The sequence below is a fragment of the Camellia sinensis genome, chromosome 8, assembly GCF_055761805.1.
Source record: "Camellia sinensis isolate YWXY chromosome 8, ASM5576180v1, whole genome shotgun sequence".
Taxonomy (NCBI): domain Eukaryota; kingdom Viridiplantae; phylum Streptophyta; class Magnoliopsida; order Ericales; family Theaceae; genus Camellia; species Camellia sinensis.
This window is the reverse complement of record NC_138968.1, coordinates 17,390,683-17,462,771: the sequence shown is the minus strand read 5'-3', so window position 1 is coordinate 17,462,771 and position 72,089 is coordinate 17,390,683. Positions and strand designations below refer to the sequence as shown.

At 35.6% G+C, this 72,089-nt stretch overlaps 2 protein-coding genes and 1 pseudogene across 3 annotated transcripts; 2 read left to right on the top strand and 1 right to left on the bottom strand.

Annotated features, from left to right (window-relative positions):
- Positions 1-14,880: 14,880 nt before the first annotated feature.
- Positions 14,881-31,647, bottom strand: LOC114301343 (rust resistance kinase Lr10). The gene is made up of 7 exons (XM_082882135.1): positions 30,605-31,647; positions 29,123-29,146; positions 27,489-27,524; positions 26,051-26,074; positions 17,196-17,255; positions 17,074-17,106; positions 14,881-16,162 (listed from the first exon to the last, which is right to left on the bottom strand). Exons 1-7 carry the CDS (start codon positions 31,449-31,451, stop codon positions 15,021-15,023), a joined length of 2,166 nt encoding a protein of 721 aa, XP_082738261.1. The 5' UTR covers positions 31,452-31,647; the 3' UTR covers positions 14,881-15,020.
- A 29,463-nt stretch (positions 31,648-61,110) lies between these two features.
- On the top strand, positions 61,111-64,911 carry LOC145797597 (uncharacterized). The gene is made up of 4 exons (XM_082884973.1): positions 61,111-61,251; positions 61,362-61,824; positions 63,807-64,654; positions 64,740-64,911. Exons 1-4 carry the CDS (start codon positions 61,111-61,113, stop codon positions 64,776-64,778), a joined length of 1,491 nt encoding a protein of 496 aa, XP_082741099.1. The 3' UTR covers positions 64,779-64,911.
- A 4,526-nt stretch (positions 64,912-69,437) lies between these two features.
- LOC145796835 (rust resistance kinase Lr10 pseudogene) lies at positions 69,438-71,356 on the top strand (annotated as a pseudogene). Its single transcript, XR_014337400.1, has one exon. The product of XR_014337400.1 is annotated as a rust resistance kinase Lr10 pseudogene (transcript).
- Positions 71,357-72,089: the final 733 nt, after the last annotated feature.

Here is a 72,089-nt window from a genome sequence, read left to right as displayed (position 1 = left end):
TGCAACAGGGTTTGGAGTGAGTGCTTTTATCCAATTGTGGGAATCTTCAAGGATAAGCCCAAGAAATTTGGATGGTATAGCAACCTGGTGGTTTGAAAAAGGAAGTCATGAAGCTTTGGACTTGAATTTCGCTACCTCCTATAAGCTCGGTGACACTCATTTATGAGAAAAATAGGTGCAACCAGTACTACAAAAATGCATAATCTTAGTAGGATTACATTTATAAGAATTTTTGTTAAAGGTGTATTTCATTTTTGTTAGTTCGCCCCATAATTGATAAGAATTTTTTTGTTAATAAATTAACAAATCTCACTAAATTTTTTTACACATATATAATACAATAACAAAATTTTACAATTTAAAATGATGCCCTGTAAAATAATACAAGAAGAGCAAAATGGGGTGCAAATCTATTATAATGAGGTATCAAAATGATGGGGTGCAAAATGATGCCCTGTAAAATAATCTATTACAATTCAAAATGATGCCTTGTGAAATTTATTATAATTTCTATCAAATGAGGTATCAAATGGGGTGCAAATCTACTAATTGGGTGGCAAATTTGCTTTGCTATTGGATTCATTAATATTAAAAAAAAATTTAAATAACATTGAATAAATAAATTTTTTGATAATTAGATTCTTTAATATTAAAAAAATAAAATAGAAAAAAGAAGAAGAATAATATTGAGTAAAAATTTATTTATTCTTTACTTGGTATAAGCCCAAATTTAATAATATGCAAAAAGGGTATTTGTGAAATTTCACATGGTTAATCCCATCCCTATCTCTCAAAACAAACATGAACTATTACTACTCCATTGGTTATCAAACAAACACAATTTTTCTTAATCCCCTCACTAGTAGTCCCCTCACTAACAGTTCTCTCCATTCTATCTCTGAAAACAAACGGGGCCATGGGTCTTTGTTTTGCTTTTGTTGGTGCCATGTAATTTGGGCTGTGGACCAAACATTATTAAATAATTATAAATTTATATTCATTTTTCATAATCATTAGATAAGAAATGAAAATCTTTTATTACATAAATAAAATGGAGAGGATCAAATTGGAGAGTAAAGATTATGCAAAATATTGTTTAATTAGCTAAAATTATTTAATTTGCACCGATTCACTTGCTAATTGCGAGTTGATTTGATATTAATTTCAAATTTATAATCCGTTTATGAAATTGTCCCCTTCTACTAGGGGTGTCCGCAATGTAGTTTGGGCAATTTAAGAGTTAAATTATGAACCAAACTGTGAATGGCAGGTTGACAAATAATCAAGTCATGGTTTGGGCAGTTTGCACTACAGGAAATGCCACTTTTGGCGACCAAAATATTGGTCGCCAAAAGCCCCATTTTTGGTCGCCGAAACAAATTAGCAACTAATATTTTTTGTCGCCAAAGTCGTCGCCTATAGCTTGTCGGCTATAGTATTGGCGACTAAACTATTTTTGGTCGCTGAAAGTGAACGTTTTGGCTACTAAACTCTGGTTAGTCGGCAAAGGTTATCTTTTGACGACTAAAATATTAGTCACCAAAAGTGACTAAATATTTAGTCGCCAAAAGTGTTCAAATAAAATAAATTAAATTTTCAGCGACTAAAACTTTTTGTCGGGAATAAGTTTTAGTCACAACATTACTACATTTAGGGACTAAAGAATTTATTCCCCAAAAATATTATTTTTCATTTTATTAAACTTTTGGCTACTAACCATTTAGTCACTAAAAGTTCTACCTTAGGCGTGGTGACTTTTGCCGACTAAAACTATTCGTAGCCAAAAACCTATTAAGATTCATTTCTTTACTTTTTGCCACCAAAAGTTTTAGTCGCCAAATGATACCCTTTTTTTGTGACTAAAAAATTTAGTAGCCAATAGTTTATTTCTCTCATTCTCAAATTTTTTAGCTACTAATTATTTGGTGGCAAAAACGTTTTGGGTTATGTTTTTGCTACTAAATTATTAGTGGCCAAAACTTTTGATTACCTATTTGGCTACCAAAACATTTGGTGGCCAAATAATTTTCTTTTTTTTTTAAAAAAAAAAAAAATTGTAAACAACCTGTATTCATTTATATTACATGTACCCTGTATAAACAATATAATCCATCAACACTAAAATATATTATCAACCATTAAAGCATTCAACATAATACATGAATAACCATGATTTAAATCCATACATAATACATGAATAACCAACGTCAATAATTTAAATTACAACCTGTACCCTGTATAAACAATATAATCCATCAACACTAAAATATATTAGGGTCAATAATCCATACATAATCCATACAAATTCCATACACTCCAAGTCTAATCCAACGTCAATAATTTAAATCCATACATAATACATGAATAACCAAATTAATTTGTTCAAACCACTATATATACAAATAGAGGTATAAAAACAATGCCCTCCCGTAATTGTCAAAAAATTATATATCCACATTTGTATGTCCAAAATCATCTGAAAAAAAAATAAAATTCATTAGTTGGGTGCCTATAAAATGTTAAGAAGGCTTAAAAGCTTTCCCTGTTAATGACATAAATATTCTTACATATAACACTTCTATGTTGAGATATCAGTTCCACAAATTAACTCTACATTTTAGTTAAAATAAGGAGAGAGAAACAATTTATAAAATTAAATGTCTCAGAGAAACAATAGAAAAATAATGATATTCACACAACACTTTTAGAAAAGGGCCACCACATATGTGACCACACTCAAATGTCTACCAACTTCCTTTATTAAATAATCAAATATAGGATATATTATGGCAGAATGATCTATAATCACCGAGAGCTTCAAATTTTTACCATAACACAACACAATAATCTGCTACCCTCTCAATCAAGAAAGCAAAAGGATTTAATTACTTATGACAAATAGATTTTACGTGGAGCCTTCTATAAACATATCCATTACCTTCCCACTTCTCAACTTCAAGCACTTAAAGCAAACCAGGCTCAACAACCGCTTTAGTTCGCTCACATGGGAAGGATGATATACTGGAATTGGTAATTCTATATACCCAAAGTGACCTGAAAGGTAAAAAAATGAACAAAACTTTAGCAATACTTCAATGTGTCCAGCGGTCATGACCATTCAAACTTCTCAGTGTAATCAGAAAATAAAAAGGATTAAAACATGAAAAATACCTTCGCACAACATTAAAACATTAAAACATTAAAACATGACCATTGCATTCACACTAGCCATGTTTCTCAACCCACACAGTACAATTGAGCGAAGTCAAGCTAGTGAAGCACGAGTGAGTGGAAGTCAAGCTAGTGAAAAATTAAATCAATAAAGATGTCATTCTCCATCTACTTCCATTCATAGGGATAATATGCACCTCACATGGCCATTTTTTCAGCCCCCTAGCTTACATTGTATAGGATTAGGATTTGAACTAATACTACTAAAGGAAAATTACATATCAGTGGAAAGTTTACAAAATATTAACAAAAATTCAAAATAAGCTGCAAATTCCTCTTACATCTGGATATTTTAATGCTCTTACTAAATACAAAATAAAAAAAAAATTCTAACAAGATTTCAATTTTGGGTCTGTTGAACAAAAAAAAAAAAACAAAAAGCTGCCAATTCCTCTTACATTTGGAATCAGCTCTTTCCCTCAGCAAAATTATCCTTTTCCCTCAGCGAAAATACTACCTCTGTTAACTCGTAGAACTTGTAGATGTCCTCAACATACTCCACAACTGCCAATTCATTATCAACATCTGCTGCATCAATGTTTACTAAGTAACAAGGAATAATATACATATACAAATAGAAAAAGTACAGAGGGGAAAGAATTGATTTTTGATTTACTAATGGACATGTAGGGCAGCTCCACTAAGATCCACACTTGCCACAAATTTTAATTCAGTGACAGTGTTATTGATAACCCAAATATGCAATCAATCACCAAGTGTAGAGGCCTAATAAAGTATGAACAGGATACATGCACAGCTCAAGACTTCATAGTCTCCTTAGAAGCCCAAATTTGCCTCTCTGACATAATTTCACTGTAGGAACTGGATACATGCTTCTAATATTTTTTTTCTTCTACAAATAATATTGATAAAAACTCTCCAACAATAATCAATTTCGTCAAAAAAAATTAATGAGCAACATTTAAATATTCTACATGAAATAACAGTCCTCATCACTAAAAATGTAAAGCCATTGCCATGCCATCAACATAATCATCAAAAAGCACCAACCCAACACCCTACACTAAATTGATGAACTCAAAATGGAAGAACTATACCTGTTATCTCACAAGCAATTATCAATTGTGGAAGGCTGCCTCAAGAGTTCTTCTGCCTGCACAAATTCAGCATTCCAAAGTGCTGTTGGGTACTTTGGAATGCAAGCTTGCACACTATACACCTGAACTGAGTAATTGCCATTAAATTCTTGTTTGGATTCTGCAAATAACTCAAGACAAGACAAATCCAAATTAACATTTCTTCCCTGCTGTTGGCAACAGGATTATCCATAACTAAGAACTACAGAAACTCATTAAGAAAAACTTCATCTTTCACATTTCTCAGAAGAAAAGAAATACATTTGGATTTCTACCAGGCAGATATTAGAGAATGATAATTGTTAGTTTCAATACATGGTAGCCTCAATTAAATGACAAAAGACAACCTAGTAAAACAGGAACAATTTATATTACCCAAATTTCATACTTTTGAGTAAAGAGCAGCAACATTTTAGTCCATATCTAATATCTTCAAACTGCATGTAACTAAAAATTTTAAAGGCTTATATCTTCAAATGTGTACAATATTTGAATTATTCTAAGGGCATCCACACCGATGGAAGTGATGAGTGATGTAGTGGTTCTAATTGAAAGCACCAGATTAACAATATGACGGTTAAGAATGAGGGTCAAAGAAGTGAGAAGAAACAGAAAGACCAATGCTTTAGGCACATATGTAAGAGTGACATTGCAGAAGAGGAACACATAATAACAACACATGAATAAGAATTAATCATCATGGGATGAACATGACATTCTAATAAAATTTCTAACCTGAAAGTTTAGGCCCAGAAACAAGCCTTATATGGTAAACTGAAGATTTATTCTTCCACCATCCAAACAAAGTATATACTACTTAGAACCCATTTCCATGTTTTTCAACAAATTCTTGTAGCAACCTATATCCAAAACCAGTAACCATTTATTAGCAAAAAGAAAATGCGCATAAATTATAATTTACATGATTGCTTCTTATACGAGCTCTTACCTCTTTGACACATTTGATGGCAGCAAAAAATTATGACATAGCCACCTATAGGAAACCTAAGGGAGACAACCATCAACTTAAGAAAATACTAATCAATAAAATATAAGCTCTACATGTTCATGAAACAAGTTAATTGTCTCACATTGAACTTCTAAACAAATGAAAACAAAGAATTTAGAATCTTTCTGCAAAAAAGCAGAAGTGAAAGAGAACTTCAATGCCATTCAATGAGAAAACAACAATACAAGCAAAGACACTCCAAATCAATAAAATAAAATTAACCTGGTGAATGAGGAAGCTTTGAAGCTAAAATGAAAGATGGCCAAAAGTTTTCTCATTAGCAAGATAAAGCAAACAGATTCACATATTGAAAATTTACAGCATAAGCTTATATCTGAATTGTACAGCCCACATGAAAAATAACTCAAAAGAAAGAGAAGGGGCGCTGCACCAAGACACAAGACCAAGATCTTATGCAATAATCATATTAAGCAACATGGTGCAGATGCTAAACTATTATTAGAAGAAAATAGATCACCAGTTCACTACGGTAATGGAAGAAATCGTCAGTGAATCTAGTTTCGGACCGTCTTCAATCAATTGATCGATTCCTGTATGTGTATTAACCAATTCAATACTGTAAACACAAGAAGACCTAAAGAAACAAACGAGAAAAACATCGAAACACTACAAATAGCAGCAACATACTCCATCTTGAATGCATCCAGGACTTGTTGTAGCTGCCACAACTTTGCGGATCCAAAAACAGCACTGGCAACAAGAGGGTGTTTCAAAACAAAGTCTGCCCAAAGGAACCAAGAGTTAATAGTTGATAAGCCAAATACATAGTGCAATGTATTTATTTCATCAATAACCTACACCAAGAACATACCACACTATAAACAAAGGATATGAAAAATTGATACCCATTAAAAAATGCATACATGAAGATTTTATTTAGCTATCTAGTCTAGTAGAACTTAAAGTGATTTTATTTAGCTATCTAGTCTAGTAGAACTACTGGGCCAGACAGATCATAAGCAAGGTAAGGAAGGAGGGAATCAAAGAGGATTCACCAGAGTGGAAATTAGGTGTCTGCAGTGCACAAAACCCATTGTGAGGAAGAGAGACATTGCTGATGCAAAGATTGACATAGTATGGTTGTGATGGTGGTTCTGTGACTCTGTACACAAACGCAATAGAGATTAGCCTCGATAGACTAACCGTAGAATTTCATACAAAGCACAAACGCAAACATCACCACGAACGAGTCAGAAATAGAGTTGGTATAAAGTAGTTAAAAATGACTTCCAAAAATGACTTCCAAATGACTTCCAAATTTTGTATCAAGTAGTTAAAAATAGGCACTTTTTGACACCAATATTGAGTTGAAATGCCACTGAAGAAAGTAAAGGATCATTACCACTTAAGCAGCAAGGTACAACTATACAATAGGTGGACCCAACAGCAAAAGAACCCATTATCACAAGCAACTCTGGAAGTTGTCAATGGCATGTAAAAATCAATCAAAAAATAAGTCAGACAATCACCATTTATCTTGTCTTTGAAATACTAAAACTATCTATTAATAAATGCATACGAACAAACAAACATTCCCCCATATATACACATGTATATTTGAGATAACTTTAAAAACAAACAAACATTCTCTCTTGTTATATACATATATCCCTTGAAATGTGTTGAAGATTTGGGGGCTTGATAAATCCCTCCAAGTGATAGAAAAGACATAAACTTCCTTCCAGAACATTAATCTACTCAAGAAATCCAGAACATTAACTTCCTTCCAGGTCCAAGTGACTATCGAAGTCCAATCTAATTAATTTTTTATATGGATAATCTACTCAAGAAATCCTACAAGTTGAATGGTTTGGATTACCAACATGGGCTCACTAACATCCACGGCAACTGGACATTCAATATTGTAGTTCAACTAGCCTAACAATACACATGGTCAGAAACATACAAACCCAACAATCACTTGCACACTGAAACACACCCCCTATGAAAGAGTAAGATACACCATGAAGCTTCCCAATGACACATAAATACCCATCAAATTCCCCCTTTGTATCCACAGAAAAAAGGAAATCAAGTTGCATTGGAATCAAAAACCTATCATCACTAGCATACAGAATTGTCCAAAGACATAGACATTTAAAATCAACATCTACTGCAGGAATATGCATGTAAAGCATATATGTAGCTTACGAAGAGCCAACATTTGGAATTAATTAAGCTTGACACAAATGCAATAGACTTTTCCTTTAGAATTTACAATTTGAATTCTTACACTGAAATGAATAATTGTTAAATACTTAGGTAGTGTTTGGTTCATTGGAATGTAATTATTATTCCATCAAAATATCCATTCCCATATTTGGTTGACTAAAAATATGACAAAAAACACATTAAAAGTATAATCATCATTCACTATCATAAGGAAATAATCATTCTGAAGTGGAGTCCAAGAATGACCATTTCATTCCATTTCAACTCATTCTAATCAACCAAATGGATCCAATGGTAAGAAGAAATACAAAAAAATACTTGCCTACTGGTTGCTCATGTGTATGTCTTACCCTTTCACTTCCACTACATCGCCAGGGTTTTAAGCTTGCAAAATGCTGATTCATTTTCCCATCTGGGTACACCTGCAACAATTTGTAAAGGTAAAAGGCAATAAAATTTCAAAATAGCTGCATATCTATAGAGCAAAGAGCAGAAGGAGAAGCAACAGTGGAGGGGAATTTGAGAAAAGAAGGAAAGGAAAGAAAAGGAGAAGGAGAAGCAACAGTGGGGGGAATTTGAGAAAAGAAGGGAAGGAGAAAAGAAAAGAGAGTCAGGAAAATCACAAAATAAAATTGAGGGGAGGAAACAAAGAGAGATAACTCCACATCTAACAAAAGAGAATTCTCACTTAGAAAACCCTGAATTCTCAAGTCAAACAAAAAAGAGGGGAAAATAAAATGTGTGTATAAATGTTTATGCTAGGCAATCTAACTAACAGTCATATTCTAACAAACTAAATGATGAATATGTCCAACTCCTTAATTTCTAACAAACTTGAATACATTTCTTTCTAAGTGAATAGTTCTAGACTCGTAGAAATCCCAAAACAATTTGGCCTTCTCTTTTGACTGGAATTTATCAGAGTTATAGGACAAGCGGGAGGCAGTAGCTTTTTTCCTTTTGGAGGATTCGGCCATAACTTAAGACTGTGTGTCAGGAACAACGCTCCAACAGAGATGACAAACCAACCTGACACATTTAGACATCCCAGCAAGAGGGTAGAAAACACCCACCAAAGTCACAATCATAACCCCCAAACAAGATCTAACAATCAACAATCCCACCAATCCCAATATCATCCGTCAAATAGCAACCACAATTAGTAACAACATTATACTCAACAGAAAAAATAAATAAATACAAGTAATAAACTATGTAGACAATGTTAGCAACCAACACAACTAATTTAAAAAAACAAAGTAAAAGTAAAAATAAATCCTAAATCTAGTAGGAATAAATAAAACAAAGTAAGCACTCAAGAGGAGAACAACTTCACGAACTCAAATGAAAAAACTAAACCGAACATGGCTATATAGGGTTCAATCGCACAAAACAAAAAACTAGAGCCTAAAACCGTAAGTGAAATAAAGCAAAGGAATGAGAGAGACTTACCAATGAAGGATGACAATCGCCTGTTTAGGCAGAGAATCACTCGAAATCCAGAAGAGCAAGTGGTTGAAACAAGGCAATGGAGGCAGTGAGCCCAAGGAGAGAGAGAGAGAACACAACCAATTTTGTGATTGTATATCTCCTGAATCGCATGTTCCAAGATCTTCCAAGTCTTCTCTGCGTATTTCGGATCCACCACGACCCGATGTTTAAAAGCTTCTATCTGAAAATTCCTCTTCTTCTGAGCACTCATCGTCTCTCCAATTCCCCAAACCAAACTGATTGAATTTCGAAGATCGAATCTGCGTTGATTAGGGTTTGAAAATTCATGATTGTCAGTGACTTAGTTTATTGATGATATGGATAACGAAAGTAGTGAATTAGGGTTTGGAATGAAGAGAGTTGATGGAGGAATGTGGGAATTGATAGATGAAATGTGAAAGCAGCAAGAGATTGAACCGAATAAGAAGAAAATGACGCAACTATTTTTGTCTTCTCATCTGAAAAAAAAAAAAATTGTTTGAAAGAGGGGCGCGGGCGCCAATATTCAGTTCCCTCTAAAACAAAAAAAAATTGTTTCTACCTTCAGCGACTAAAATTAAATTTGGTCGCCAAAGAATAATCAATACCGACTAAACTTTTTGTAGCCAAAAGTGAAATGTAGCAAAAAGACCAATTTAGGGGCGGGGATGAAAAATAAAAATAAAAATAAAAAAATAATTAAATAAATTTATTTTTTGTTAAAATATATATATTTTTTGTAGTTAATGAATTTTAAAATTTTTTTTTTTAATTATTAAGATTGAAAATTTATTTGTTTCATTTTTATTTTAATGAAAAAAAATATTATTATTTTTTATTTTGTAGAAGTAGGGGTAATATATATTTTAATGAAAAATATTTTTCACTAAAATAAAAGTTAATTTTCTGTAGTCAATGAAAAATATTTTTCTGCGGCCCTTTTTTTTATTACTAAATATCATGAACTAATTTTTTGTGGTAGAGGAAAAGGAGCGGCAGCAGTAGTGAAGGTGGTAGATAAGAGATGATGGTGGTGGTGGTGGTGGTGGTGGTGGTGATGGTGATGGCGAAAGAGATTAGTGGTGAAGTTGTGGTAGTGGTAGTGTAAATGGAGTGGCAGGGGTGAAAGAGAGGTAATGGTAGTAGTAATAGCAGTAGTAGTAGTGGTGGTAGTAGAGTGGTGGCAATAGTAGTAGTAATGGTGGTCGTAGAGGTGAAGTAGCGACAGTAGAAGTAATAGTGGTGGTGGAATGGTGTTTGCAGTAGTGGTGAAGGTGATAGCAGAGATGGGTGGTGAGAGAGAGTGATAGACAGAGAGACACAGAGATGAGGGAGAGAGTGATAGACAGAGAGACACAAAGATAGAGAGAAGAGAGATGAGCGAGAGAAAGAGATAGAGAGAGACATATAGAAAAATAGAGAGAAACAAGCGATGAGAGAGATATAAAGAAAGAGAACGAAAAGAGATGAATGAGAGAGAGAACAGAAAAATAGAGACATAGAGGGAAGACAAATGAGAGAGATAAAGAGAAGAAAGATGAACGAAAGACACACAGACAGATAGACAAACAGACAGAGAAAGAAGAGTGATGAGTGAAAGAGAGAAAAATAAGAGTGGTGGTAGTTGAATGGCATTTGCAGTAGTGGTAAATGTGGTAGAGAAGTGGGTGGTGAGAGAGAGAGATGAGTGAGAGACAAATAGAGAAAAGAGATAGAGAGACAGAGAAAGAGACAGAGTGATGAGCGAGAAACAGACAAAGTGGTCACTAAAAGTGCATTTTTTTGTAGTGGATCGATAAATCGAAAGGGAGCTCAATAAATAAAGAAGACAGATAATTCAAAACTCTTTTCAAAACTTAATTCAAATCAATTTTTTAAATATTTTAAATATTTAAATATTTTAAAAATATTTTAATTTTGTGAGAGACAGATAAAGAAAAGAGATAGAGAGAGAGAGAGAGAGAGAGAGAGACAGAGATAGAGTGATGAGCGAGAGAGAGAGAGATAGACAAAGTGGTTGCTAAAAGTGTATTTTCTTATAGTGGATCGATAAATCGAGAAGGAGCTCGATAAATAGAGAAGATGGGAGTAAGAGAGTGAGCAAGACGAACATAGTAAGAGAGAAATAGACAAATAGACAAGTAGACAGAGAGAGATAGAGAAGAGCGATGAGTGAGAGAGAGACAGGGAGAGAGAGGTAGATAGAAAAAGAGATAGAGAGAGAAAGAGAGAGAGAGAGATGAAGAGATAGAAAAAGAGAGAGAAACAAAAGATGAGCGAGAGATAGACAAAAAGAGAGAAAAATAGAGCAAATATTTGCTGCTAATTTTTTTCGAGTCAATGAAAAATAGATCAGGCTTGTTAAATTAATATTTTTTAATTTTATTTATTATTTACACTTTTTACTTTATTGGAGTTTTATGACTCAGTTTGTGAAAAAAAAATTACAAAATTTAGAAATATTTAGAAAGTATAAATTTAAAAATAAGTCTTACAAATCATATTTATTTACTCATAAGTCATGAGTGAATTTGTTTTACACACTTAGCCCTCGTTTTGATAATGAAAATTTTTAAAAACTTTTTAAATATATGTTTTGTGTCTGTAAAATGATTATTTCATTAGTACTGGTAATAATATTGAAAAATTTATTAAAATGAAAATTTTATTAAATATATGTTTTGATTTATTCTTAATTTATTAGTGTTATTGAAATATGATGATGTAAAAAGTATAAATAGTTTAATTGTACTTTTTAAAAATAATAAATTTATTATTAAAAATTAAATTTATCAGACTGACCTGTAACTATGCCTTTAAATTTTTGCAATGTTAAACTATCGACAAACAGCCAATAACAAGTTACCCATTTTAGCATAACTTTCGCGTGAGGGCCCAATTATTAAAAGATGTGTTCAACCATCAAATGAAAGCCGACTACTTCTTCCATCTAAAAATAATAATCTATTTTCAGAATTTAATTTCTTTTTATAATACAATTATTACATTTTAAAAATATTAATTTTTCAAAATTACCTTTTGATAGTATATTTTTTTAGACATATCAATTGTCATAATTGTACTTTTTGTATTATTAATGGATTTAAAAAAAGGACAAAATAAGAAATTCATATTATTTTAATAATTAATTTTTTAAAAAAATTAATATTTTGAGATAATAAAAAAAATAAGATATTAATATTTTTGGATGGTGGGTGTACAACCTCTTAATAAAAATAAAAAAAAATAAATTAATTTTCTTATTTTCATTCGGCTACCAAACAATTTAGTAGCCAAAAGTAGAGGTACAGCGACTAAAAGAAATTTTGTCGCCGAAACTTGACATTTGGCGACCAAAAGTTTGGTCGGGAAAGATTAAAAATCAATTTTTTTATTTTCATTCGGTTACCAAACAATTTAGTAGCCGAAAGTAGGTATACAGCGACTAAAAGAAATTTTGTCGCCGAAACTTGACATTTGGCGACCAAAAGTTTGGTCGGGAAAGATTAAAAATCAATTTTTTTATTTTCATTCGGCTACCTAACAATTTAGTAGCCGAAAGTAGGTATACAGCGACTAAAAGAAATTTTGTCGCCGAAACTTGACATTTGGCGACCAAAAGTTTGGTCGGGAAAGATTAAAAATCAATTTTTTTATTTTCATTCGGCTACCAAACAATTTAGTAGCCGAAAGTAGGTATACAGCGACTAAAAGAAATTTTGTCGCCGAAACTTGACATTTGGCGACCAAAAGTTTGGTCGGGAAAGATTAAAAATTAATTTTTTTATTTTCATTCGGCTACCAAACAATTTAGTAGCTAAAGGTACCTCTACGGCTACTAAATTTTTATTTAGTCGCCAATTGTCATATGTTTAGCTACTAAAAATTGTTTTAGTCGCCAATTGTAATATCTTTAGCTACTAAATTTTTTTTAGTAGCCAATAATCAACATTCCCCTACTAAAAAAAATTAGTAGCTAAAAAGTTGACTTTTGCCGACTAATATTTTTTTGGTACCCAATTCCGTGACTTTTGCGACTAAATTAGTTTTGGTAACTAAAAGTGGTCGGCAAAAATGCTTTTTCTTGTAGTGTTGGGGCGTTTTCAATTTGCTAGTTGCTTGAAGAATATTCTTAAACAATTATCAACCATTTGCATAATATATAACAATAAGTTGCATAATACATTTCATATACACAATACAAACTAATTTTTCATAAATATAACTACTAATTTGCAACAAATTTCACATTAATGTCTCTCACACTCATTTTTATTTTGATATTTTATTAGAGATTAAAAAAAAAATGTATGCATTAACTATAACGGAGTGGTTTTGAGGGCAAATATAAATTTCAAAATTTAATCCGCGGTTAGTGGAGGAATTGGTGAGGATTAGGCGGTTTTAGCAGATTAGGTAGCATTTTGTATAGCCCTACCGTTAGCCATAGTTAATACATATATACATAATATATATTTATTTATTTCCAATGAAATATAAAATTAAAATAAATGTGAGTGATATTTGAGATGCAGAATTTGTTGCAAATTAGTGTTATAATATTATATATTATATGCATACATTTGATAATTATTTAAAATTATTTTTAAATTAACTAACAAGTTAAAACTATTTAAACCGCAGTTTGATTACCGATAATAAATTTGTCACTATCCACAATTTGGTTATAATTTTATTGTCAAATTATACCGCACTACACCGCAGAGAGTATTGCTATAATTTTGGACCTTTTTTTTGAACTCACTAGTGTTGTTTTGAAAATTCAAATAATTCTTCTCTTAAACATTTGAGTATAGGTTATTATTGAAAAAAATCATATTAGCAGTGATTGGGATGGAATTGTTAAAACTTTAATTCCAAAATAATTTACACTTTTTTAAATTAAAAAATATTTTTCATTTAAATAAACTTATTTTTTCATTTTTCATTATCCTAAAAACTAAAATATAAAGATTTTTTTTTATATAAATATTCTAAAGCGTTAGTAGTGTTGGAGAGTCGAGTATGGACACAGTGCAAGAAGAAAAAAAGTGAAAGCAGCTAATTACTGTAGAATTAAGAACTAAGTAAAAAAAGGTAGTTGTTCAAACAGATTTGAGATAGAGAGTTGGAAGCTGACTTACAAGCCAACTGCCTAAGCAAAGCAAGACCACTAAATCTGTACAAATTCCCAAGGATTAATGAGGTTAAAAAGAAAAAAATGTAACTAAATATTTTCCTCGATATTATCATCCTATAAAATGCTGATCTTTTAAAAGATTTTTTATGGAAAATTCGTCTTTATTTTTTCCAACTTACTTTTTTGGTTTAAGGTGAAAGCTTTTGTTGTGATACGTCTTACATTTTTACTACATATTCAAAATTACTGTAAGGGGCTTTTTATAGATGTGGAGGGTTGAAGTTGAAAATAGGAGTAAAAAACCAAATAATGCTTCACCTAGGCCCATGCAGAGGTCTGAGGTCTTATCCAAAGTTTTAGAGGTATATATTATATTTTCTTTTAGGGTTTTTATTGTAGATTGGTTAAGTTTAGATGTTCAAAGTTCTGTAATTTTTATTCCATGTACTGGATTTGATCTCCTTTCTTCTATGAACGTAATCATATTGCCGAATCACGTTTAAATTATATTTTGTATATTTAATTTATTTCTCTTTATTGTAAATGCCATAACATACAATTAAAAATTTTAGGTGTTGTACAGTGTCAAAGCAATATTTTTAAACAATGACAAATGAATCCAAATTAAACAAAAATTTATACTTGCAAAGTTCCAATGAAGCTAGTTTTAACAAGGAAAATCTTTCAAGAAAAATTGAAATGCAATCCAACGGAAGCTACCTAAACGAAATACTAAGTTTTCGTACAAAAATTTAATCTAATGATGCATATATAGTTTCCCCATCATATGTTTAATAAGGCTGCCTCAATAATACATAAGCAACAGAGGATGCCAACAAATATAATTTACTTAAATATGAAGCATTTGATATGAAACCATTTAAGGTTCACTTACATTCAAAGTGATGGAATTTATACATTCACCTAATGGCATAGGCAAATCTGTAGGATTTGTGTCAATTTTATTATCTTCAGTTGGCATCTCTTGTGAGCATAGAAAAGGTTTGGGAGGCATCTGCAATTGTTCAACATTCCCTTCAAGCATTTCTACAACTTTGTTCATCGAAGGACGGTCACTAGGCTTCATTTGTATGCACCACAAAGCCACAATTATCATCTTCTTCACCATCACCCCTTCCTCCTCATTAGTCTCTCCCATTTCTATGTCCCTTCCTTCTTTGAATTGATCATAAATCCAAGTAGGAAAGTAAATTTGGCTTGTATGATCAGCAAAGGCATTCAAATTCCTCCTCCTACCAGTCATTTCCATCAACAACATTCCAAAACTGTAAACATCAGCTTTATATGAAACGCCTCCAATATTTTTGTAGAATAACTCTGGAGCCATATAACCCATTGTCCCCCTTGCTGCAGTCAAAGTCACAATGCTATCATCAGTTGAATACAATTTTGCAAGCCCAAAGTCGGAAACTTTTGGAGTAAAATTCTCATCAAGAAGAATGTTGTGAGGCTTGATATCAAAATGCAAAATTTGCATGTCACAACCCCGATGTAAATATTCAATCCCGCGAGCCACTCCTAGAGAAATCTCATACATTTGCTTACAACTCAATGGTATATATCCTTCTTGAGAAAATATATACTTTTCCAGAGACCCATTTGGCATGAAGTCATATATAAGAGCTCTCTTAGATCTCTCTGCACAATATCCAATTAGCTGAACCACATTAACATGATGAATCCTTCCTATGGTAGCAACTTCATTGATAAATTCTTGTCCATTGGCTTTGGGCTTGCCCAATACTTTTATCGCTACAAGATGACCACTTCTAAGCTTTCCTTTGTAGACAGAGCCATAGCCTCCTTCTCCCAACTTGTCCTTGAAACCTTTGGCCATCTTTTTAATATCTAAGTAAGAGTAGCTAATTGGCATGAGGCGATTTTGACTTCGTAGATAACCTTCAATGTTATCGAACATCGATAAATGCCTTCTCTTAAACTTACGGATTAAAAACGCAAACGCACATAAGGCAAATAGAATTCTTGCCAAAAGGATTACTCCTGTATATAAAAATCACAAGATGACTAATTAAAAATCATTTTTTGTCTTGCCATTGTTAGAATTTAGAAGTATTTACCTTAGTGGTGGACAAACATCCGGTCAGATTCAGACTCAGTTGGATTTAAGTTAAGAAATATATAGAAAACTCTTATGCCCAAGTCCAACCTAGTCTGACTTCGGGCCTAGAAGTCTTAGCCCTAAACTATTACAATCCCGAGCCCACCAACAAGCCCATATATTAAATAAAAACTAATATTATAAAACTTATAATTAATAATTTTATATCCACAAAAACTAAATATCAAGCCATATCCTAGGTATAAATTTTCTATAAGTATATACATATTAATAGGTAATATTATGGTAAAAATGTGTGTACTATAAACGAGTTATAATATTTGTGGATTTAATACCAACAAATGTCATAACTCAATTCTATGGAAGTTATAAAAATAAAAAAATAAAAAAAAATTATAACCAAACACCACAGAAGATATAACGAAAAAAAATTTGAATCATAACTAAAATAATATAATAATTAATATTATAATGAGTCATAACTAACACCACAATATATATAACTAAGTTATATAATTAAGTAATAATTAATGCCATAATAGGTCATAATCAAATACTATAAATGTTGTAATTACGGGGGCATATGGTATATAACATTTCTCATAATATATGTTAACAATTGGGTCAAATCAGGCCACAAGAAACATTCCTAAATCCAACCCATTAAGCAGGCTTGAAAAGTCATCCTAACCCAACTTTGTGAGCTTAAATATCAATCTTAAGTCTTAAAAAACACAAGCTTGACAGCCCATCAGGTCGGTGCCCAATCCTAATCCACCTCAAAATTAATTGACAAAATAACTTTTTCCAGTTAAAAAGGGGAGTAATTTACCTGCGATTTTGAGATCGTAACCCCAATTACGAACTATAAGAAAAATTAAACAAAAATCAGCCGACATGAAGAAAAATTACAAATAAATTAAACTAAAATCCAGAAAGGAAAAAGGAACTCACATGGACACTCCGAAGGATCAATCGATGAATCTGGAAGTTTAAAGACACACCGCCTTAAAACTAACCATAATGAAATATTCAATTAGTCTTAATTATCAAAATGATCAAAAGCCTCTTGATAGAAATGAGAAAAGTAACCGGATGAGATCCAACAATTTGAACATTGGTATGATAAAATTGCACCACAACATATAAGAGTTTTAGGAATTAATATTTTTGGTCTTTAAAAATAAAAATTTTGTTACCTTAATTTCTGTTACCTCTTGATACAAAAGATATTAATTTCTGTTGTCGCAAGAATAATTGTTAAAATATTGTTTTGAAAAGTCAAAAACAAAGTTTTTAGCAACAAAATTTTGAAAATGAATAAGGAGCTTTTATTGTTTTCTTCCAAACAACTTTTGAATTAAATATTATGTGATTGCTCACTACAATTAATTAAGATTTTAAAGATTAAAATTTAAAGATAAAAGTACAGTACTTGTTAGGAAAGAAAGAAATATTTGTGTTGTCAGGAGTGTTATTATTATATTTTTAGCAACGGAATTCGAACATTAGTATTGTGTGGAAAAACGCAGGAGCAACTTACCAAAGGTTAGTAATAAAGATGTTCAAACACCTGATTGGCAAAACGGTAGAAATCTGCATCGATGACATGGTCGTGAAGACCAAGGAATCTAAGGGTCATCTTGCCGACCTAAAAGAGGTCTTTGATATACTCAAAACATACCGGCTCCGACTCAACGCATCAAAGTGCGCGTTTGGAGTTGGATCAGGTAAGTTTTTAGGGTATCTGGTAACAAGAAAGGGCATTGAGGCCAGCCCAGACCAAATCAAGGCCATCCTAGAGCTAAAGAGCCCGACGTCGGCAAAACAGGTTCAGATGCTTACTGGAAGGGCCGCAGCCCTAAACAGATTCATCAGCAGAAGCTCAGATAAGTGCAGACCCTTCTTCAACTTGGTGAAAAAAGCCACAGACTTTCTGTGGACAGAAGAATGCGAAGCCGCTTTGACCGATCAGAAGAAGTACTTGACCACAACTCCAGTTCTTTCCAATCCAGAACCAGAGGAAGAACTTTTTTGTACTTGGCAGTTTCAGAACACGCAGTCAGTGCAGTACTAATCCGAGAAGAAACAGGGGAGCAAAAGGCTGTTTACTATGTAAGCAAAACCTTGGCCAGCGCAGAAACAAGGTATCTACCACTGGAGAAATTAACGCTAGCCTTAGTAACGGCTTCAAAGAAGTTGAACCATTACTTTCAGGCGCACAAGATTTTGGTCCTAACAGAGCATCCACTGAAGTCCTTGTTGCAACAAGGAGACTTAACAGGAAGGATAGCAAGATGGGCAGTAGCCCTGGGTCAGTATGACCTGGAGTTCAGGCCGAGAACAGCAATTAAAGGCCAAGTTTTGGCTGACTTCGTGGCAAAATTCACGCCCAAAACCATCGAACATCGGGCTCCGTTGAGCCAGGATGAGCATTGTCCCAGCAAGCAAGGAGAATCCCAGCCAAAGGCAAAAGAGCAAAGGAAGGAAAAACTCAGGCCCTGCAGCATCTACATCGGCGACTTATTTAGACTGTTTGTCGATGGAAGTTCGAACCGACAAGGAGCAGGGGCAGGAGTACTGCTGATATCTCCAGATGGAGAAATAATAGAACAATCCATCCGTTTAGGGTTCAAGGCCTCAAACAATGAAGCAGAATACGAAGCATTAATTGCAGGACTAAAACTGGCAGCACCAGCAGAAGCAGATGAGGTAATAGTTTTTTGTGATTCACAACTTATTGTTAACCAGTCAACAGGAGAATTTGCAGCCAGGGACAAAAGGATGTCAGCATATGCAAAAGAGGTCATCAGATTGGCAGCCCTATTTCAGAACTGTCGATTACTCTAAGTTGGCCGAGATGACAACACCCACGCCGACTCGTTGGCTAACCTGGCAAGTTCAATGCAGACTGGAAAAATAAGGACAATTATGATCGACTATATGTCAGGCCCGAGCATAGAACCACAGAGCACAGAGCAAGAAGCAATGTGCGTGGACTTGGGACCAAGCTGGATGGATGCAATCGTTACATTCCTAAAAGAGAGAAAGCTGCCAGAAGACCATAAGGAGGCACATAAAGTCAAATTGAAATCAGCAAGATTCAGTCTGACAGAAGATGGACACCTCTACAGAAGGTCCTTCACTGGACCCCTTTTAAGGTGCGTACACCCTTTGCAGGTTAAAGATTTTCTATACGAGATTCATGAAGGGATTTGTGGAAGCCATGCTGGGGGCAGATCATTAGCCCACAGGGCCATTACCCAGGGGTATTGGTGGCCCTACATGCAAAAGGATACTGAAGCCTACGTGAAGAAGTATGAACAGTGCCAAAGGTTTACATCAGCCAGCTGCTGACCTGAACCCAGCATCCAGCCCTTGGCCGTTTGCCCAATGGGGCATAGATCTTGTTGGGCATCTTCCCCAGGCAACTGGGCAGAGAAAATACTTGCTGGTAGCAACAGATTACTTTACGAAGTGGATAGAGGCAGAACCTCTTGCCAAAATCCGAGATGGGGACGTCAAGAACTTTATATGGAGAAACATCATCACCAGATTTGGCCTTCCAAGAGCAATAATTGCCGACAACGGAACGCAGTTTGACAGCAAGCTCATCAAAAACTTCTGCGCAAAATTCAAGATAAAGAATTACTTTTCAACACCAAGTTTTTCCCAAAGCAATGGGCAAGCAGAAGCATCCAACAAAGTAATTTTGGATGGAATAAAGAAGAGGCTGCAGGCAGCAAAAGGAAAGTGGGTAGACGAGTTGCCCAACGTACTTTGGGCATATCGGACTACGCCGAGAAGGTCAACAGGGGAATCCCCCTTTGCCATGGCTTATGGCACAGAAGCAGTCATCCCATTGGAGATCGGCATCCCAGGGATCAGAACCCAGGGAGTAGAGAATGGCACCAATGACATACTCTTAGCCCGAGATCTGGATCTTTTGGAAGAACGAAGAGAGAAAGCTGCAATTCAGCTCGCAGTATACCAGCAACAGCTTACTAGAACAAGAAGGTCAATCCAAGAGATTTTCAAGTCGGCGACCTAGTCCTGAGAAAAGTCGTCGGCAACAAGAAGGATCCTAGAGAGGGCAAGCTTAGCCCAAACTGGGAAGGACCCTACAGAATTACTTCGGTATTAGGCAATGGAGCTTATCGGCTTGAAGATAACGAGGGCAAAGCACTGCCAAGACCTTGGAACACTTGTAATTTGAAATTCTTCTATCATTAGATGTGCACTATTTTTGGCCGATGTCATCAATAAAATCTTTTCCCTTTTCTTTAAAACACATATGATTGATAAAGTTACATATGGGTGTTTTTGGAGACATGAATAATGAGAACCCAAGTAGAACTCAGGTTCACATTGGGGGCAGAAAGAAAACAGAGACACTTAATTCACTTGTTGAAATTTGTAGCAATTTACAAGTTGGAGTTAAGCTGATTCCTTATCTTTACTTGTTGAAATTTGTAGCAATTTACAAGTTGGAGTTAAGCTGATTCCTTATCTTCACTTGTTGAAATTTGTAGCAATTTACAAGTCGAAGTTAAGCCGAGATTATTCCTTAATTCACTTGTTGAAATTTGTAACAATTTACAAGTTGGAGTTAAGCTGATTCCTTATCTTCACTTGTTGAAATTTGTAGCAATTTACAAGTCGAAGTTAAGCCGAGATTATTACTTAATTCACTTGTTGAAATTTGTAGCAATTTACAAGTTGGAGTTAAGCTGATTCCTTATCTTCACTTGTTGAAATTTATAACAATTTACAAGTTGAAGTTAACCTGAGATGGTTCCTTATCTTCAGTTGTTGAAATTTGTAGCAATTTACAAATTGAAGTTAAGCCGAGATTACTGTTTCTCTTCACTTGTTGAAATTTGTACCAATTTACAAGTCGAAGTGAAGCCGAGGTTATAGTTTGCACACTTATAGCAATCTACAGGTTGGTCCAACCAAAGAAGATGCTTAACACTTGTTGAAATTTGTAGCAATTTACAAGATAATGTTAAGCTGACATGTGATCATCTGTTGAAATTTGCAGCAATTTGCAGGATGAGGTAAAAGCTAAGTATATTGTTTAAACACTTGTTGAAATTTGTAGCAATTTACAAGTAGATCATTGCTTAAACACTTGTTATAACTTGAGAAAAGTTTACAGTATATGATAAAACTTATTGAAATTAGTAGCAATTTACAAGTAGGTTAGACTAAGATCACTGTCTAAACACTTGATTGAAACATTGAAAAACGTTCGCAAAGTTGACATTGAATAGTATATGTCTTACACTTGTTGAAATTTATGAAAAGTTTGTAGGACAGTATCTTGCCGAAGTAAAGCTTGTAGTTACTATACCCGAGATATGTAACCCCGAGAGGATTGTACAAAGGTGGCAAAATATGAAAGGCATACAAAATATTCTAAGTATAGAACTATGCAGAAGCAAATCAAGGGAAATTAAAAAGCATCCATAGAAAAACAGTTGCAGTTGTGTACAAAAGAAGGCACTACGGCCTACCAGAAGTAAATTGTTTCGAAATAACAAAGAAAGGCACATCGGCCATGAAAGGAAGCTTATATTGTCCAGAAAACAAAACAAAGTACAAGGGTGCAAAAGAAAAGACAAGAGAGTTAAGACTTTTCAGCATCAGCAACTGACTGGATCTGAACCTCAGAAATCTCTTGAAGAGATACCTCAACTTCCTCATCTGCAACAATCTCGGCGTTGATCTCAGCAAGGGTTTCATCAACGCTCTTGCCGATTTGAGGAATGTCGGATGAACCCTGCTCCGGTGTAGCCTCCCTGATAACTTCATCATCTTGAGTCAGGTCTAGGACCTACTCATTCAAAGAAGGAGACTTAGCCCCAACAGCCTCCTTGGATTTTCTTATTAAACCCTCCTCCTCACCCCCCTCCACATCTTCAGACTCAGATTCAGATTCTTCTTCAGGATGACCTAGAGGAGGAGAGGGAGGGAATGGCAGAGGGATATCATCAGCCTTGCGCAATGGCGAGTCATCTGGGATGTTGAGCTTTTTGGCAAGGGCCATCCAACCAAGGGAGAAGCCCCTGTTGCATGCCTGCCTAACTTGCAGTTTATACTCCTCAGTGACGTCGGCCATTCCTTGAGCATAAGCCTTCTCGTCAGCCTCCTTAATCTCAGCATCTTTGGTAACTAAGGCCTCCTGAAGTTCCTTTTTGGCTTGGACCTTTTTTTCCTCGGCCTCTCTCTTTTCGGCCTCGGCGACCTTCTTAATAGCCTCGGCAGATTCGGCCTTTTCCTCGGCAAGGGTTTGGGCTTTGGTGGCAGCCTCAGCCTGGTCTTCCAGTTTTTTCATCTTTAATTGAAAAGTTTTGTTCTCCTTTTTAAGGGCAGAAACCTCTCTTTTCAGGTCGACCAACTTTGGTCTATTTTCAAAAGCTTGCATGGAGAGAGAGTGGGCATGTTGGATGGCCTGAAAGAACACAAGGCACAAATTGTTACAAGATTTTACAAAGTAAGAGAGAAAACAAATTTCAGCACGAAGGCACTTACTTGGACAGAGCGTTGCAGCATAAAGGCATAGTTCTCATACTCACTCATCTTGGCATTCCGCTTAAGATCGCCTGGGAGGAGTAGAGCAGTACTGAGTGCCATGCCGACGTTTATATCATCGGCGCTGTCGTTGGCAAGGACAGGCTTATCCTCTAGAGTGATCTCAGGTGTCCAGGGGACTTTTGGTATTCTGGAACCCGAGGTCGTCGCAGACGATGACCTCGGCTTCTTTGATTGGGTGGACTCTGATGGCTGGGCCTCAGCAGACCTTTTTGCAGAAGCAGAAGCAGTTTTTTTACTCTCAGCCAAATGTGAGATGGGCAGAGCATCCTCAGCCTCAACCTCAGTAGCTTTGGCCTTGGACTGGGCCTTTTTGATTCTTTTTGGCTTTGGTGGGGACATGGATTGAGTCAGAACAACATCAACGTCGGCAGGTAGGTCGGCTAAGAGATCTACAGCAACAGGCTTCGGGCGACCCATCTCAGCAGTTTTGACAAGTCGTCGCCGACGTTTTCTTTCTGGTATTGGGATTAAGTATGGAGCTGAAGTTGATGGTTGATCGGCTGGGTCAGAGGTTGACCCTTGATCAGCCCGAGATGTTGATGTGGTTTGTAAAGTGGTAGCAGAGGGAGGAGATAAGCTCTTCTTCTTCCTTTTTGGGACGTCGGGCAGTGTAGACTTGTACGTCGGAATAAAATTCAGTACCAGTGGAGCCTTGCGCTTTTGGATTGGCAGATCTAGGAGCCTCTTTAAGTCTTTGCTGGGAACGTAGGATTGGCGAAAGTCTTTTGGTGGCTTACAAATGTCTGCAAGAAGAAACAAACATTAGAAACAGATAAAATATTGAAGACTTGAACAGAAACAACTAAGTATTGACGCTGGGCTCTTACCCTTGCCCTCTTTAACTAATCGGGGAAGAGGGTAGAGATGGGTGTCCTCGTCTGCGCCAAACTCCCAATTTCCCGAAGCAATAACATAATCATCTCCAGCCCCCTTGTTGGAATCTGGAAGGTCGGCTACGATTTTGAATTTAGTGGACCTCGGCTTGAGGTAATAGACGTACCCTTTTTCCTTCAGGTTAAGGGGGCACATGGTATAACAGTACTGGATGTCGGCAAGGGTGATCCTAGCATTCTCCTGCCTAGTTAAAACTATGATGCCATTGATCACTCGATAAGAGTTTATGGCCAGTTGCATAGGGTTCAACTTGTAAAAGTGAAGAATTTCACGAAAGAGAATGTTAAGAGGGAGCCGGAGTCCACACTCAGTAAAAGCTACTATGGGAAAGGGCATTGAATCATCTGTGGGCATGATGGAGTCGTTATCTTCAGCCAGCCTCAGATGGACATCGGCAGGAATAGAGAATTCTTGCCTAAAGTACTCAAGTTTGGTCGGGGTGTCTACCCTATGTCTCCACATACCCATAACGTCGGCCTAAGGTCAGAAGGCTTGGTTTCAGAAAGAAGATGCTTTTAAGGGGTTATCGGGACCTCGGCGAAACCCTAGGTATATGCTGCTAAGGATTGTTTCAGTTTTTTCCTAAGAATTGATAGGTTCAATAGACAAATCCCAAACCTAAATCTATGAAAGCAAAGATTGAAAGCAAAAATTGAAGGTAGAGATCTGGCAAAGGCACAAAAAATAGAAAACAAAGGCGAAGTTTCAGAAACAAGAACAGTATGAAGAATACGAGAAATAAAGGACCAAGATCAGTGGCAAAAATACAGTGAAATGGTGCAACGGTACGTGTGTTCAAGATATAGGCAAGGGCCAAATCAATAAGTAAAACACATTCAGATGTATGATTCACAAAATAGATATTTGAGCAAGGCAGTAATAACAGGAGATTCCAGAAATAGTCAAGAATTGAAATCAGAAAGAATAGTGGCTTACCAAAGAAATTGAAGCCGGAATAGAATTCGCCGAAGATAGACGACGGTTACTGAAGTACCAGAGTGGTAAAAGCTTCACCTGAAAGACGAACGAAGACGGTTGCAGAACTTGGAACCTTAGCAATGGCGGATTGAAGAAGCAAGGGCTTTAGAGAGAGAAAAGCAAGTAAATTGAATACAAAGGTAAGGAAAGAAAGAGGGAAAAAACAAAGTTTTGTTAAAAACTTGAAATGGCGGCAAAACAGGGCATTTAATGCGCCTAGAACATCGCACACGTCAGACTGCGCAGACAGATTAAGACGGCTTACAAGCGCGTCATAGGCACGGGCCAATAAAGATGAAACGTGTGCAGGAAACGGTTGAGAAGTGATGCATGACAGCTCATGCACATGGAAAAGTTCATTTGAGTTCTTGTTCTTGAAAACAAGACATATCGGCTTGACATGAATGATCTCGGCCGAAGAGTTCTTAGGCCGAGGTACTAGAAGACAATACAAATATAGGTTCCATCACCTCAGAATGCCGAGGTAACAGAACCTAGGGGGCAGTTGTGGGGATATTATTTTCTGAATACCAACACGTGGCAAGGTGACGCCAACGTGTCAGCCGACGTGTCAGCCGAGGTGCCACGTGTCCTGGTTGTGACGCTGAGGTTATCTCGGCAAGGCCGAGGTTGACTCCGAAGATATCGGAATCCTAGATAAGCGGATAATGGATTAGGGGCAAGAGTCCTAGAGTAAAGAGAAGACTTAGCCAAGATAAGGATAAAACTCTTGGGGAGTTTATCTTTATCTCTTGAAGAGTCCAAAGTCAGTATTGAATTGGAGTCCATAGAAGTCAGGCTTCTAGTGAGACTTGGATTGAGTAAACTATAAAAGAGAGGCACCCCCGTGGGTCTAAGGTACGCAGTTTTATGCTTAAGCTTGTGAGTTTAGCACTTGATTATCTTTGAGAAATATACTGACTTGATCGTCGGAGTGCCCCCGGGTGGAAGAACCACCGCCGGAGCCTTTTCTTTCTGTTGCAGGTTTGCTGAAGCCATCTATTCTGCCGGTGCTCTCCAGCTGATTACTAGGTGGGCAGTGTGGTCAGAAAATTACCCACACAAGTATTATCATTTTACGACCAAAATTTGCCTCCAATTTTTTTTTTTTTTTTTTTTGGAATCAAATTATTTTGTTACTACAATGCATTTATTAGCGACATTTACAAATTTTTGTCACTAAAAGCCATGTTTTTGACTTTTTAAAACATATTTTTAATGACTATCATCACAACGACATGAATATATCCCCAAATATTTTTTGCAATAAAAATTTCACTCTCTTATAGTTGTAATGACTTTGAAACAAATATGAATGCAGAAGGGAGCACACTTACACATGAAGTCTTTACTCAACTGATCTGCATTTTTTGAAAGAGATAAAGAGTGTTAGAGACCAAAGCATTCTTCCTTGGAATGTAGACAATAGGACCTATCAATTGTATCTATTTTCAATGAAGTGTTGGCACATAATGTGGTAGATTAAAAGTGATATAAAAATGTGACAAATCTAACATTATTCATATTTGATTCATTGATATGAAAGTGAAATGAAATGATTATTTTACTTGAATTTTATTTTCACATAAGCACAACAATTAAGGGGTGAAAAACAGAGCATGAGTCCCCCATCAAGAAAATAAAAAAATTAAAAAAGAAAAAAAACAGAGCAGGAGATTGATAGAAACTAGTGAAAATTAACTACTAGGAGATAAAAGGTCACTCCCAAAGCCTGATTTCTCCTTTAATTTTACAAACTAGTGTTCCATTTGGCTTCTTGTTTTTCAATTTGTACAATACAAATTTTGTACTTTCAAAATGATCTTGCGGATTAACTGCATACCATACTTTTTTATTTAGAAAAAAAAAAAAAACCCAATGTATATTCCAGGGTAATTACACTCTCATAGTTTCACTTAGTTTTTGTGGCTGGACTACCCTTCTGTCCAGATACTATTCGGACTTGTGAGACCTGCCATAGGTTCTATTTCGACAATTTAAATCATCAATTTTGTAAGATCTTGCATGTATATCATCTCTCCAAAAAAAAAATAATAATAATAATTCAATCTGATAATCCAAACTTGTTTAATTTATTGTGTTTGTCACAAAAAAATAAAAATAAAATAGGCAGTCTATTTTAAAAAATATACTTATCATCTATTTTTTGGAGACATTTCAATAAATTGAATAGATTGTAATTATTAGATTTTTTTAATTTGTGAATAATATACATGAAGGGTTCTACAAAATAAATTATTCAAATTATCGAAATAAAACTTGGGATGAGCCCCATGAACTCGAACAACACTCTCCAGTCCAGAGATTTTGGAGTGCAAACAATTTGTTCCCTTGTTTTTTGAATATCTTCTAATTACATTGATCAAGTATCAGATTTCTAACTCTTGTTTTAATGCCGATTTATGAAAAAAAAAAAAAAAAAATCTCTTGTTTTAATGTGTTTCTCGGTCACCGACTATTTTAAATAAGTAAAAAATAAAACATAAGAATAAAAATAGAAGAATAAAAGTCCAAGGGTGAAAATGATGATTTGCACTATAAATTTTTAAAACAATTCTAGAATGATCAAATCAAGCAAGTCAAATTTAAGTTTCACAGATTTGTGAAATAATTGAGAAATTGAATCAGTATTATGAAGGTGGTGTCCGGCCCAGGGGAGCTTTTTGTGTTTCCTTCCAGACAAAATTCGAAATAAACCTTGTGTGATTGCTTAGAAATGAAACAGATATAGATGGAGGAGGGGGGAATACTTACTCCACAAGCCATGTTTCAAGAAATATTTCAAGTCAGCTGCAATTTTTGAAAGATTAAATAGTTAGAGATCAAAAATAGTCCCCTTGGACTCCAAAGGATATTAATGTGAGTAGGAAAGCAAGAGACTGATAGAAACTAGTAGAAATTAATTAGTTAAGCGCAAAGCCTGATCCCTCATTTAAATTTACAACCTTGTATTGTCTATCATGTCAAAATTATGTGTTCCATCTAGCTTCTTGTTTTTGAATTTGTACAAATAAACTATGCAGAACTTTGAATTTCTACAAATAAAGATACACCATGTGTATCTTTTGTATTTTTGTTACGGTGATATCAGCTCATCACTAATATGTAGAATAGAAAAACTCACTTTTCAAATGTAATTTCTTATTTCAAAATAAATTCTACACATATACATATAGTGAGGGTTTTAATGCATACATTATATTTTGTTATTGAAGGATAAATTTTTTTTTTTTTTCATAATTGTATGTAGGTACATGTATTGAATTTTATTGTAATATAGAAAAAAAAAAAATGTATAGCGTACGACCCTAAAAAGGTGTATCTGCTAAGAAAGGAAAGTCATGAATGTTTGTGATATGTAATATGATACTTAGTGGTAAAGTTACAAATCATAAATTTATGAGGTGCATTTTAAAGTTATGAACGGTGAAATTGTGGTAGTTCGTGATTTTTGTTATGACTTTGTAATTTTTGTTATGACATTTTAAGGAGAGAAAAGTTTTAGTAACTTTTGTGATGAGAAAAATTATGACATTTTATAATCCATGTTACGAAATTTTATAAAAAAGTAATGAAGTGTATAACATATGCACCTTTTTAGGGATGCAAATTATAAGCAACTCCATGTAATATTATTTGAAAAAATTACAAAAATAAGGCTGGGTTCTATCCTTATAACAAAATAAATTGTATATTTTTAATTTTATCAATTTAAATTCTAAATCTATTGATTTATTTTCAATCTTAATTATCTACCCATTTTTTATAAGTGAAATTGGCATAAAAAAGTATTTTAGACATTTTATATAAATTTGCATCGATTTTAATGATTAAATTATCATTTTTTGCTAAGTTCTACTTAACAAAAATAAGCGAATAATTTAGATTGAGATTTTTTTATTTATTTATAGAAATTAGGATTTAAATTGATAAAATTAAAAACTCAATATTTATTTTGTTATAAGAGATAATTTCTCCATATTTTTTTATTTGATAATAATAAAATGTTCATTATAAAAATAAAAATAAAAATAATATAAGATTAAAAAAAAGGTGATTTGGACATACACACTTGTTTTAATGTGTTTCTTTGTCACCGACTATTTTAAATAAGTAAAAAATAAAACATAAGAATAAAAGTTGGAGGGTGAAAATGATAATTTGCACTATAAATTTTTAAAAAAATTCTAGAATGATCAAATCAAGCAAGTCAAAATTTAAGTTTCACACGGATTTGTAAAATAGTTGAGAAAATGAATCAGTATTACGGAGGCTGTGTCCGGCGCAGGGGAGCTTTTTGTGTTTTCTTCTAGACAAAATTTGAAATAAACGTTATGTGATTGCTTAGAAATGAAACAGACATAGATGGAGGAGAGGGGAATACTTACACTTCAAGTGACGTTTCAACCCATCTGCCATTTTTGAAAGAATAAATAGTGTTAGTGATCAAAAACATTACTAGTCCCCTTAAAATACAGAGTATATTAATGTGAAAACGAGAACATGAGACTGGTAGAACTAGTAGAAATTAACTAGTTGAGCCTAAAGCCTGATTCCTCATTTAAATTTACAACCTCGTATTGTCTATTATTTCAACATTATGTGTTCCATCTAGCTTCTTGTTTTTGAATTTGTACAAATAAACTATGCAGAACTTTGAATAGCTACAAATAAAGATACACCATGTGTATCTCTTGTATTTTTGTAAGCGTGATATCAGCTCATCACTAATATGTAGAATAGAAAAACTCACTTTTCAAGTGTAATTTCTTATTTCAAAATAAATTCTACACATACACATATAGTGAGGGTTTTTATGCATACATTATGTTTTGTTATTGAAGGATAATTTTTTTTTTCTTTTTTCTTTTCATAATTGTATGTAGGTACGTGTATTGAATTTTATTGTAATATTGAAAAAAATGTATAGCGTACATCCCTAAAAAGGTATATATGGTAAGAAATGAAAGTTATGAATGTGATATGTAATATGATACTTTGTGGTAAAGTTACAAATAATAAATTTATAGTGTGCATTTTAAAGTTATGAATGGTAAAATTGTGATACTTTGTGATTTTTGTTATGATACTTTGTAATTTTTGTTATAACATTTTAAGGAGAGAAAAGTTTTAATGACTTTTGTGGTGAGAAAAATTATGACATGTTATAATCCATGTTACGAAATTTTATAAAAAAAAAATAATGAAAGTGTATAGCATGTGCATTTTTTTAGAGATGCAAATTATAAGCAACTCCATGTAATATTATTTGAAAAAATTACAAAAATAAGGCAGGGTTCTACCCTTATAACAAAATAAATTGTATATTATTAATTTTATTAATTTAAACTCTAAATTTTTTGATTTATTTTCGATCTAAATTATTTGTCCATTTTTTATAAGTAAAATTGGTGGAAAAAAATGTTTTAGACATTTTATATAGATTTACATTGATTTTAATAATTAAAATATCATTTTTTTTTTCAGTTTTACTTAACAAAAATAAGCAAATAACTTATATTGAGATTTTTTTTTATAGAAATTAAGATTTAAATTGATAAAATTAAAAAATCAATATTTTTTTTGTTATAAGAGATTATTTCTCCATATTTTTGTATTTGATAATAATAAAATGTTCATTATAAAAAGGGAAATGCTAGAGAGCTCTAAATCTAGAGCTCTAATTTGAGCTTTAGTGATGTGTCAAAGCAAAAAAACAAAAAACAAAACAAAACAAAGCACAAACATCACGTCAGGGTGAGTGTCACCTTCCCATTAGAGCTATTAGAGCTCTAAAACATTTTTGTTATAAAAAAAAAATAATAATAATAAAATAAGATTAAAAAAAAGGGTGTCTTGGACGTACGCACCTAGAAAGGCCGAAAACCCACGTAGACCATGGCAAACGGCGGCCGTGTAATTTTGAGTATGACTGGAGTAGCAATGCGCCTGAAGTCTGCAATATTCGTAGTTGTTGACATACCACTGAAGATCAAATCCATCAGCCAACGCGTTGTGGACCTCCAACAAGCTCGTCATGTTACGTTCTATTAAACGACCATCTGGAAGCCGCAACCTCATCGGAAAAAGCATGTCGACGCTGCATAAGTTTGCAACATCTGACCAATCAAGAGAATAGAGCCTTTCAAGAGAATGGTTTCCGACCAGAACGTATGAATGCTTTTTCGACGATGATGAACCTCTGACTCCTCCTTCTCCACCTCCTCCTCGTCCTCCTTTGTTTTCACAGAAAGCAGTACTAATATTACTAGTAGTGTCTATGTAGAGAGGAGATTTCACTGGTTTTTCACAACTCACTAACGCTACAAATGATTCTGGATAAATATAGTAATCTGTGGGACCTACTATTTTAGGAAATTTAGTAGGAGTTAAAGAATGAAGAGGAAGAGAAGAGCAATTATTCCTCTGTATCCCCACATCCACCAGGCTGATGGTGCCGAAGCCAGTTTCATAGTAGTTGATGGCCTGCACGTAGTATTTACCAGAAAACAAGTATACTACTGTCCGATTGTTTTCGCACTCAAGTTTCATATTCTTGTATCCACAATTATCAACTGGGTCGGATTTGAGTCGAAAGGGGAAAGTGATGTTATGGATATCTCCACAAGAAGAAGAATTACAACAATTTACACAAAAGAGAACATGAACAAGAAGGCTTATGTAACCAGCAGCAAAGAGGAGCCTTCCCCTAAACATGGATACACACGCACACTGGTTTAACAAGGAAACAGAACCTTAAATTTCTGTTGGCCACCACGAGAATCGTAGAGACTACAAATGTAAACAAGGCTTCCAATACAAGTAGCCACTTTGGTTCATAACACCATTTGTCTCCTAATTGAGATTTATAACCAAAACAATAATGTCATCGTAAATTACCATTACCCTCACCTCCCCTAAAGTTTTTTTTTTTCTTTTTTTTTTAAATTCAATTAATTTAACACTTTCAACATAATTACACTGTTATCTCTTGATACTTCAATTATTGGTTTTCTTAAAAAAGTGTTAATTATGGTTTTTTTTATTATTATTATTGTTTTAATTTTAAACTTTTGGACTTCATTAAAAAATTTGTTAGTTACTCTGTTTTTTGTTTACTTTGTTAACAAATGTTGATTACTTGTATTTGGTTTAATTTGTTAACAAGTGTTGATTATTCTTTATTTTATTTGTTTACTTTGTTAACAAATGTTGATTACTCTTTATTTTGCTAACAAGTGTTGATTACTTTTTTTATAGATAAAAAAGCAATACCCAATTTTATAATAATTTTCCGTCTGCTGATTTAGCGGTTGTTTGGGGTGTTCTAAATAAGTGTACTTTTTGTCTTTTTAGACTAAAAAGTTGAGAAAAAAAATATGAATGTTTGAGTTAACTTTTTGACTTTGTACGAAAAAATATATATTAAAAAATTGTATAAATAAGTATGTAGGAGAAGTTAGTGAAGTAGGCTGTACAAGTTGGGCAGTGCAGTCGGCTGGTTAGGAGATGGGAAAAGATCGCCTCCTTTTCGAACTTTAATTGGACGGTGTTCTTCTGCCCGTGGGGCCCACCACGGGTCCCGTTTTGCTAATCAGAACCGTTCAATGTGTAGAACTCTTCGAGTACTATATGCTTGTAAAAAATCACATTGATTGGATATCGATAGCTATCTAATCGTGCTAGTTTTTTTTGTCAACTGTTAACTATAACACCATCTATTTTTTATACAAAACTGATTTGATCATATAGTTAGCGATATTCAATAGACATGATTTTTTACAAGCATATAGTATTAGACGAGTTCTACATATTGAACGGTTCGAATTATCAAAAAGGGACCCATGGTGGGCCCCCTATGGGCCCAACATTACCATCCAACTTAGTGAATATATATATGTAATTTTTTTTTTCCTTTCACTGCTTTTTCTTTCACGTCAGTACCTAGAGTGGCGTGAAGTTGATTTGTAGTTTAATATTATATATATTAATTTTTTTATATTTTTTTTGATTAATAGTAATAACTTTTTAATTTTTTTGATAATTTTTTTAATTTTTTGACTTTGTTTAAAGATCTCAAATCAGCCCTTAATGTCGATTGAGATGTGTTAGATTGAACCTTGATCGGAAGTTTAAATAGTTGACTGTTACGTTTTAAATGTCATGAGATAAAGTGGATTGCAGGGCTTCTAAGTGTAATTTGCCCATAATGTTATGGTAACTTATTTTCTTATCTTACTTTATTTATTATTTTTTGTTTTGATAACTAAATGCTCAAGTTAGATTAGGTGCACCTTAATTAATTTTGGAGGACCAATCCTACCGTTTATTTGCGCGGACTTATTTAAAGTCAAAGTAAATATCTTGTACAAACTAGTCTTCAAAAAAAAAAAAAAAAAAAAAAAAAGGAAAAATTATCCGAAGTTATACTTACTAGGCCAACCCTTTATATATCACCAATATTAGTAGAAATCATATTTTATTATTTGATGTATCACCACAATATTAGTAAAAATATAAATGGTAAGACGTTAAATTTTGATATTATTATAGTATCAAAATGTTGAATTTTAGTAATGTAATTGGTGTACTAGCTATTTCTTTTATTTTTTTCATACAAAAAAAAAAAAATTTAAATGCCATTAGTAAGTTTCTGTGGGGACATAATTTTTGAATGACAACACGTGGTCGAGGTGTCAACGAAGTGCCAACCGAGGTGCCACGTGTCTTGGTCATGATGCTGAAATGATCTCGGTTAGGCCGAGGTTATCAACGAGAATATCGGAATCCGAGATAAGCGAATAAAGAACAAGAGTCCTAGAATGGGAGGAGACTTTAGTTTGGGTAAAGATAAGACTCTTAGAGAGTTTGTCCTAATCCTACTGAGAGTCCAAGATTAGTAGTAATCCTAAGTCCATTGAAGTTAGGCTTCCATTGGAACTAGGATTGAGTTGGCTATAAAAGAGAGGCACCCCTATGGGTCTAAGGTATGCTTTTTATGCTCAAGCTAGTGAGTTTAGCACTATTGATTATCTTTGAGAGATATTGAGTACTGACTTGATCGTCGGAGTACCCCCGGGTGGCGAACCACCACCGGAGTCTTCTCTTTCTGTTGCAAGTTAGTCAGGTGCCATCTATTCTGTCAGTGCTCTCCAGCTGGATACTAAGATTGCAGTGTGGTCAGATTTTCACCCACACAATTTGGCGCCGTCTGTGGGAAAGAAAGGAGAATAGATGGCCATCATCGTACAAGATCCGCGTAGTGGAAACAACGAGTTTGGCAAAGATGGAGAATGTGTCGACATAAACAAAATGAAGGCCTTCCAGAAGGGATGCAAAGGCAGGGGGCATGAGCGCTCCCAAGGAGATGGCTCCCAAGGAGATGACATTCGAATATAGAAGAGCTCAACCTAAGTGAGCAAATTCCGGATCCCAGATCCCAGAAGACATGATCTCGGCCTAGATGAATAGGTCCGAGAAGAGAAGAGCTCAACCTGAGTGAGCAGATCCAAGATTCCAGAAAACAAGAGCTCGGCACTTAAATCCGAGAAGAGAAGAGTTCAGTGAGCAACATCTCAGATCCTAGAAGATAAAAAAGAAACACACAATTAGGGAGCAGAGAGAAGACAAAGATGTTTAACACTTGTTGAAATTTGTAGCAATTTACAAGTTGAAGTTAAACCGAGATTATTGTTTAACACTTGTTGAAATTTGTAGCAATTTACAAGTTGAAGTTAAACCGAGATTAATGTTTAACACTTGTTGAAATTTGTAGCAATTTACAAGTTGAGTTAAACCGATATAATGTTCAAACGCTTGTTGAAACTTGAGAAAAGTTTACAAGCAGAGTTAAACCGAGATGATGTTTAACATTTGTTGAAATTTGAGAAAAATTTACAAGTCAAGACAAGGTTGTACTGAAAGAAGTATCCACATACTTGCCGAGATTGCCATGTTGCCAGGACTTGGAAGATAATGAAAGACAGAAGTCTTAAGAAGTAAAAGAAAAGTGGTGAATTTTTTAGCAACACTTGTGAAAACATTTGTTACAATGTTTTCAAGTATTAAACAAAGGCTGAGATAAACCGATTAGTCGGTACAACTGAGGTGTTACACCCCGAGGAGATTACACAGTTAAGGTGTAAATTGAAGACATGCAAATTATTTTTCCATACAAGAGTAAAAAGAAGAACACATCGACTAGAAAGGATCTGTGACTGCGGCATGAAGCCAACTTCCATAATGTGATCCTAAGTGCAACTTATGTTCACATTAGTGGGCAAGGAGAAGGAATGATGATGTTACCACTTGTTGAAATTTTAAAACAATTTACAAGTTGAAATAGTTGAAGATTATGAAGTCTATCACTTGTTAAAATTTTTTAGCAATTTACAAAGTTTGGTATAGCCGAGATCACACTAAAAGACATTTTTCCGAGATATGATCATCCGAGATGACCAATTAGCTTGTTAAAAGCTTAGAAGGTTGGGAAAAGTGAAGCATGTATAAAAGAAGGCAAGTACAAATGAGGAAGCAACACTTGAATACCTCTGTTAAAGAACACAATTGTAGAAATAAAATTCCGAAGTAATGCTTATCCGAGGTGTCTACCTGATGATAATTCCGAAGTGATGCTTATCCGAGGTGTATTACCCTGAAGTGATTTGCAGGATATATTCGAAAAAAGTTGAAAAAAATCTAAAGTATGGGGAAACATACAGGCAATATGCAGAAGAAAGCATTCAAATACTCAGAAAAATACAAACATGCATTAAAAGAAGCACTTCGACCTAGTAAAGTGATTTCTTGTTCAAATACAAAGCAGTGGCGCATCGGCGACCAACAGACATTGTTCAGAAGCAAAGAAGTTACATATGCAAAGACAACAAAAGTACAGGAATGAAGACCCTAAGAACTAGAGACTAAAGCAAGAACGCCGGACTGATCTGCTTCGACGATTGACGGTAGTTCAGCCTCGGCAGTCAGTTAGGGAAGCTTCTTTACTGTTATCTCGACATCTATTTCAAGAAGGGACGTGGTTCTAGGACTATGCAGAAAACAAAAACGAGGGCAAGAATCTAGAAATACAACAAGAAAAGACAAGAAGAGAAAATTTAGAGCCAAGAATAGTGGTGAATCATCAAGAACATTGTGACAGAGTGTATGCAAGGGTATAAGGCCAAGAACAGTGGCAAAAGTGCAAGAAAGTTGTGAACTGTATGTGTATTCAAGGCTTGGGCAAAAATAAAATCATGAAATAGACACACTGAGATACATGATTCATGAAATCGAATACTTGAGCAAAACAGCAATGGCAACAAGTAATGAAGCAAAAACTCTTGAAGAGCAACAAAAATTGAAACCAGGAGGAACAGCGGCTTACCAGAAAAAAGTGAAGCCGGTACGAGGATCGCCGAAATCAGACAACGGCAGTAATCGGAAAGGATTAACAAAAGCCTCACCGGAGGGAGAGAGTGAAACTGGTTGCAGAAAGCTTCGCAAAAGCAGCAAAGGGAAAATTTGAGAGGGTTGATTTTGATCAAAAGCATGAAATGGCGGCAAAACGGCAATTATGGTGCTTGGGACGACGTGCTTGTCAGACAGCGCAAGTAAGTGCGAGACGACTTAATGACGCATATCAAACACAGCTCCGTAGAGGAAAGATGCGTAACGGTTTCGGTTGAAATATTGTACATGCCAGTTCATACACGTGATAAAACACTTGGGTGCCGTTTGGTAACACTTACGTTTTCAGTTTTCTGTTTATATTTACAAAAATTTTAAAAACTCAAATAAAAACTTGTTTGGTAAATTTTTGATTTATAAATCAGTGGTCTCAGTTTATAAATTTGGTCCAAAAATGTAAACTCAAAAAATGTGTTTCCGTTTTGAGTTTTGAGTTTTTTTTTTTTTTTTTACCACCCAACACTAGCTACCACCCGCCACCATTTTCCACCACCACCACCCACCCCCCACCACCACCTGCTACCACCACTCACCACCCACCCGCCGCCACCACCACCACCCACCCCTCGCCACCACTACTACCACCCACCACCCACCTGCCATTCACCCGCTACCACCACCCACCCCTCGCCACTACCACTACCACCACCACCACCACCACTACCACCCACCACCCACCTGCCATCCACCTGCCACCCGCCACTACCATCCACCGCCCGCCACCACCACCCACCTGCCACCACTCACCACCCACCTGCCACCACCATCTACCCACCACCACCAGCCACCTGCCACCCACCCGCCACCACCACCTACCACCCACCTGCCACCCACCTACCACCACCACCCGCCACCTGCCACCGTCACCCACCCACCCACCACCACCACCACCCGTCACCTACCCGCCACCACCTACCACCACCCGCTATCCGCCACCAATTGCCACCACCACCCGCCACCTGCCATCACCACCCACTCGCCACCACCCACCACCCACCACTCACCACCTGCCACCGTCACCCACCCACCCACCATCACCACCCACCGCCTACCCGCCACCACCATCCACCCGCCACCACTCACCATCCGCCACCCACCACCACCACCAGTACCCACTCGTTACCACCCACTACCCGCCACCGTCACCCACTCACCGCTACCACCAGCCACCACTCGCCATCCGCCACCCACCTGCAACCACCACCTACTACTCGCCGCCACCACCACCACTACCACCCACTCGCTACCACCCACCACCCGCCACCGTCACCCACCCGCCATCACCCACCACCACCCGTTACCCATCACCCACTGTCACCACTTTCCACCACCGTCTTCTGCCGCTACTTGCCACCACTTGCCATTTTTCACTCTTTTTTATATTTTTAAAATTTTTTAAACATTTTTTCAATTACCAAACGCGTTTGTAGTTTATGTTTTTCTAAAAATAAACAAAAACCAGTTTATAAATTTTTTATAAATATAAACTAGAAACGTAAACGTTACCAAACAGACCCTTGGAGTTTTTGATTTAATGAAACAAATACCTCGGCTAGGAGGACGGTTTCGGTTGAAAAACTTGGACGAACTTGGTTGTTTGATCCAAAGTATTGATGAAAGCAGATTATAAGTCTCGATCATATTGAGCCAACGAGTTCTGACTTCGGCAATAGATGATGAAGCAAGCTTAGCCGATGCGATAAATGGAGGGAATGATATAGGTTCCATCACCTCATGATGCCGAGGTAATAGAGCCTAGGAGGCAGTTGTGGGGACATAATTTTTGAATGACAACACGTGGCCGAGGTGTCACCGAAGTGCCAGCCAAGGTGCCACGTGTCCTAGTCGTGATGCCGAGATGATCTCGGTTAGGCCGAGGTTATCAATGAGAATACCGGAATCCGAGATAAGTGGATAAAGAACAAGAGTCCTAGAATGTGAGGAGACTTTAGTTTGGGTAAAGATAAGACTCTTAGAGAGTTTATCCTAATCCTACTGAGAGTCCAAGATTAGTAGTAATCCTAAGTCCATTGAAGTTAGGCTTCCATTAGGACTAGGATTGAGTTGGCTATAAAAGAGAGGCACCCCCATGGATCTAAGGTATGCTTTTTATGCTCAAGCTAGTGAGTTTAGCACTATTGATTATCTTTGAGAGATATTGAGTAATGACTTGATCGTCGGAGTACTCCCGGGTGGTGAACCACCACCGGAGTCTTCTTTTTTTGTTGCAAGTTAGTCAGGTGCCATCTATTCTGCCAGTGCTCTCTAGCTGGATACTAAGATTGCAGTGTGGTCAGATTTTCACCCACATAGTTTCATTGTGAATGAGAAAAATATGTCAAAATTTGGCATTTAGGTAGAACACCATCTTATCACCAAAATAAATAAATAAGAAAATAATGAAAGAAAAGTCTTCTTCTTTCTTTTTCTAAAGTAGACTAAGCTTATGCTATTTTTTCCTAAAGTAGACTTGACATGAAATGTAGACTTGACTATGACCCCTCGTATAAATGTGTAGACATGACTTGGATTACATCAAATATAACATCAACATTATAGGTCTACAGTTCGGATTTAGATGATTTGCGAATCGGTTTGGATTCGCCTATATTTGTGTGATTTGGGAAAAGGTTAACCCGCAACTGTCCACAGTATGGTTTGCGAATTGTGCGGATAGGATTCGCGGATGTGCAGGCAGTTTGCGGATTGAACTTTTTTTTTCAAAAATTTATTTTTGAGCCTTTTTTTTCCATTTTATAAATATTTATTTTGGGTCATTCCCCCCATTTTCTAAAATGCTCCAACATTAATAATTAATGAATTAAAACTTATGAAATTAAAAATACAACAAAATCAATTCCTAACACAAACAAACCATTCAAAATCCTAAATCAAATCATAAACTAATACGAGCACATATTTCAAAGTCCTAAACTAGATCATTAATTTCATTTACAATCTACTATCCAAACAATACAATTAAAGTAAAATCATTCAAAATCTTAAACTTACCTAAAAGTAATTCTTCATTAACTTTTACATTGATCTAAAATGCAATAAATAAATAATAAAAAAAAGTAATTTTTCATTAACTTTTGCATTCATCCAAAATGCAATTAAAAAAAAAAAATTGTTGTAAAACTTCATTCAATTCAAACCCATGAAATAAAATAAAAACATTTCCAAGATCTCAAACTCCATCATGAATCACATCTAATCGAACTTTCAAAAATTCCAATTCCATGCATTTTGTTGATGAACCTTGCACAAAAATAAATTGAAAAATATACACTTCAATCTTTAATATTCATAATTCCTTTGACAAAAAAAGTGTAAAAGAATAAAGTAATAAAAAGATAAACAAATGTCTATATATTGCATCTCAATATAGTAAGAAAATGTGTTGAGTATATGAAAAAATTGCCAATGAGCAAATGGATATTAGAGTTCAATTATAGCATCAACATTATAGGTTGAATTTGAAATGGGCTTGACTCCAAAGTACCTAATTAGGAGTCAACAAGAGAAGATTAATAAAACTTACATCATAAAATAAACAATACAAATAAAAATGAAGATAAATAAATTCTCATATTACCCAAGTCATATTGCTCAAATTCTTTCACATCATCCATTGCCTTTCGAAGAGAAATTGGAAAGTTGCTTCGAAACCAATTATGAGTATATACAAGAGCTTCAATTATAGAAGGTGAGAGTGAACTATGAAATGGGTCAAGAATACGCCCCCTTGTACTAAAAGTCGACTTTGACGCAACGGTAGAAATAGGCATGGCCAACACATTCCTTGCAAGTTGCGATAACACTCTATATTTGATTCCTTGCAAAATGTTCAACCTCGGAAAAATATTGTTCCAATTTCGACTTAGATCCACTAGTGCATCGCTCCTCCAAATAGGAATTAAATTGGAAGTTGGCCAAAGAATAGCGATCATCATCATCATCTTCTACCATATTTACAACTTCACTCACACTTGGAAGTTTCTCATTTGAAGGATAAAGTGTGACATAATGGCTATACAAACGACTCAAACAACTCTTAACCTTGTCTACCATATCTTCCACCTTCTTAATATTTCCAAGAAATAAATTTGAAAAGCAAAACTCCAAGTATGCCATTTTTTTTGTAGGATCAAGAACAACCGCAACATACAATAATAAGTTGATCTTACTTCCATCCCCCCAATACTTGCTAAACTTTTGTTTTATAGTCTTTGTCATTGTGCTCAAAGTATCATTGTCCTCCAAAATTAATTGGTTAATTTTGCATTCAATAACGAACATTTTTTTTGTAAAAAGCATTGGAAGTAACAAAGAAAGACCTCAAAAATTTCTTAATTGCAAGATAAAATAATTTTAGAAACCTCAAAAACAATCTACATTTTTTCCAATCCAACTCATTCGAACTTCTCCTTATGCCACCATCAACATTCTTGAAATAAGGATCAAAATTGGAATCCACAAACTTCAAGCAGTTAAAAGCCTTTTCATACTTTTCGGCTGCCTCTAACATCAAATAGGTAGAATTCCACCTAGTTAGTACATCTAGGCATACAAGAGCTTTTGAATCAATTTGAGTGTGGCTGCACACTTCTTAAAAACATCATGCCTATGAGGAGCAAACCTCATTTATCTCACCGCAAGTCTAATGTTGGCAATAGAATCGTCCATTTCTTTTAACACGTCACTCACGGCGAGATTAAGAATATGTGCACAACAACGCATATAAATAAACTCATGTTGCAAAATAGTCCCCTTCCAATCTTTGGTTATCGTTTTAAAATATTGAATGGAAAGATTATTAGAACTAGCATTATTAACTGTTAAGGTGAATATGCTATCAATGTTCCACTCAATCAAACACGACTCAATTTTTTGACCCAACGTTTCTCTTTTGTGATCTTCAACTTATTGAAAATTTATGATTCTTTTTTGAAGTTTCCAACTATCATCAATGAAATGAGCAGTCCAACACATGTAACACAAATTTTGAATAGATGTCCAAGTATCCGTAGTAAAGCAAATTCTACGACCCTTCATGACCTTCTTTAACTTATCTCTTTCATTCTTGAATATGTTAATCCTTTCTCTAGATATGGTTTGACAAGAGAGAATTGGTGTGAATTTAGGTTGCATGACATTACAAAATCTTCTAAACCCAACTCCCTCCATAAATCTAAATGACAACTCATCAATGACCACCATCTCCGTAAGAGACCTTTTATAATCAAAATTAAAAGTTATTGCTACAACCTCAACACCCTCTTAATTTTGTTTTGGTTTAAGATTTGATGTTTGTTGACCATCTGTATCCCTATTTGGATATTATTTACAATTGGGTGTATGAATCCTCAAATTGCTAGTCCCATAAAGTCTAGAGTCAGCCAAATACTCTTTCTTGCAATATGTGCATACGGCTCTACGTTTCCCATCAGTCCCTGCAACCTTATCAAAATGATCCCAAACTGTGGATGGTTCTCTCCTCTCACCACCCTCACTCTTTCTCTTTGGGGGTCTAGGAGGCTTAGGTTCAGCTTCGGGTTCGGCTAAGTGGGGATTCATTTGAGAATTAGAGGATTCCGACGGTAAAAGATTGATTGCGGGAGATTCAACACTGTCCTCCATTTAAACTGAATTACAAAAATTAGAATGAAAATTAAATAACAACTGTAACATCCTGAAATAAATACAATAACCAACCACGATGATAAGTAAATAACAATATAAATCAAAGTATAACATCCTTTCATTGCATAAGATTCAGTTGTACAAAAAAGGTGACACATACGAATATACATTTATAAGTCCTAACCCTGAATCTATAGCATGTGCTAATAACAAAGATATGAAATAGAAGTTAAACAAATAATAGAAATGCCTTGAAGGCTACAACTTTCCAAGACTATACTTGGTTATATCAAATGGATTTAAATCCAATACAGATAATGCCCTAGGCTTGTACAAAATAATATCAATAGGTAAACAAAATGAAGCTCTTGCTCCAATCCTCCAAAGCTACTGACTTGGCGAAAGCATCTCACCAGCACCTGAAGATAGTTTTCCCATATGAGGTGAGCCAAATCCCAGTAAAAATAATCCAATACAATATATGAATCTTAACAAGGATATAAATGTGAAATGCATATGCAATACCCATGTCAAAACATTTTACATTTCTTTCCCAAAACCATGCCATGCTTAGTTTATATCACAATTCTCAAATCATGTCCTTTATAATAGAAAACAATGAAGAAATCTCAAATTGATACAATCTTTCATAGATATTTTGTCTACACGAAACCATCAAACGACACCCATGTAAACGAAGCTTATATAAGTGCTAGTATTGTCATTTTACGGATATTTCATCCGCGGGAATTGACACCCATGTATACATCCATTTTTCAGGACTTTCACCTTGGACACACATGTCAACTTAATTTGGTGATACACACCTCTTTTCCACTTTTACCAATTTTTTCTCAAAATCATATACATGTGGATGAAAAATTAGTTTCAATTCACCTAATTCTCATGCAATTTCTACAACAATCATAGCTATCCTCCACCAATAGCCCAAAACAGATATTTCTAAACAGATATAAAATCTCCAATACAGATAAACGATCCAAAATTCAACATCTGAGTGATAATACATATCTAACTCCACTATCCATACTAATATCCACCCAATTTCACATTTTCAACATCAATTTCAGTTATTTATAGAAAATAAATATATGAGACATTTAGGGAAAAACCTCTATTTCTTCCAAAATTCATTCCAAGTATCAAAATCAATCAAAATCAATAATTTTACCACAATTCAACCTTATTTCCACTCCCACAACCATTTTCAATACAACCATTGGAAAACCCCTCTTTTGATTTTAAACAAAATCTCAGGTTTGATCAAAATCCTCCAAAATCACAAATTTGTTTTATAAAAGCAAATAGTTAAGTTAAAACTCATAAAAGAGTGTAGAGAATCCCTACCTCGAAGCTAGATGACCAAGGAGATAGTGGAGAAACCTCAAAGAAGCCAAAATCCAACTTTGCTCGGATGAAAACAAAGCTCCAAGTGAGCTTTACCTTTTTAACAAAGGGAGTAGGGTGGAAAAATGGATAGATCTAGGTGTATTTGTAGAGAGAGAGTAAGTTCTAAAGAGGGGAGCTCTAGATTTAGGGTTTTGAAATTTTTCACAGAGAGAGAGATGAAAAAGTGATGTAAAAAGTGACTTTTACAAACTGATATATGTAAAGTCTGCTCAAGTGCAAAAAGTGACGCTCAAGCGTCCAGACACAAAAATAATTACTGTTCGAGCTCAAGAAATGACGCTCGAGCTCCAAGGCACAATGAAAAAGACGTAACTGCTCGAGCGCAGAAAGTGACGCTCGAGTGTAGAATACACACTCCCAGTAGTTTTACAAACAGAAGGCCAACGCTCGAGCGCAAAAATGGCCGCTCGAGCGCAATACTGCTCAAGCGCAAGAAACTTCACTCGAGCGAAGAATAACAAGTCCCAATAGTTTTACAAACCTACAAAACTACTGAGAGTTCACAAAGTTCGATCGAGAGCAAGAAGTGGTGCTCGAGCATAGAAACAAAATTCTGGGCAACAAGGTCTTGGAAAAACAAGGTACCAACCTATTCCAAACGCAACCAACACATCCCAAAAGCCAAACTCAATGAGGGAAAAGACGAATTAGACAAGAACAACAATACAGAACCATGAAACCTAAGTCCAGAGTATTAAATGGGTCAGGTCTAAATCAGAATCGCTATAACAACTAAATGATAAATATAATATAAAAAAGTAATTAACATATTCAATTTCCCCTAAGTACAAAGATCAAATCTGTTATTAAAATTGAATTGAAATTGAATATGATATTGAAATTAATAGATTCAATTTCCCCACATCACCTTCTAAATAAATTTTAATAATAGAAAATTCCCAAAAAAAATTACAAAAAACAAAACAATTACAGATTCAATTTCAATAACATAACAGATTTAATCACATATTCAATTTAATAACATATGCAATTTAAAATTTCAATAACAGATTTAATTTCAACTTCTAACATAGATTTAATTTCAAAAATACAGATTCAATAACACAGATTTAATAACAGATTTAACTCCAATAACATAGATTTAATTCCAACTTTCAGATTTAACACAGATTCAATCACAAATTCAATAATAGATTTAATTCCAATAATAGATTCAATTAATTTCCAATATATTCAATAAACTTAGAGAATAAACAGATTCAATTTCCACTTCGAATTCAGTTTCCAAAATCTTAATCATCATTTGAAACAGAATCTTAGTCACCATTGAAACAAAATCTTAGTCACACAAACAGAAATAAACAAATAAACTTAGAGATTTGTTTCTACACATCTGATTGCATTAAAAAAAAAATAAATCAGAGACCGAAGAGAGAGAGAGACTGAGAGACGCTTACCTAAGAGTTACAGAGCAGAGTTGATCTTACGAAGGTCAATCGGTCGCTTCGCCAGTCGACACAGAGAGAAGATAGAGAGAGAAAGAGAGACATGGAAGAACGAGAGAGTGAAATTAGAAGAGAGGCTGCGCATAGAGAAATATAGATCTGATTACCTAAAAACAATCAGAGATTGGGGAGAGAGAGAGAGAGAGAGAGAGAGAGAGAGAGAGAGAGAGAGATGCTTACTTGAGAGTTACAGGAGAGAGAGAGAGAGAGAAAGAGTTGATCTTGCGAAAATCGATCGGTGCGATGAGAAGAGAGCTGTGAGCAGATGAAAAACGAGACAGATTGATGAGATGTAAAGAAAGAGAACAGCTGCGCAAATGTGTTTTTGAGAGATTAGGGTTTACTTTTGGTTTGTTTGGGTATAGAGGAATGGTCTAGATTTTAAAAAAAAAAAAAAATTTACAAAATGTTAATGTGGGTGGGTGCGATTAAAACCCGCAATCCGAAAATTAGCTAGAATTCAAACCGCACCCCACCGTATTATGTTTGCAAAATCGACCATATGTGTGCGGGTCGATTCGATAGGACAGTTTGGATGGGTCGGATAACCATATGCCCAGCACTAATTAATGCGTCTCGTGTTTGACAAGTCAGGAAACTACTCCGATGGATTCATTGGTGGTTGAGTTGAGTGGGGACCATAATCATCCCGTGTTGAACAATAAGTTGCTTAGCCAAGTATTTGGATGGGTCTTAAGTATTGCAAATTCGAAGTTCTATTACCATATATGTGTTTATGATAGTTTATAATTTTTAATTATGAATTAAGTAGTATGTAATTATGACTTCGGTCTAGTTTGGCAATTTACTATTTTAATTTAAAAGTCAAAAAATTATTAAAAAATTTAAAATCAATATATTATACAAAAAAAAGTCAAACATTCTATTGTCTCTTTACTTTTTGATATATCATCATATAGAGAGGTTATGACATTTTTTAGTCTTGACGCAACTTTGTTGCATGATCTTGTCACTTTCAATTATAATCAAAGTACTATAATAGATTATAACTAAACAAATACTGTTAATAGCACCCAATTTTTTTCTTTAAACTCTCAACCATTTATATTTTTTTTGTATCAGAATTTTATCCCATTATAAAATTTCAATTTAATTCTTATTACTAATTTCTCAAACCTTAATCCTAACCTTATCTACTCCCACCAACTAGCTTTACCACACTTCCGAGGCAATCCAATTGAGACATAATCCAATATCTCTTGGTAACTAAAATAAAAATTACAATAAATTATATCTAACACTACACTGATTCATAACTCAAAAAAAATTTAGACCCTACAACCAAACTAAGTCATAATTACACATTACTTAATTTGTAATGAAATGATTACAAAACATGGAACCTAGGGGGGGCACTGGAGAGGCTCTCTTGCTAGGCAATTTTCGGTTTCTCTCCGGGAACTTTCCGGCATGTCTTCGGCGAGCCCTCAAAATGCTTTCAAAGAGTAGACCGGAGTTTTTTATGCCTCAGAAAAAGGGTTTGAGAGTTTCTCCTTCGATTTCGACAAAAAATTTCAGATTTTCGGCACTCACAATAGTTCACTTTTCTTTAAATCCTCCTCTCATGCTATTGTGGGTTTTCTTCTTTTTCAACTCTGACTTTTGGCAGTGATTGAAGTACGACGGCGATAGCAATGGAGTTGGCCAGCGGCGCTACGGACAATGTCGACAACGATGGCTGGTTTGATCCAAATCTTACATTTCCAAATCACATCTGTGAGAAGATTGGTGATTTTTCATGTATCATAACTATTTTTTTAGCAATTTTGTTTTTGTTATTTGTAATTTTTGTTAGGTTGTTTGTTTGACCGTTTAAAGTCTTACTGTTTTTATTTTTCTTGACCTGTATGTTTGTTTATTTTTATTTCAATATAACTGTTTTATAACTTTCTTAAAAAAAAAATTACAAAACATCATGATCAAAAATATGTACACCTAAAAAGAGAATATGGCCAATAGTAGAATTTTGAATTATATCAACTCCCATGCTATTGTGGGTTTTCTTCTTTTTCAACTCTGACTTTTGGCAGTAATTGAAGTACGACGGCGATAGCAATGGAGTTGGCCAGCGGCGCTAGGGACAATGTCGACAACGATGGCTTGTTTGATCCAAATCTTACTTTTCCAAATCACATCTGTGAGAAGATTGGTGATTTTTCTTGTATCATAACTATTTTTTTAGCAATTTTGTTTTTGTTATTTGTAATTTTTGTTAGGTTGTTTGTTTGACCTTTTAAAGTCTTATTGTTTTTATTTTTCTTGACCTGTATGTTTGTTTATTTTTATTTCAATATAACTGTTTTATAACTTTCTTAAAAAAAAATATTACAAAACATCATGATCAAAAATATGTACACCTAAAAAGAGAATATGGCCAATAGTAGAATTTTGAATTATATCAAAACCCACCCAAATATTTCTCAAAGTGGTGTGTACACCTAAAAAGAGAATATGGCCAATAGTAGAATTTTGAATTATATCAAAACCCACCCAAACATTTCTCAAAGTGGTGGCTAAGCAATTGAACTTCAACACATGCACTCAGCCACCAGTCCACGAAATATTAAAGCTAGCCTTTCTGGAAAATGTGTGGTTAACGACAAGTCTACACATTTATACGAGGGTTCATAGTCAAGTCTAGTTTAGAAAAGAAAAATTAAAAATTAAAGATTAAAAAATAAAATAAAATCTGAGAGAATATGAATATATATAGAATTTGGAATTATATAAAGACCTGCACCCGCCCAGATTTAAAAAAATAAATTGTTAATGCAGGCAGGTTGTGGCAGGTGCGGTTAAAACTCGCAACCCGTCCGTAATCCGAAAATCAGCCAAAATCCAAACCACACCCAACCTTATTGTGTTTGCAAAACCATCTATATGTGTGCGAGTCGGTTCGGATAGGTGATTTGGACGGATTGGATGATCCTATGCCCATCCCTAATTAGTGCGTCTCGTGTTTGACAAGTCAGGCAACTACTCCCATGGGTTCATTGGTGGCTGAGTAGAGTGGGGACCACAATCATCCTGTGTTGAACGTTCAATTGCTTGGCCAAGTATTTGGGTGGGTCTTAAGTATTGCAAATTTGAAGTTCTATTACCATATGTGTTTATGATAGTTTATAATTTTTCATTATGAATTAAGTAGTATGTATTTATGACTTAGGTCTCGTTTGGTAAATCACTATTTTAATTTAAAAGTCAAAAAATTATTAAAAAATTAAAAAATCAGCATATTATATAAAAAAAAGTCAAATATTCTATTTTCTCCTTACTTTTTGATATATCATTATATAGAGAGGTTATGACATTTTTTAGTCTTGACACAACTTTGTTGCATAATCTCACCACTTTCAATTATAATCAAAGTGTTATAATAGATTATAACCAAACAAATACTGTTAATAGCACCCAATTTTTTTCTTTAAACTCTCACCCATTTATATTTTTTTTGTATCAGAATTTTATCCCATTATAAAATTTCAATTTAATTCTTATTACTAATTTCTCAAACCTTAATTCTAACCTTATCTACTCCCACCAACTAGCTTTGACTACCACACTTCCCAGGCGATCCAATTGAGACATAATCCAATATCTCTTGCTAACTCAAATAAAAATTACAATAAATTATATCTAACACTACACTGATTCATAACTCAAAAAACTTTAAACCCTGCAACCAAACTAAGTCATAATTACACATTACTTAATTTGTAATGAAATGATTACAAAACATCGAACCTAGGGGGTGCTGGAGAGGCGCTCTCGCCAAGAAATTTTCGGTTTCCTTCCGGGAACTTTCCGGCATGTCTTCGGCGAGCTCTCAAAATGCTTTCAAAGTGTAGACCTAAGTTTTTTATTCCTAAGAAGAAGGGTTTTAGAATTTCTCCTTCGATTTCGATAAAAAATTTTAGATTTTCGACACTCACAATAGTTCACTCTTCTTTAAATCCTCCTCCCATGCCATTGTGGGTTTTCTTCTTCTTCAACTCTGACTTTTGGCAGTGATTGAAGTACGACGGCGACAATAGTGGAGTTGGCTAGCGGCGCTAGGGATGGCGTCAACAACGATGGCTGGTTTGATCCAAATCTTACCTTTCCAAATCACATCATTGAGAAGATCGGTGATTTTTCCGGTATCATAACTATTTTTTTGGCAATTTTGTTTTTGTTATTTGTAATTTTTGTTAGGTTGTTTGTTTGACCCTTTAGAGTTCTACTGTTTTTATTTTTCTTGACCTGTATGTTTGTTTATTTTTATTTCAATATAACTATTTTATAACTTTCTTAAAAAAGAATATTACAAAACATCATGATCAAAAATATGTACACCTAAAAAGAGAATATGGCCAATAGTAGAATTTTGAATTATGTCAAAACCCACCCAAATACTTCTCAAAGTGGTGGCTAAGCAATTGAACTTCGACACATGCACTCAGCCACCAGTCCACGAAATATTAAAGCTAGCCTTTCTGTAAAATGTGTGGTTAACGACAAGTCTACACATTTATATGAGGGTTCATAGTCAAGTCTAATTTGGAAAAGAAAAATTAAAAATTAAAAAATAAAGTAAAATCTGGGAGAATATGAATATATATAGAATTTGGAATTATATCAAGGCCCGCACCCGCCCAGATTTAAAAAAATAAAATGTTAATGTAGGCAGGTTGTGGCAGGTGCGGCTAAAACTCGCAATTCGTCCGTAACCCGAAAATCAGCCAGAATTCAAACCACACCCGACCCTATTGTGTTTGCAAAACCATCTATATGTGTGCGAGTTGGTTCGGATAGGCGATTTGGACGGATTGAATAATCCTATGCCCATCCCTAATTAATGTGTCTCGTGTTTGACAAGTGAGGCAACTACTCCAATCGATTCATTGGTGGTTGAGTTGAGTGGGGACCACAATCATCCCGTGTTGAACATTCAATTGCTTAGCCAAGTATTTGGGTGGGTCTTTAGTATTGCAAATTAACCTAGGGGTGAGTGGCAACCTGTTAAGGGCTTGGGGTTTAAGCCCCTAGGTCCTGGGTTCAACTTCCCTCTAGGCCAATCTCCTGGGCGTAGCACAGTTGGTTAGGAGGTTGACCTCAAGGATGCCTTATCAGCTACTTGGTGTGGGTTTAATTCTCCCCCGCTGTGCGAGTCCTGACTTAAGTCTCTCACTCGGAACGGACAACAGGATACCCTGGTGATCTCCTCAAGGGGCGCTGCCTTGGACCTGCGGGAGAGTGGGAGGATTTTTTTGTAACAAAAAAAAAAAAAAAAGTATTGCAAATTTGAAGTTCTATTACCATATATGTGTTTATGATAGTTTATAATTTTTCATCATGAATTAAGTAGTATGTATTTATGACTTAGGTCTCGTTTGGTAAATTACTATTTTAATTTAAAAGTCAAAAAATTATTAAAAATTAAAAAATCAACATATTATACAAAAAAAAGTCAAATATTCTATTTTCTCCTTACTTTTTGATATATCATTATATAGAGAGATTATGACATTTTTTAGTCTTGACACAACTTTGTTGCATAATCTCACCACTTTCAATTATAATCAAAGTGTTATAATAGATTATAACCAAACAAATACTGTTAATAGCACCCAATTTTTTTCTTTAAACTCTCACCCATTTATATTTTTTTTGTATCAGAATTTTATCCCATTATAAAATTTCAATTTAATTCTTATTACTAATTTCTCAAACCTTAATCCTAACCTTATCTACTCCCACCAACTAGCTTTGACTACCACACTTCCCAGGCGATCCAATTGAGACATAATCCAATATCTCTTGCTAACTCAAATAAAAATTACAATAAATTATATCTAACACTACACTGATTCATGACTCAAAAAAATTTAGACCCTGCAACCAAACTAAGTCATAATTACACATTACTTAATTTGTAATGAAATGATTACAAAACATCAAACCTAGGGGGGTGCTGGAGAGGCGCTCTCGCCAAGAAATTTTCGGTTTCCTTCCGGGAACTTTCGGTCATGTCTTTGGCGAGCTCTCAAAATGCTTTCAAAGTGTAGACCTAAGTTTTTTATTCCTAAGAAGAAGGGTTTTAGAATTTCTCCTTCGATTTCGATAAAAAATTTCAGATTTTCGACACTCACAATAGTTCACTCTTCTTTAAATCCCCCTCCTATGCCATTGTGGGTTTTCTTCTTCTTCAACTCTGACTTTTGGCAATGATTGAAGTACGACGACGACAACAGTGGAGTTGGCTAGTGGCGCTAGGGATGACGTCGACAACGATGGCTGGTTTGATCCAAATCTTACCTTTCCAAATCACTTCTGTGAAAAGATCGGTGATTTTTCCTGTATCATAACTATTTTTTGGCAGTTTCGTTTTTGTTATTTGTAATTTTTGTTAGGTTGTTTGTTTGACCCTTTAAAGTCTTACTGTTTTTATTTTTCTTACCCTGTATGTTTGTTTATTTTTATTTCAATATAACTATTTTATAACTTTCTTAAAAAAAAATATTACAAAATATCATGGTCAAAAAGATGTACACCTAAAAAGAGAATATGGCCAATAGTAGAATTTTGAATTATATCAATACCCACCCAAATACTTCTCAAAGTGGTGGCTAAGCAATTGAACTTTGACACATGCTAACTCAACCACCAGTCCACGAAATATTAAAGCTAGCCTTTTTGGAAAATGTGTGGAAAATGTGTGGTTAAAGACAAGTCTACACATTTATACGAGGGTTCATAGTCAAGTCTAATTTAGAAAAGAAAAATTAAAAATTAAAAAATAAAGTAAAATCTGGAAGAATATGAATATATATAGAATTTAGAATTATATCAAGACCCACCCAAATACTTCTCCAAGTGGTGGCTAAGAAATTGAACATTCGGCACAGTTTGATTTGTGGTCAACCTCCATTTCACGAAGAGTAATACTTAAAATCCTAAAAAATTTATCAAAAACCTTTAAGATTTCGAACATTTTGAAAATGTTAAAGTTAACCCTTCAGAAAAATGTTTGTAGTCTACTCATTTGTGTAAGAGCTGAAAAGTCTAGTCTACAAATTTACATGAGGGTTGAAAAGTCAAGTCTAGTATGGAAAACAATGCAGAATCTCACTTATAGTCAAGTCTACAATGGAAAAGAAAAATTAAAAATTTTAAAAATATATATAATTTGCACAAGGAAATTCGTTGGACGTTAGTTAAAAAATATATATAATGAGTTTTATAAATTTGGTATAATTACGTTGAACTTTTTTAATGTTTTAATTCATATATTACTTAACTTATTTTCATTATAAATCCCCAAGTCATATGAATAGAAAAATAATATTATTTATTTTTATTTTTTTTACATTAAAATGTAAGACTATAGTTGACCTTATCCATCTTGGGTAAATTAGTAGATTGTAATAGTTAGACTTAATTCATCAATGAAAGTTAATTTTACCAGAATCATCGCTTAAAAAAAATTTGTGATAATTTTCTGAATCTGTTGCTAAGAATTGACAATTAGTGACGTTAATATATGAAATTTCTTTTTAAACTGTCGCTAAAACTTACAATTAGTGATGTTTTATGTAACAAAATTTCTAAACTATTGCTAAAAACTAACAATTAGTGACGTTTTTGTCAGTATTTGATAAAAAAAATATCTCTAATTATCACATGACCTATTAGACAATAAGTGTATCTATTGCGGGTTGCATGTAAGTCCCCCCTTTGTCTTCGTGATTTTACTTAATATGCATTAGTGTTGGTCCATCTATCTATAGTATATATATAATCAAATGTAGTTATTTTGTCAAAAGACTCCAAATATTTGTTCTTAAATTCTCATAATTTTAAAACTCTCTCTTTCCTACGTGGCAACCTTCTTTGATTGTCTTTCATGTTTTCTATTTTTCTTCATTTTCTATTTGTTTGATTGATTAAAATTAAAATTAATTTCATTGCTTATGGATAAAGATTTGAATTTCAAAATTCATCAATATAGCTAAACATATAAAAACTGAAAATTAATTTTATAGTTTATAGATAAAGATACAAATTAAACAATTAATTTAAAAAAATTAATTTCATAAATTATAGATAATTATCTTATAAAAATTAATTTCATGGCCTACAAATAAAGATACAGATTAAATAATTGATTAAAAAAAATGAAATTACTCTTTTTTTTTCCCCTTCATTTTGTATTTTAAGAATTCATAAATAATAAAAATTATTTCATGACCTATAGAGAAAGATAAAAATTAAAAAAATTATTTAAAAAAATTAATTTCATGACTTATAGATAAATAAACATATAAAATTGATAAATAATTTATAAAGATTAATTTCGTGGCCTATAGATAAAGATAAAGATTAAATAATTGATTTACAAAAAATTAAAATAATAAAATTTAGATAAAGATATGATTTGTTAGTTTATATATCTATCAAAGACATATATATCTAAGTCTTTATTTTGATTTACTCATATTTTGTTATAAACTGATTGTGATACAATTATTCTCAACAATTTTTATAATTAATAATTTTTTATGTATAACAAATTTTATTGTGAAATTTTGTGTGCTAATTATTGTTAACACGCACCCGCTAGCTAACTTAACTATTTTTCCGCGCATCGCATGGGTTATCACTAGTTTACACTTAAAATGGATGTTGGTGTAATTATGCTCAATTTGCCTTAGCCTTTTTTTTAGTGATTTTTTTTTTTTAAATAATTTTTTCAAAATGTTTTACCCTTTTTAAGTTCTAGTTGACCAGAGAGGCTAGAAAAGAATTTTTTTTCTTTAAAAAAAAAAAAAACAGAAAGTACGGAAAAAGTCCACTAAAAAAAAGTGTTTAGTTTTTTTTTTTTTGAATTTTTTTTACTCTTTAAGTCCTTTTACATCATGGATGTGTTTGATTGGACGGACTGATTAAGGAGATTAGAATTCATCGGACTTGAATCTTAGAACTGTGAATTCTCCGGACTATTTGGTTGGATTTGATGTATATCTCGTGTTTGTTTTTTTTTTTTGAATTAGATGTTTGGAAATGACTATTTTTAGTGAATCCAATATTTGGTTGGACGTACTGGATAGGATAAATGAGCAAAAGACTATTTTATCATTTTTCAATTGTTTACTAAGTAATAGCAATATTAAACATATCTTTAATATTTTAATTATTTTTAGCTAGATTAAATAAAAATTTATTTTATTTTATTTTTTACACAATTAAATAAATTTATTTTTTAAAAATTAAATAAATAAAATATCAATAAAAATATATGTTATTTTTTTAATTAAAATTTTAAATAAATTTATTTTTAAAAATAATAATAATTAAATAATGAAATTAAATAAAACATCCATTAAAATTTAAATAATGAAATTGAATAAAATATAAACAAAATTTTAAAATAAAACATCAATAAAATATCGGGAAATTTACCAATAAATCCTATTTGTTGATCTTATGATCCAAATAATCCCATATGTTTTTTAATGTTCCATTTGATCCTTTCGTTTGTGAAATGACAGTAGTGCCATCTAGTGTGAGTTTTTGGTGTAAGCGTGGCAAGTGTAATTGATCACGCGCGTGTGTTACATGGTTATTGGGTTTGGGTGATGGGCACGTGCATACCAGGTGGGTGTCGCACAACGTAAGAGCACACTAAGGGTTTTTTTGCTTTATTGGTTGTGTGGGTCAATTGGCATGTGCCACACAACACCAACTTGCACACACTATTCACCATATCATCAAATTGGAATGGGGCTTGCAAACTGATAGCAGCATTGGTATTGCCATAGTAACAAATCAACAATACATGTGTCTCACACACCCACATCGATACACACACCCGTACACCAGGGAAATCACATTTACAATGCAATACACATCGATAGCAGCGTTGGTATTGCTTGCAATTTGAGAAAATCATATTTACAATGCAATACACATCGATACACACACCCACACACCCACACACTAGGGAAATCCACTTGTCACCAAACCGCAGTAACACGACCCCTACCCCAAAAACAGAACACACAACCAACCCTACTCCACATACCCCTCACAGTCACACAACCCCCCAATGCAAAGAAACCAATCCACTGCTACGGAGGTGCCGACCTGCAAACAGACAGAGGTGTCGACGTCTGAACTGCTACGTATGTGACACCAGCACACCATCAACGACTGAAATAGTACGTATGTCACACCGTCACACCACCGCCTTTGAGCCCACCGCACAGCCAGTCTGAAACCCTAACGGCAATGGCAGAGTCATCTGCTGAAGTAACATTTGGGTTACCCAAAATACTATCCAACATAACAAAAAAGAAAACGTATTCCCACGAATCACGCACAATCAAAAACACTAAAGGGTATAACCGTCCACACCACGACGACGTACATGGAAAAATATGCTGAAAAGGACCAAATCTCTCTACTAGTAGGACTTACTGGATCAAAAGTTTAAAGTTGGAACTGATTGGTATAATTGGTTGTGGAATGGGATTTACTAGTAAATAATCCTAAAATATCTATAAAAAATTATTTTAAAAAATTAAATAAATAAAACATCAATAAAAAGTTAAATAAAATTGAGGGTCAAAATGATCATTTCACCACCTAATCCCAACAGTGAATAATCCCATTAAAAAATTATCCCACACCCCCTCCCTCCCAGATAGTATAATCCCCCATATGGGGATAAGGAGTCCTGCCGGACTCTATGTCCGGCGGACTTAAAAAAAAAAAATAAACACCGGATTGGATGCTTTCCATAGATTACAATCCACACAGTAAATAGTTTCCCCTTATCCCCCAATCAAACACACCCTATATGGACCTAAAAAAATTGACACAAATTTAAAAATGAAAAAACTAAAAACAAGACAAATTTTAAAAAATAGAAAGTAAATAAGATTGGAACCCATGACTTTTGATGTAAGAGGTAGGTTGACCATGTACCCGTAAGTCCATCTATGAGATCTCATTACAACATGAAAATTCTGAAAACTTTCGAAATATCGGTTTGTGATTATGATTTAATTTTAAATAATAAATAGTAATTTTAATTAAACAATTAATAATAAATCAACACAATAATTTAACATGAAAAAAATCATAATTAGACTCCTCCAATTGTGATAAAAAATCACTAGTCAAAACCACAAAAAAATACACTAAGAAGACAAAAAAGAAATTACACACGAGAACTCTCAATTACCTAACAAATCCATACCCGAATTGAATCAAACCTGATGTGCCTTTACCACCACCGTCTTCACCTCGGAATTGCTTTGCCGAACGTTAAATCCACAACGCCGATGTCAAATCCACGACGATGAGCCACTCCGAAATCCACCAAAATTTCAGGCCCATGTTCTCCGGAATCCACCAATGAACACCTCTCTCCTTTTGTGAATGAAAGAACAAAACCACCCCTTAATGTTTGTCAATATGTAGTTCGTTGATCAATCAATCACCTTCTATAAATCAAGGAAACTCATAAATAAACACTCTCTGTAGACGTCCCCAAACGCCCCAGGAGGATGAGGTCCCGTTCCGTTCGTTTTGCGGGTCTACTACAGTTCGGACTCAAATTGTCACGGTTCTTAATCTGAACCAAAGAGTCCAAATCCGGCAAATCGTTTTGAGAAAAACAGATTTTTGAAAGAAGTGCCAAACATGGACTGCTTTGTCAGATATAGAGTCGCCACCTAAATGTTTTTTTAATGGGGAAATTTAGGAAATCCTGACTCGGTGCCAAAGGCCACGTGTCCGTCATCACCAAAGTTACCTCGACTCGGGAACTTGGGTACGATTGGGGAAGGTCAGCTATGAGCACCCCCTCTCGCCCGATCCAAAGATCGGCCTCTACTAACCATGATATCCGATTTTGAAAACGTTATATGTTCTTATTCCAGTTATTAGCCTAGAAGTACTATGTTATGCGCACAGCAAACAAGTATAGACCAAATCGCCCAAATCAGAACAAAACATTGCATGTTTGTTTTGAAAATGGTTTGCTACTCGCAAGTAGGCTAAAATGCAAGTTTTTCCACCCTCAAGTGGGCTTTAGAAAAGATGGTTTTACCACTATCTAGTGGGCTTAAAACTCACAGTTTTAATGCATTATTCCAATTTAGGTAATTCAACCTCCATCCACAGACATTCAAGCAGTTATATCACATAAGCAGCTAGCCTCATGGTAATCATGCAATTATAGCAACACTCACACGCATGCGGTATACTAAAGCATAAAAGCTCACCTAGTACTCCAAGCCAAAACAGAAATTAGTTAGTAATCATATGCATGATCCTAGTTCATGTTAAAGATGGCTAATGTAACACATGCAAGGATGCAATCTAGACAAGCTCGGCTAATCTACACGTGGCATGTGAAATGCTGCAATTAACAAGTACTCAACTTGGAATTGAAATACCAGTGCAGTTAGCATGATGTACCGAGCCCGGTGCATGGAAGACAAATATGTGGATGCACGCATGCATAGCATAAGGTATGCTAATTTAAATATGCCCTAGTCTACCATCATAAGCGGGTAAATAAAAGAGAAGAAAGACGTGGGATTGGAAGACATACACACACGCACCCACACTAATTACAAATACGCCCTCACTCGGAGGGACCGAATAAATATTACAGTCTGAATAAATAACTAACTACTTAATTAATTATTACAGAATTCCTATTTAATTAACAAATTAAATGAAAAATTAAAATGGCCACAGCCTCGCCTCGGGATGCGCGAATGATGCATGTTTGACTCGTCTCGCTCGGAAACTCGCTGCCATAGCACTGTTGCCTCCGTTAACACTGCCCTGCTCCTCTGGGGACTGCCAAAGTCTTAGGATAGGTTCTCTGCACACTTTGGAGCACCACCGGCTAGGAGAAATGGTCACCGGCCAGAGGAGATGATCACCGGCTACCTTTTGATCTATCGGCCACAGATTCCTGGCCGGTCGGCACTGTATGTAGCCGACCGGCCAAAACTTCCTGCAGAACCTGCAATTGACAACAACAGAGGGCAAGCAGTGTATGACATAGAATTTTTAGGCAAATGCATGCATGGACACACTCTCTATCATGTAATGGACTCAAGGGAGCATGGCCCTCGACCCTCGGGCCATCAATCACACATTTCAATGCATGATGGCCCAAAAGCCAAGTATGTAACTTCGATATCAAATGAAATGCAAGCACAAAACACATCAAAGGGACCCAACCTCAATCATGGTTGATCAAGAGGCGAGGCAATGCACAACAATGCACATGCGACCTAAGCATACAAGCAAACATACAAACATGCAATGCAACTACATGGCACACACAATGCTAACAACATAACATGCACAACACGTTGAAACATGGCATACACAATGCAAGATGGACTTATACCAATGTGAGTGGACCTCAGCCACACTCACATCAGTGGCCATTAGATGAAAATGAGACAATCGAAATGAGACAAAGAAGAACTCACCCTTGTAGAGCAGTAAACCAGCAGCTCTTGGACCAAGTTTCTGAGCTCTCAACCTCTTCAAATGGCCTCCAAGTTGCTGGAATAGAGTGTAGAGGTGTGGTGCTATGGGTAGTAGTGCAAAGGGTGCAAGAACCTTAGGGCTTGGAGGGTTGAAGGAGAGAGATATAGAGGGTGTATGTATCAAAGCCTCAGCTGGTTTTTGTAACCCTTAGAGAGGAGGTAAGGGGCTGGTTATATAGAGGGAGAGGCCAAAGCAAAAGGGGGAAAAATCAAATTCAAAATTCCCCCCAAAAGGCAGTCCCTTGGACAGAGGGTCTGGTGTAAAACAGCTGGCACAGCTGGCATCCGGTCAATCTGTAGAATAATCCGGAAGGTCGTCGGCTAGCAAAATTGGTTGGTCGGCTACTTTTACTGGCCGGTCGGCCATCTGTTTGGCCGATCGGCTAAATGGATGGCCGATGGGTGGCCGATAAGGTCAAAAAGTGGCCGGTGGGTGTCTAGATTGAAGCCTCGGAAGTTAGCTTTCTAATGGCGCAAACCTTGCATTAAAATTCCTCCTGTGCAAAAAGTTATGCCCTTTTTGGTGAAGCCGCGCAAATTCGATCCAACCGGGATGATGCCCAACTTCAACTGATCATATCTCCCCCACCCGGACTTGGCTTTAAGAGATTCTTGAGTGCAAAATGAAGCCCCGGAAGTGAGCTTTTCGACGGTGGTGGCCCCATAGCTAAAATCCAAGTATGCAGATTAATAAGCCCGATTCAGCGAGGACTGCTCGACTCCCTTCTGCCCGGATTCATGCCTGTCTTCTCCTTCAACTTGGTTTCTTCTCTCTTCCCCTCCTTTCTTCAACTTCAAACCCCTAAGAAAGGTGTTTTGAAAGATTTTTCAAAGATTTCATCTCTCTTTCATTCATTTCCACTTTGTCCCTGCTCGGTTTACTAAAAAGCGTAACGTTTGACAAAATGCGAGCCTCAGAACATCGTAGAAACTTTATTTCAAAAAAGTTTTGAAAGAGAGGGTTTTAAGGTCTAAAAACCATCCAAAATAACTTTGGTCCAAAACGGGGTGTGAATTTGAGACTTGTCTCTCTCCTTGCCGAAGAAACTGGATCTTTGCCCTGCACACCTTTTATCACCAAGTAAACCATCAGTAATGCCCAAGTCTTATGGGCTGTCAAAAATGGGGTGTCTACACTCTCCAATATAGAACACTTTGTATTTTACTATTCTCTGAGAATCTAGACGGGTTCAACCCTAAAAATAGCAAACAACACACTCTATACTAAATAATGCCGCAAAGACTGCCCGGGTGCTTACTTTACTGCTCGAGCGATGTGATTAAAGGCAGTGGTCACATATAGGCCAACCACTTGAGTGCAACATCCATCGCACAAGCGATAAAACTTATTTTCCCAAAGTTCAGAACACAGACAAAGATACTAGATAAGCCACTTCACTGCTCATGCTCACAAAAAAATGCTTAAGTGGTTAATCAACTTTGACTTCTTTCTTGGCTTCGGGGGCGCTGCCCTTCGATCCCACTTGGGTGCTACCCCAGACCTGCCAAGGGTGTTGGCCCCTAGACCCCTGCAAGCTGATCGGTCAACTCAATCCACATACTTAGTTAGCAAAGAGGCAAACAAGAAGAGCTCAAAACAAGATACGAAATGTCAGCACAAACTCGTCTACTTAGACATAACTCAAGTTGGATTCGCATCTACACTCTCATAACTCACAGATACAATAGAGTGAATAAAAATACAATTGAATGGAGTTTTGCACAACATGATTGCCAATTACAAAAACCTAACATAACAAACAAGAGTTTTAGGTATTAAATTTGTCCCTGAAAAATTTGTTACAAAAAATATTTGGAGACCAATTCCGGTCATCACAAGGATAGTTGCTAAAGGTCATTCTAAGAATTGAAAAAAAAAAAAAAAAAAAAAAATTTAGCAACAATTTAAAAATGTTTCTAATAAATCCATTTTTAGTAGAGATGATCATGGATCCATCCAACCCGTCTCACCCACTCAACCCGACCCAACTCGATTGATTTTGGGCAAATATGTGTCTTTTGTTGAACTGATGCGGATGAAACATTTCAAAATCTGCGAATACGATTTAGATGACAGATCAACCATTCCGCACCCGCATGAATCCGATCTTCCTGTAGATGAAATTCAAAAAAAAAAAAAAAAAAAGGAACTGCTAACAAGTAACAACATAGAGCGTAAATAATAAAATATGTATTTTTGTGAAAATAAAATATAATACCTTAAAAATATATATAGTTATTGGAGATTGTAAAAGTAACGAATTATAATTAGAAAAAAATGTCCAAAATTTGTAAAGTCCAAACTGTCAAACCAATCGCATCCATCCACCAACTTACACAACTTGCTCAATCAGCATTCACCAAATCAATAGATAGATGCAAATTGATTTTTTTCAATCCACCTAATTTTGGACGGATGGAGATTAGAATGCCACCCAGCCAACCCGATCAGTGATCACCCCTAAGTTTTAGAGATAGTAATTTGGTCGTTTCTCCATTATTTTTCTTGGGTTTTGAATATGTTTTTTTTAGATAATTTTTCTAGATGTATAATATTACTAATAAATTAGTGATTTTTTTTCTTTCTTTTCCTCGAAACAAAATTTGTCTATATAACCCAACAACACCGCCATTAGCAAATTCTTCCAAGACAAACAACACACACTTGGCAGGGTAGTTGGGATTGGGTTTCAGAGTATCAAATATTAGCCATTAAATTAATTAATTAAGATGGCAATTTTCCAAGGAATTCTGTTGCTTATAATCCTATTATTAGTACCAATGGCTGCAGCAGCTACAGTAGTTGGACTCGGAGGAGGAGCAGAAAAACAACATGCTGAGTGCCTACCAACAAGTTGCAGCAAACATCACAGCCTAAAATCCGATTCCCTTTTCGGCTCAAAAGGCATCACCCCAAAAACTGTGGGTATCCTGGCTTTGATCTTTCTTGCACTCCTCATAGCGAATACCCTGTCCTCGAGCTTCCATTTTCTGTCAATGTTCTTGTTAAGAATATTGACTACACATCTCAGACCATATATATATCTGACCCCCATGGATGCTTCCCACGACAGCTTCCAAACCTCAACTTATCTGCCTCTCCCTTCCAATTATTATCAAATTACGACTACTACAGCGACCTTAGCTTCATCAATTGTTCCCAGACACAGGATCAAATTTGGATTTATCGGTATCGGTATCAGATTGCTTGCCTTAGTGACCAGAGTCACCAGGTTTATGCCATTGATTCTATGTCGTTGCCGGATATTTCTTGCACAAAGATGTATAACATGTCACTTCCATCTGAAATTTTTGGTTATAGTTATGGCCCCATCACATTTGATCATCTTCGACTGAATTGGAGTAAACCGGAATGTGGGAAATGTGAAGCAAGAGGCAAGAATTGTAGATTCAAGAATAACAACAGCAGCAGTACCAGCAAAAGCCAATTATTATTCAATGGATCAACTGAATGCTTTGACAAACCATCTATGGGTACACCACTACTCTAGCTAGTTTCCACCTTCTTACTTCAAGTTACGATTATTATTAGTAATGGGCGCCCATGTGGCATGACCATTTAAATTTAAATTTGATCATTATCCAAATAGGTTTTGAATTTGAATTCAAACCTATTTAGGATAACCACTCAAGATACAGACGTTATCAGTTTTAACTGATATGGATAGATATTATAATATATTATATATCTTATATGGTTATGGGTAATCCAAGAGAGAAACAACGTACAGTCTGTTTCTACCCATATACTGACTCTCTCCCACAAAAAACAACGATCAAAGTCTTTGACACTGTGGTTTTGTGTAGGTGATATTCAATCTGTGATATCACTCCACTGCTGGGTTGGTTCAGAAAGAAGTTCCCTAGAAGCACGTGATTTATCCAAGAAGGTATGATCTGTTTCTTTTAATCCGCTGCATATTCTGTGTTTTTAAGTTTACATTGGTATCAGAGCATGTTTATGGATATTTTCGTATTTCCTTTAATCATGTGTATACTTTTATATGTATATATATATATATATTATACACATGAATATTTGTAGAGGAAGAAAATATTTTTTATCAGATTAGGAGCATAAAACATTAATGTCTTTTTTCATACAATAAATAGTTTTATTTTGAAAAAAGGAGTCCGACAGTACAAAAATCGGACCAGAAAACACCTTGGAAGGCGGCGCGTGGTCTGCACGCGCCACCTGACGCCGTGGGCCGTCTCCACGCGCCTCCACGCGCAGCCACGCGCCCCCACGCGCCAGCTGCTCAGCCGACGCGCTTGCACGCGCTCTCACGCGCGCATCAGCGGCGCAGCCACGCGCGCGCCCTCCGCGCCACGCACGCGCGCCGTGCTCTGAGCCGCGGACCGAGCCGCGAGCTGAACCGCGAGCCGAGCCGCGAGCCGAGCCGCCGCCGAGCCGCGAACCGAGCCGCGAGCCGAGCCTCCGCCGAGCCGCGAGCCGAGCCGCGCGCTGAGCAGCGCCGTTTTCCTCGACTGGCTTGGCTGCTGGCGATTAGGCACTGTTTGTTTTGTTTTTAATTCTGAATTGCGTTAAATGGTCATAATTAATTCATTACATATTTGTTTTATGCGTGGCTTATACTGTTAGACTCAGAATTAATTTTTCTACATTCTGTAAAATTTTGAAAATTTTCAGAAAATATAAATTATTTTTCCTGTGTTAATAATTCATGTTTTATGCTTTAAACTGCTTCTGGTGTTGCATAAATATTTTTCTGGAGCTGAAATATTTTTTGTAGACTTCTGAAAGGTTTTATTATTTACTGGTAATATTGTCTCATTTTATCAGTTTCTGGATTTTTTATTTCTAATTTTATGTGTATTTATTAGTCATTTAAAATTCCAGAATATTTCAGAAAAATTTCAGAATATTTCAGAACAATGTACATTTTAATTATGGCATAATCTGAATATTGTTTCTGTTTACTAGTTTCTGAATTTTTTATTTCTAATTTTATGTGTGTTTAATTAGTTATTTAAAATTCCAGAAAATTTCAGAAAATTCCAGAAAATTTCAAAAATGATGTACACTTTAATTATGGCATAATCTGCATATTAAATACAATTTTTTTTAATATGTTGCAATTAAAGAAGCATGATTATTTATTTATTTATTTATTTGAATTCCATCATTAAATAAATATAGCATGAGTTGTTTGCAAATTTATATTGAGATGCTATTGTATGGAATTTATCATGCTTTGTATATGCCATAAATAGTGGGAGATTGTTTGATTATTTTTTGCGCATGGAATGAAATTAAATTTTGATAATTATCACTAGAGGCGCAAGAGATGATTACGAGCATAGCAAATTTTCGATCTTGAGACATGTGTAAAATTATCATTATTTAATTTAGATTCTTTTTGCTGCAAAATATTTTGGTTTTGTGTTGCTATCATTAATATCCCCTGCACATTTATTTACTCTGTATGTAGAAATGACTGCTAAGACAGTGGTGGCAGACTTAACTAAGGGAGAGAAATTGGATGGCGACAATTATGACATATGGCGCCGTAAGATCCAATACCTCCTCAATGAGCAAGAAGTGTTGACCACACTTGAACAAGTGATGGTTGAGCCAGAGCAGGGCAATACAGCTCAACATCGTCGTGATCTTGAAGCCTTTCAGACTTGGCGTAACAAAGATCGGTGTGCGCGCTTTACTATGTTAAGCAGCATGCACAACGACTTGATTAGTGAGTTTGAGCATTGCCCGACTGCATTTGAGATGTGGGAAGCTCTCAAGCAAAAGTTTGGTATTACCTCTTTGGCAAAGCTACGTGGGCTGACTATGAAGTTTGACTCATATCAGAAAAGGGCGCATCACTCGATGAAGCAGCATTTGAGAGTCATGTTAGCCATGATACGTGAGCTTGCGGCTGCTGGGCATAATTTGACTCAAGAGCAGCAAGTACAGGTTGTGATACGCTCTCTGCCAAATTCTTGGGAGCAGATGAAGCAGAACATGATGCATAATGAGAGTGTGAAAACATTCGAAGACATATCGCGTCATTTGGAGCTAGAGGCTGAGCGCCTTGAGGCGGCTAAGTCTGATGGTTCTGCTATGGTGGTTGAGTCAAGCTCACGTAGGACTTCTCAGTTCAAACGTGGAAAAGCAAAAGGTGCCCCTAAGAAGCAAGCAGCGGCTGCACTTAAGCCCAATGGCGCTAGAAATTTCAAGCGTAGGGGCAAGAGAGGTGGTAAGAAGGCAAAGGCTAAATTGACATGCTTTAACTGTAACAAAGAAGGACACTTCGCTCGGGATTGCCCTGAGCAGAAGAAGGTACTCCCTTACTTAATTTCTCGCATTCAATGCTTTGTGTCTAGTCAAGCATTAATTGCTCATTCTCCTCATTTTTGGGTTGTAGACTCCGGAGCAACAGACCACATCGCGAGGGACAGAGTAGGGTTCGTTGAGTATCGTCGAGTACCTGCTGGGAGCAGAAAAGTTTACATGGGGAACGAGTCCAGTGTGGAGGTGCTTGGCATTGGCACATTCAAGCTGGAAATGCGACAAGGGCGCACCTTGTATCTTCATGATGTTCTTTATGCTCCGGATATTCGGCGAAACTTAGTTTCAGTTATTAGCATGATGAGCCTTGGTTTTAGCTTTTGTTTTGAGAATAATGGTGTTAGCATTTATTTGGGAACAATTTTTTATGGTTTTGGTTATCTTTCAGATGGTTTTTTAGTTTTGGATGTGGATGATTTTAGTATTAATAAAAATGCCAATGGATCTATTTCTAATATTGCATCTTTTTGTGATAATGATTCTATGAGATGGCATGCTAGATTAGGCCACATAGGGCAAGACAGGATGACTAGATTGGCTAGAGAAGGTCTTTTAGGCCCACTCGCTAGAGTCACTTTGCCTACTTGTGAGCACTGTCTTGCTGGAAAGGCAACAAGAAAACCATTTGGGAAAGCCATAAGGGCATCTATCCCATTGCAACTTATTCATTCTGATATATGTGGACCAATGAATGTGAGGGCAAGGCATGGAGCCCCTTATTTCATCACATTTATAGATGATTGCACACGTTTTGGTCATGTCTATCTGATTTCTCACAAGTCAGAAGCATTGGATTGCTTTAGACGGTATGTTAATGAGGTTGAGAATCAATTAGACAAGAGCATTAAAGCTCTAAGGACTGACCGAGGACATGAGTATCTATCTGAGCAATTTAAAGTGCTCTGTGAGGAAAAAGGAGTTATCAGGCAATTGACAATTCCTAGGACTCCGCAACAAAATGGTGTAGCGGAGAGAAGGAATCGCACATTGCTTGACATGGTTAGATCAATGATGGCGCAAGCTAATCTTCCAATTTCTTATTGGGGAGATGCTTTGTTGACTGCTGCCTACGTCCTTAACCGTGTGCCCTCCAAATCAGTTCCTTCCACCCCATATGAGATGTGGACTGGCAAAAAGCCTGATTTGGGCAATTTGCGGCCTTGGGGTTCGGCAGCTTACATACACAACGCTTCTCATAAGTTTGGGAAGTTGGGCCCTAGAGGAAAGAAGTGTATCTTCATTCGCTATAGTGAGCATTCTAAGGGCTATGTGTTTGTTGGGGAGCATCCGGATGGAAGTATGACTGAAATTGAGTCGCGAGATGTGGATTTCCTAGAGGAGGATTTCCCTAGCAGAGGTGAGGTAACTAGAGAAGTAGAATTCTACGAGATGGAGGATCTACTTGAAGGCGCACCTAGTAGCTTAGTAGAGAATGAGGAAATAATTCCTCAAGCTCCTAGGGACAGTGGGAGCGATCTACCTACCCATGGATTAGATCCAATGGATGAGGATTCTCAACTACGTAGAAGCAAACGTGGAGCTATACCCCGTCGTCATTTTGAGATTGAAGGGGAAGCATTCATGATTGCTCCGAGTGATGAGATGGAGCCTAAGAATCTCAAAGAGGCTCTCTCATCCCCTGCTAGTAAAGAATGGAGTACTGCAATGGAAGAAGAAATTGAGTCTATGAAGAAAAATCATGTTTGGGACTTGGTTGATTTGCCGCTAGGGCGCAAGACTATTGGGAACAAATGGGTTCTCAAAATCAAGCGCAAGGCGGATGGTTCCATAGAAAGGTATAAGGCTCGCCTAGTGGCGAAAGGTTACACCCAACGAGAGGATGTGGACTATGAGGAAACTTTTTCACCAGTTGTAAGGTTTGCCTCTATTCGCCTAATCCTGGCCATAGTAGCTCAGTTGGACTTAGAGCTATATCAGATGGACGTTAAAACTGCATTTCTCAATGGAGAATTGGATGAAGAGATCTATATGGATCAACCAGAAGGCTTTGTGGCAGTAGGTCAAGAGCGCAAAGTTTGCAAGCTTCAACGATCTATTTATGGCTTAAAGCAATCATCCAGACAGTGGAATCTGAGATTTCATCGAGCCATTGTTTCAAATGGGTTTACGATGATTGATGAAGATCACTGTGTGTACGTTAAGCGGTCCAAGGACATTTTTCTGATATTGTCATTATATGTAGATGACATATTATTGGCTGGAAATGACAAGGAGATGATTGTCGCCACTAAAATGTGGTTGTTCTCTACATTTGAAATGAAGGACATGGGTGAGGCGAGCTATGTGCTCGGTGTTAAGATCCTTAGGGATTGCTCTAGGAGACTTCTTGGTTTGTCTCAAGAGACTTACATTAAGACTATTCTAGAGCGGTTCCAGATGCAGAGCTGCAAACCCATTGACACTCCTGTTGCAAAAGGCGAGAGCCTAAGCCTTGATATGGGTCCTAAGACTCAAGAAGAAAATGAAAAGATGGCCCGTGTTCCCTATGCAAATGCTGTTGGAAGCTTGATGTATGCTATGATGTGTACACGTCCTGACATTTGTTATGCAGTCGGATTAGTGAGTCGTTACCAATCCAACCCAGGACCAGCTCATTGGAAAGCAGTTAAGAGGATATTACGATATCTTAGAGGAACTGCAGATTACACACTTTGCTACCAGAGTTCAGATCTACATCTAGTTGGCTATTGTGATGCTGACTGGGGAGGAGACCTAGATGAGCGTAAGTCTACTTCAGGATATGCTTTCATGCTTAGCGATGGTGCTATTTCTTGGAGCAGTAAGAAGCAATCCTGCATCGCCTTATCGACCATGGAGGCTGAGTTTGTGGCTTGTTCATCTGCCGTTCAGGAAGCCGTGTGGTTGAGGAGATTCCTTCAGCATTTGGATGTTGTCACACACACTTCAGACCCTGTGACTATCCATTGTGACAGCATGGCTGCACTCGCTTACGCTAAGGATCCTAAATACCATGGCAGAACCAAACACATTGATGTGAGGTTCAACTTTATCAGAGATATTTTGGCGCAGAAAGAAGTGATCCTGGAGCACATCCCTACGAGTCGCATGGTTGCGGACCCTTTGACTAAGCCCATTGCTAGAGATGTTTATCTTACTCATGTTAGGGCTTTAGGACTACGTAGGTGGTGATTTGCTTTTTATGTGTATTCAGTTGAACTCATTTTTGGGGATATTTATGCCATTAGTATTCATACTTGTTTCTATCACACATTTATGTTTACTACTTTTAGTAATGGTATGTGAATTAGCATACACAAAACAATTAAATTGATGTTAGCAGGCAAGATTGGCTCACTCACACGAGCAATCGCCCTTAGCGCTGGGTAGCGAGTAAGGATGAGACTAGAAGCTAAAATTATCCACTAGCTATGTCGCCTTGGTTGGAGCCAAGATGAGGTCTTGTTAGAGACCGACCATGGATATGAGAGTACCCACTTTTCCATGATATGTCTGTTATGGATAGCCAGATGCGAGATCTCATTTGATGCCTGAGAGGCGAGCAAATAGAGAATTCGAGTTAGACGCTAGGAAGCGACTCGTGCGCTTAAGAGCGACTAGACTAAGATCTGTATGGTGTGTGAGTTTAACATCACTCTTTGGAAGAGTAACTCCACTATAACATGCATTCATACTACATGTGCTTATCGACCCGTTAGCGAGGTGAAAGAATGGATCCCTGCTTCTTCACCTTGTGAGTCCTAAAAGTCAGTTTTTCCTAAATGACTTTACTTTGTGCCTTTTGTGACCTTTGACTATGTCATAAGATGAGGAGTTGATGTTCAGCTACTTTGGTATGTTGCCTGCGGTCATGTATGATTCGGCTTTAAGGGACATTACTGGGAAAGCGGTCAATTTCAAATTGAATGATATGAGGGTGAAGGGAAGATCATCTAGTTCTACATCTCTGCTCTATATTCACTGTCGACAACTCACATCGCTCTTTATAGGATGCTGATTGGGTGTGAATATAATGCGGGACCTAGGAGAGTCAAACATGCTCTTTGAGGGATTAGAGATGTTTTTTTTTTGGACTGATGTAGCTAGATGGGTCTGGGTACATGAGACACTATTTCTGTTCTTTTTGGGTTGATGTCTCTATGCTGACTCATATTGAGTTTCTAGTATAGAGCTCCCACTTGCAGGTGTTCTCAGCGGTCGCACGGTGCATTGGCTAGTATGAGATTGTTCTTTTTGGGGAGATTGAGATAGAGATGTGGCAGTGTCATGCCAACTCATGTGCGAGTGGGAGATGTTAGTAATGGGCGCCCATGTGGCATGACCATTTAAATTTAAATTTGATCATTATCCAAATAGGTTTTGAATTTGAATTCAAACCTATTTAGGATAACCACTCAAGATACAGACGTTATCAGTTTTAACTGATATGGATAGATATTATAATATATTATATATCTTATATGGTTATGGGTAATCCAAGAGAGAAACAACGTATAGTCTGTTTCTACCCATATACTGACTCTCTCCCACAAAAAACAACGATCAAAGTCTTTGACACTGTGGTTTTGTGTGGGTGATATTCAATCTGTGATATCACTCCACTGCTGGGTTGGTTCAGAAAGAAGTTCCCTGGAAGCACGTGATTTATCCAAGAAGGTATGATCTGTTTCTTTTAATCCGCTGCATATTTTGTGTTTTTAAGTTTACAATTATTATATTTTGTTTACCATCTTGTCTCATCTGTAATTTTTCCTTGGCTTTACACTAATGGTGTTGTCTTCCACCACAATTTTGAATTGAAATTCGGGCCGAGGTTCTCTCCAGTTTGGATCTGGAAATCCAATCCGAGTTTCGGATGTGCACAACGTCGGTAATTTTACAAATCAGTGGTTTAGATTTTGTTTACCTATTTAAAACTCAATAGTATATCCAAATAAAAAAATTTAATCCAACACCCTCATGCTACAAGATCATTTTAGCTTCAATGCCCTTGTTTTATTTTGTTTTGATCTATTGAATTACCTAGTCTTGTTGATTGTGCGAGGATGATAAAGTCTTGCCATATAGATTAGGTTGTGTTGTTTTTTGTTAGAAGTTGTGCACCCAATGGAGCATGTTTTGAGGTCCAAACTTGTTTTAAGCCTATGTTAATTGTTGATATAGTTGGACTAGTATACGAGAAGGTTTAACCCTATTTGGATATTTGATTGTATCATGTCAGTTTCTTTTACTTAGTTTATTATGAATCTACGGTAAATTTTTTTAATTATATATATATATATATATGAAATTTAAGAAATCTTCAAACTTTTACAGGTGCATTGACGAAACTAAAAATTGTAGGTGAAGTGGTCTATCCTCTCATAATTTCAATTGTCAACGAGGAGGTAGAAATTTACTAACATGGTCTATGACTACAGGGGCAGTCCTAGGTCCAACTTTTCTTCTTGTAGTTGTCATTGCAATATATCATGTCTACAGATCAAACAAAATGAAGAAAGCAGATCAAGTAAAGATTGACAAATTTTTGGAGGATTACAAAGCTCTCAAGCCTGCAAGATATTCCTATGCAGATATCAAAAAAATAACAAATCAATTTCAGGACAAAGTTGGCCAAGGAGGTTACGGAATAGTGTACAAGGGCAAGCTTTCCAATGATGTTCATGTTGCGGTCAAGATCCTCAACAATGTGAAAGGAAATGGGGATGAGTTCATCAATGAAGTGCAAACAATGGGTAGAATCCACCATATCAACGTGGTTCGCTTGGTGGGATATTGTGTTGACGGATTCAGAAGAGCTCTTCTTTATGAGTTCTTACCAAACAATTCGCTTGAAAAGTTTATATCCACTGATAAAGAGAAGAATTCACTTGGTTGGGAGAAGTTGCATGACATTGCTCTTGGCATAGCTAAAGGAATTGAATATCTTCACCTAGGGTGTGATCAACGAATCCTGCACTTCGATATTAAGCCTCACAATGTCTTGTTAGATAATAAGTTTACCCCGAAGATCTCTGATTTTGGTCTAGCAAAATTGTGTTCAAAGGAACAAAGTGCTGTTTCCATGACTACTGCTAGAGGGACTGTGTGTTACATTGCACCCGAAGTGTTCTCCAGGAACTTTGGGAATGTGTCATACAAATCAGATGTTTATAGTTTTGGAATGTTGTTGCTGGATATGGTTGGAGGGAGGCAAAATACGGTAGCACAAAACACGAGTGAGTGCTATTTTCCGGAATGGATATACAAACGTTTGGATCAAGGAGAAGATCTAGGAATACAAATTGAGGAAGACGGGGTTGCAAAAATTATAAGGAAACTAACAATTGTGGGACTTTGGTGCATACAATGGTACCCAGTGGACCGACCATCGATGAAAGTTGTGGTACAAATGTTGGAAGGAAATGTAGACACTCTAACAGTCCCCCACAGTCCATTTGCCTCCACAAATCTAATGCTAACGAGGGGAACAATAGGTGGGAGCACTTTTAATAGTGAGTTAGAAGTAATTTCTGAATCTGAATGAGAGAATGAATTAGTAATATTTTTCTAAGAAGTTGTTGACTATATAATAGGAATTAATCTTATTGTTCTCACCACTGAGTGTATAATTAAATGTTTATCAATGTATTACTGTAGCCTTTCAATACTACATCTTGTGCATTGCCTTTGTATTAATAGTCATCTTACAAATGGTGCACTTTGTATCAGAAAGATTTATGTTTACGTATCAACGTAGTATCAGAATGCATATCACCAATGGCCAATCTACAGTAAATCTAGAGAATGATTCAATTGCGAGCTCATCGAGGAAGGGGATGATGGTGGGTTTGAAGTCTCCAATTTCAACCCTCATCAACAATCAAAATCAAAGAAAAAAAAAAAGTCCTATATTTCAACAGAATACTAAATATTTGATCAAAGAAAAAATTCTTAGAAATCAGAGCACCGACCGGTCTCTTTGTTCACTTCAAATTCATCATCTTAATCATCATCATCGTCTTCATCTTCCTTTTGAATCTCCTTTTGATTTCTGTTCTCGATCTTCTTGTTGATTTAATTGGAAATATTTATTAAAAATAAACACTTGCATATATCCTATTAATTAGACTTATTTACTCATTAATTTTTAATTTTTTTATTATTTTATTACAATAAAGATCCGGACCCCCTTTTTTTTTCACCCCCTTGACCCCCCCTCTCTCTCTCTGATTGGAGGGGTTTTTTTTTTTTTTTTCTTCCTTCTCCTCCAATCACCACCTGCCACGTGTGTATGGGGTGATGGGGGTGGTGATTGGAGAATGTCTCTATCAATGCTGATTTTATTTATATATTACCTCTTGTTTTAATAATAAGAAAATTTTGATTTTTTTTTATATATATTCCGTGTTTGTAAAATGATTATTTAATACTAATAAATTATAAA

Bases quoted from the DNA above. Each gene is read 5' to 3' on its own strand.
- LOC114301343 (XM_082882135.1), bottom strand. From the start codon at position 31,451: ATGTTTAGGGGAAGGCTCCTCTTTGCTGCTGGTTACATAAGCCTTCTT. The intron at 17,256-26,050 runs GTAAGTGTGCTC...CATTATGGTTAG, and splicing joins GTTGAGTAAAGACTTCATGT to TTTTAAGGCGGTGTGTCTTT. The intron at 17,107-17,195 runs GTGAGTTCCTTT...TTTTTCTTATAG, and splicing joins TGATCCTTCGGAGTGTCCAT to TTCGTAATTGGGGTTACGAT.
- LOC145797597 (XM_082884973.1), top strand. From the start codon at position 61,111: ATGGCTGCAGCAGCTACAGTAGTTGGACTCGGAGGAGGAGCAGAAAAA. The intron at 61,825-63,806 runs GTACACCACTAC...CTCTGTATGTAG, and splicing joins CTTTGACAAACCATCTATGG to AAATGACTGCTAAGACAGTG. The intron at 64,655-64,739 runs GTACTCCCTTAC...TTTGGGTTGTAG, and splicing joins ATTGCCCTGAGCAGAAGAAG to ACTCCGGAGCAACAGACCAC.